The sequence below is a fragment of the Netta rufina genome, assembly GCF_964035555.1.
Source record: "Netta rufina genome assembly, chromosome: 12".
Taxonomy (NCBI): Eukaryota; Metazoa; Chordata; class Aves; order Anseriformes; family Anatidae; genus Netta; species Netta rufina.
Genome location: NC_140135.1, coordinates 11,327,397 through 11,399,485, shown reverse-complemented (window position 1 = coordinate 11,399,485; position 72,089 = coordinate 11,327,397).

Genomic DNA, 72,089 nt, shown 5'->3' with positions numbered 1-72,089 from the left:
AATTTTCTTTCCTGTGGAGCTGAAAATAATAGCAAAATCAATTTAAACCACATAACGCTAAGAAAACAAATAGATTATCCAAGATGACCAAATTAAGCTGCTCACAGAGCTCATGGTGATTCCGTTCAGTGGCTGTTGTGGGGCTATGAAATAATTACTGCTGGTTGCTGACTGTGTGTTGGGGCTTTTGGGGGAGCACTGGGTCTTCAGGAGGGCAGAGGGCTACCCCATTCAGTGGGAAACATGAAGGTAACTGCAGATACCATGTAGGCTTAATAGCACTTTTTTTAGTATTATTTTTAACTATTCAATAGAAACACACATATAATAGCAGTGGTACTTTCCACTGTGAGGGGTACTTTCCAAGGTGAAATGCAGAAAACAAATTCGCAGTAGGAACAAGTTTGTCTGGTAATGGTGTGGAGAGTCAGTTTTCTCATAGTAAAAGGCTGCGTGGGGTGGTGGGGAGCCAAAAGAAATACTAGAACAAAAACAAATTTTAGGCACAAAAGCAGAAGAAAGGTGGGGAAGAGAATCAGAATTGGTGGTGGTGGTTGGTTTTTCTAGGCTGTCTCACTTGCAAGGCCACATTAGCTGTGGTAGGGTCAGACTGCTAGATCACATGCTCTTGAATTTCCTTGCGCTTAATGATTTGCTCCTGAAACACTGGCTTCTGGTGTTAGAGAATAAGCTGAGATGCAACATAAGGGAAGGATGAGGCCTGGAGCACAGTGGGTTAGTCAGAGAGGGGCTTCTAATGATTAAAAAAAAAAAAAAAAATGTTCTCCTCTCTTTGGGGAATGGTGAGTCTTTAACAGTGACAGTGTTGGGCTGTCGCTCTGTGGGGTCAGAGAAGGGAGGAGAGGGACAATGCCAGCTCCCCTGAGGGGACAGCTGCAGATGGGGGCAAGAAGTGAGGCTGCAGTCCCAAGGTGAGTCATTTGCCCTAGTGCCAAGCCTGGGGTGATGAGTTTTGTAGATGTGAACTTAGTCTTAGATGGGTTTGGGGCACAGACTGTACCTTCTAACTCAAAATGCAGCAGCAATCAGCACTCTGACTCTGGTTTGCTCAGGCATTTTTTTGCTTTATCCACTTGCACACCTGAATGACTTAGTGGTGATGTTAGACCTCCCCTGGGTTGTGTGCTCAGCGCAGGCCAGGTCCTTGTTCCCAGCGAATGCTGGTCACCTGCCTCAGCTGGGCAGCTTTGCAAGATGTGCAGTCTTTGGGTTCAGCATCAATCGCCTTTGCATCACTTGTGATAGGGCTGGCCAAAAGTCCAGCTGGGTTGTGGGACCTTGTGAGCAGCCAGAGAGCCCTGTTAGAGGACTCCAATGGCTGGCAGAGAAGCTGGGAATGTCTGCTGGTCGTCCAGGGTCACGGGAGGGGTGAATTATTGTAAGTCATAAGGGCACTGTCACCACAACTGCTCATCCTAAGGTTGAGAGGTAGAGGCTGGTCTTTAAGGAAGAGCTCTAAGGAAGGCTGAAATGTGGAGCCCACCAACAATTATTCCAAAGCCTTTAGGCCTTTTCTCCTCCAGTAAACACTGAGGCACCTCTCTCATCACACTATGGCTCTGTCCGAATATAATGCAGTCCCATTTATACTTAATTTATTTTTCTACTACTCATGTCCTTTCATAGAGAAGAAAGACAAACTTGCCTAAATCTAATAAGAACAGTTATTCTTTTTCCTTTTTCTAAAGACATGGCTTGAGGAATTGATGCAAACTTGCTGACTTTCTTCAGTATAAAAAAAGGAAAGAAACAGTTGAAACAGTTCCCTTGGTAAACAACAGATCTAAACACCTGGACACTTCAATGTGAAGTGGCATTCTTCATTTGAAAATTGGCTTGCTTTTTTTTTTTTTTAATGGGGATGAAGTTACTCAAAGAGAAATAGAGTATCAGATGGAAGTGCTACCTTGAGAAAGTGCTCCTACTGCTAACTGCCTGTCCTGACATTGGGAAGATGCACAACTCTCTCCCTTCTTGATGAAAGCAGGTGGCTTCCTTTTTTTTTCCCAATCTTCACAGTGGAGAGGGAACTGCTTTTGGAAAACTTCTGCTGCTTTGCCTTTTACACCTGGGCTTCTGCAGCTTGAGGTTGCTTTTAATGTTATTGTGTGTAATTAAGCGGAGAAAGAAAGGGGCTTCTGCAACCACAGTGACGATCACTTGAATGTGGAGTACACTTAAAACAGGATTAGCAGCAAGCTGATTTAGGGGATGGAGTTAGACAATGCAATCCTCCCAAATCTGACTTTGCATATGGAAAAGGAGCTTGAGGAAGAAGGGGCTGAGGGCAAGCTTGCTGCCTGGCTAGTTCTAGGAGGGCAGCCTGGAGGAAAAACCCATGGGCTCAATGGGGAGGCATGAGCCTGGCAGTCTGGGAGGCTGCTTCTGCAAGGAGAAAGAGGCTGGCTTGCTGAGGGCCATGGGATGGGTGGGTATGTGCATGTGGGGCTGCAGGTTGGGTGTGGACAGAGGAGGACATTGAGCAGGCATTGTAATGCAGCGCACCGATGCCTGCTCCCTCTGTTGCTGCACCTCCGAGACACTTGCTGTCTCGCCAAGGGAGATCTGAATGTGCAGCATCTTAAAGAGGTGCATCCCATCTCTGGATGTGCTGTGGCATTCTCTGGTTGGGGATGACTGTGTTTACTGGTTCCTGAAACAGCAGACCCCCCACAACTTCTGATAGCTCATCACCTCCCCAGCATGACATGGGGATGAAAAGAAGCCTTTCCTGGAAAGAAGAGCTTTCAGACAGGTAGGATAAAAGGAAGCAGTGTGTTTATCCACAAATCAGATTATAATTCCAGGAGGCAAAAGGGAGGTGTGAGAATGCTTGGAGTTTGAAGTTAGATTTAAAGGAATAATTAAGGGTTTTGCCACTGAGCGATGGCAATGAGCTGGCTGGGAATAAATCAGATTGCACTTGGAGGAAGTGACCTGGAAATATATTACTGCCTGTCCTCTAGCCAAACCTCATCACCATAGGGCGTCATTGAGTGGTGGTGAGGTAACCCAGGCCAGAGCCGGGGAGGGCTCTGCCGGGGGCCGAAACCTGCTGTGCAGGGCTCTGGGGACTGCTCAGTGGCCTTTGTTCCTCCAGACCACAGAAACCTCTGCTCTGAGTAGACCGGCCCTTGTTGGTACAGTTCTGTCTCTCAGAAATGCACACAATCTTTTATTAAAAACCCTACAGATGAGTTAACAGCTGGGAGAAGCTGGAATATGATTAATGTCTTGTGAATTAGCCCTGGAGGTGCTTTATGGAAATAAGATTTACAACACTATTACACGTGGTCCTGAATGCATTTTACATTTTTAAATGAGGAGAATGAATGTTTCTTTGCTTTGCTCCCTTCCCCCAGGCTCTTGCAGAAGTATGTGCCTGCCCGATGTGGGACAGGAGGCTCTGGGGCGGGGGGAGGCACTGGACCGTGCAATTAATTGAATGATCTTACTGGCCCTGGCGCTTTATCAAGCAAGAAATCAAAATGCACCCTGACATGTAGGATGTGATTACAAGTCATTAACAGAGGAATTATAGATGCTAGGATGGAAAGAAGGGATCTATTGGGCTGCTTTGTCCATCCTCTTGCTGCCAACACAGGATTGCTCTTGACAGCATATGCTTCGTTGCTACCAGAATAATTTCGCTCCTGACACCTTCTGAGCAGCACAGTGCTTCAAGCTCTCCCATTTATTGCAGCATTTCAAATGCTCTAGTTAAGAGTTTCCTTTTAGACTTCTCAAGCCTTTCTAGAGGGAAATGGTGATCTCTGTGGAGGCCCTGCCTGGGTACGTGCCCCCTGCTGAGGGGAATGCTCCTAGAGACCTTTCTTGGGAGGAAAGACCACTCTGGGCAAATATCCCCTCCTGGGAGCCCTCTGCAGCCAGACCGTGGTACCCTGGGCTTACCTCGCTACCAGAAGTAGAGTGAATGACCTTATGTAGCAGTAGCAAAACTCCCCCATTCTTTGTGTCACTGCATCTGGAAGAGGAGATGGACTCCTCTAGTCATCTTTGGGGGGAAGGTGACAAACTAGAGACATCCACTTGAGTATCTCTAATAAAGCAATTGTTTTATTGGTGATTAAGTGGTGGAAGAAGAGCTCTGAACTGGCTTTGAGCTCATACTGATTTGGGGGAGCTTTCTGTGCCCCAAATTCAGTAATTTTCTATGAGAACTTAGTGTTTTACAAAGCTGCATCTAGGTGGAGACTTTTGCCAAAACACCTTGCCATCTGTAGGGGATCCTCAGGCTTGGCAGCGAGCCTTTCTGCTGAAGTCCTGGCTCTGCCCTAGGTGATCTCGGTTATATTGCCCCCCTACATGATGTTACCCTATTAAAGGTCCAAGCAGACCCATCTCCTTGTCTGGGATGATACCCTGCCACAGGCAAGCTGCAGGCTATAGTTACCCACTGGCTCACGAAATACTTATCAGTAGGTGAATCAATCCAAGAGGAATTGGGATCCTTGTGAGCAGCAAGAGAAGCCCTGTTGGAGCAGCATAAAATCCAGATAGCTTCTGGGAACAACCATATCTGCGTGCACATGGAACCAAAAATGTGCCCAAAGCTGCTCAGCAGCAGTGAGCAGGGGCATGGTACCATGGATTAGCTTTGTCCTAAGAGCAGCCTGACTGCGGCAGGAGGCGGTCTCGTCCTGCTGGGCTCCCAGGGGACCTGCCTCTGCCCCCTGTGCTCGCAGCAGAGCGGCGGTGCGCTGCTGGGGCGCTCTCCTCGGGGCTGGCAGGGGTGGCAATGCCTCGCCGATTTTAGTTTGTTTTTTCTTGCCATCTAGTGGCAGAATTTGGGAACTGAAGTCACCCTTAAAATTGTCTCAGAAGGTTCCATGGTATAATCTCATAGCACAATCACATACCAATGAGGCTCTCGCCTCTTTTTTTTTTTTTTTTTTTTTTTTTTGCCCCCACCGATTTTATCTTCCATTTGGTATTACTCTTCCATTAGCTGTTGCCTTCCCACAAATTCAGCCCGGAATCTTCCATGTGGAAGGGATTACATATGTTAGTTTAATAACCCATGGTTCCCTTGGTGTTTCAGCCCCTTGCAATGCACAGCTTAAAGGCAGCAAAAAAAAAAAAAAAAAAAAACTAAAGATGAATATCCTGTAAATTTTCTGGAAAACAATTCAGAATAGATTGAAGAGAAGCAGCTGACCAGGGACTCCAAACGTGCTAATGTGCCATTTTTGGCCTTACCTCTGTACTAGTTTAGGCAAAAGAGCACTAATTCTGCAACTAGCAAAGCTCACATCAAAGTGTAACAGATAAGTAAATATTACTGACCTTTGTTTTTTAATAACTTCCAATATAGCTATGTATCAGTGTATTTCTAAGGTGTATCTCCACTTTGTTTTTCAAGTCCCTGGATTAAAATATAAATTCTGCCCCCAGATATCATATGCATTCACACAGGCATACACCTGCAAACTTTCTATACTGTTGCTGACATGAAGTTCACAAATCTTTAATCTGAAATTGAAATCTTCCAAGAACCCCTATCTGAAGCAACATGAAAGTCACCAGGCACAGACCTGTGCTTCTACCACAGAGGCAAATAATCCTGGAGATGCACTTCTATAAACTCTGCACTATCTTCTACAGCTCACTGCAGCTCTCTTGAAGTTGAAGAAAATATTCCAGGCAGAAGGTCTCCATCCTTGCTGTTCTTCCTACAATAATAAAAAGGATTAGTGATGACTGTTTTCATAATTGTAAACCTATTCTTTAATTTTTGTTGGAAAAAAAAAAAAAAGCCTTCAGAAATGTTTGCTGGACATTCTACACCTTTACCATAAATCCCACTGTCGTAGCACTTGCCTTCTGGAAATCTCTTCTTGTGGCCCTGGATCCGCTATTCTCAGACCCTCTACAGCTAATCATGCCATAACTAACCAGATTGTACACATGAATATACACACACACACGGTGCTGATTGATGTAGTGTAGTTTGATTTATGGCAACTGATTTTGTTGATAGTTAACAGCATTACAGCAACTAGAAGCAAGTAACCTGCAACAGGTTGCTGATCTGTGACTTTGTGTTTTTTACAAAGGGCTCCCAGGGAAGCATGTCAGGCGAAGGTGCTAGAGATGGCTTAGCAACCTCAACTATTTTTTTGGGGGGGTAGGGAGGAATGGAGGAGAAAGAATATGACTATTGGACAGAAGAGGGTCTTGCTGCTAAAGGTACAGTAGTAGAATAATAAACCCATCCTTAATCATACATATGAATGGGTGAAGATTGCAACTCAAAAGCAAAAAAGTTGGAAATTACTGGCACAAAAAAAAAAAAAACAAAAAACACCCCTGCTGTTTCTTGTGAGGCAGCACAGCTCTCTGTGCCTGTGCTGAAGAAATGTGCTTGCTGCATGCAGGAGTTTTCCACAAGGTGTGTTAGGATTTGCTACTTAACTCCTGTTGTGTGTTTTGGTTTTGTTTGTTTTTGTTTTGTTTTTCTCCCTGTATTTATACAGTGCCCTGCCTGACTCGGGGTTGCTGGATATAATGAACAGTATGGAATTGCAAAACCTGAATTTCAGAAGTACAGAGGTGCCTGGGGCACAGTCTTTGCACATCTCTCCAAGGACAGGCATTTAGTAAAGCAGTTGGAGGAAGCCTTCTGTCTCATGCAATTTGGGGTCTATAAGGCACTGTTTTACCTGCAGCCACACATGCAGAAAGCATCTTCCTGCTTCCCAAAGTTCACTATTTAATTTTTTTTTTCTGAATATTTAAATGAGAAATACAGCTGATGGAACAAGACTAAGTGAATGGGGATAGAAAAGATGAGGTGCTTCACTACTGGTTTGGGGTAGATTTTTTGTTTTTGTGTTGTTTTTTTTTCTTTTCCCCATATAAAATTTTGGCCTTTCTTCTCCACAGCATTTGACACTGCAAAGCATGCTATTATCAGCTGCCAGAATGATGCGTGGTCTTTGGGTGTGCTCATAGAAGTGGATGTGTGTGAGTGAATCTGCCTCCACTGTGTCACTGTGTGCTATTGCCTTTTGGTATGTATATAGGAATTAAAAACAGCAAACACTTCTGGTTTAAATGTGCAGTGTCCATACCAGCCTTTTAGCCAGGCTCACATTGCTGTTTGGACTCTGATGTTTTTGATGCAGTGGCAGAGGAGATGTTTAATGTTCTGGTTCAATAGGTGTTTGGAGGTGAGGTGGGTTTTGGTCTGCCTGGGGAGACTAATGGTCAGTGTCCTGCCAACTGGCACAACCTCTTGAGGTCCCAGAGGGTTTTACAAGGGAAGTGCAGTTTGCATTCACCCTGCTGGGCACCTGGAGGCTCTTGGCTTGCGGGGAGGACCCCAGCTGCCAGGGGAGTTTTGCTGGTGAAGGCATGGGCACCCGTGGGTGGGCTGAATCCAGTTCTTTGTTCTGCTTCAGACATGCATGGTTCAGATTTCTCCATACAAAGCTTTCACCCAAAGCTGTGTTTGTAGGCCTTAAAGAGAAATAAGCACTTCTAGAAGATGACTCCTTCCAGTCACTGCAGGGAGAGATGTGGTGTGCTCTGGGAGTGGTGTAAAGTCCTGTCTGTCCCTCTTCTCAGCCTGTGACTTTCTTAGGTCAGGCAAACCATTAATCTATTTTGTGCCTTAACTCGTTCATGATGATAAATAGAAAGTATGTCAAAAGGGCTTCACTGCGTTATAATGAAGTATTCTGTATTTCTATCACACTTTCCTGCTTTGCATCGTGCCATGAGGTTAAGACCATAAAAGCCATGTAGGAGATTCTGACTCCCCCTTAATGATCTTTAACTTCTTCAGATGGTTTTTGTAAATCTTAGCTTACGTTAACTGCTAGCCTATATTTATGGCTCAGCAACCATAAGCAAGTTATAGCTGATAAATGAGGCAAAAGCTAAAAAGGGAAATTTTCTGACATCACAACGGATTTAAAAAAAATCATTTGCATCTATTCTGGGAACTCAGCTGCCATGCTGGCACTACATGCATTGTCGCTGCAGCTTGAAGAGCTGTCGTAACTGTATGTGGAGGATTCAGGCAAGCAGGATTCAGTTTTGTCCCTGCTATCCCATTTCCTACAATAAAACACCTGAAAATTGGAAAGAAGCAAAACCCAGCCAATGTCTGAGGTTAGGGCAGTCGTTGCAGCAGCCTTAGCAGTTTCTCACAGTCATATCCAGCACTTAAGGCTACTTCTCTATCCTATCTGCCTCCATCTTATGTTTTCACTCCATGGGGCAGCCCAGCTCTGCCAAGCAGCAATGCTGCTTGGTGGTGCTGATGCCTAAAACAGCATAATAAAAGTGTGGCCACCTTCTTTCCAGTTCCTCTGGCAGCAGGACTGGGTGGCTGGGTACTACAGGGCCTGCCCTGTGTCTCTGGGCTGATTCTGGAGATGTGGGTTTAGCACATCCCACTTCATGCACGTGGCCAGCACTGAAGAATGGTAACTTAGCAAAAAACACAGAGCTGGCTTTTAAAACTGAGACATGAAAAATAAGTCAAGTGCACTTCATGCTTCTCTTTCAATAGCTTTCTTGCTACAAACACTACCATGAGAAAAACATCTTTCTGCCAACCAGTGCTGTACAAAAATGTAGCATGCAGGCATCTCGAGGCCTGCAGAAGCCTTCAGATGCTTGCAGTTTGCTGGTTATACTAATGTTTTGCCTTGCCTGACCTATCTCCCCAGGGCAGCAATAAATATAACCAGTTTTAGTCCACTACTTGGCTGCTAATAGTCCACTTGTAGATCTCAGTCCCAGCTGGGCCTGCTTCTGCCCAAAGGCGGTTGTGTTCAGTAAGTGGCTGCGTGCATTTGCGAACAGCCACTTACAATAGAAGCAGGTGGCTGCCATTTTTCATGCAAGAAAGCTCTTTGGAGAAAAGGAAAGGAGGGAAATGGAAAGAAGAAGGGGGAAAAAAATGCAAGGCATCTATGAGAGGAAAGTCTCTGTGCTGCCCTGGTTAAAATGGATAGAGACAGAAAGTGTGCATAAATTAAAAGATAAAGAGAAGCACTTTCTCAGGACATAGGAGGGAGAGGAAGAAATGCTGCTTCTCTGCCAACCACAGCATCCAGGACAACCCTCTCTGTTTTCAATTTCCATCAGTATGCAACACCTAAGTATTTTGCAGTGAAGCTGCAGCCCCCTGTACAGCTAATTTAAGCCTCCTGATTATGACTTCCTTCAGTGAGTTACCTTGTCCTGACAGCTTACAAGGAGTAAGTATTTTCCCTGAGGTGCTGCAGACCAGAGGTGGAAACCTGCAGCTAAGCACAAAGAGAGAAAATGGCAAGAAATCACTTCGCTGCAAGCTTCAGAGCTCTTCTTCCTTGAGTAGGCGAAAAAGGAAACTTCTAAACTGCCTGTCACATCCTCTCACTGGTAACAGCCATCACCTGGAAAGGGGACAGTACCGAGCTCATCTCTGGAAAGAAACAATAGAGGGAAAGTGCTGCAGAATGTTCTTGTTCAATGCCACTGCTGAGCAGGAGCTGGTTTTTTTGTATCAAAGGAAATTCTGCTATTTTTATTTATTTTTTAATGCATAAGTGTCAAAAATGAAGCCTTTGAAATGTCTTTGCCTTGTGACAAGTTGGGGGGAGGCACTATCAGTCTATGAAAAGACTTGATTTTGTTGTAATATTACACTGAATTCCAGTCTCTGTTCTGTTCTACTACTCAATACCTCATCTATATGCCCACATCATTTATTTACATGAGCAGATTAGAGAGGGTGGTTAGCCACTAACCTTTGACTTCCCTTTCACTACAGCCATCTGAAGGCATCATACGAAGCCCCCAGGAGCTGGAAGCAAACCAACCCCCGTGGTAGCTGACCCATGGGCCTCCCTGCAAAGGGACAGCACAAAGGTAAAAGTTTACATAGGATTGAGGGGAAAATGGAACTGAAAGGATTTTGAGAATGACAGAAAAAGTATTGCAGTCTTGCCCTGCTCTTATCTTCCTTCCCTTCACTGTTGGTTGATGTTAGGAGATACTGGGACTGGTGAACAGTGGTGTGAGTCATTACGATGCTCTCAAACTTAGAATTTTGTCTTATGAATTTTATACAAGTATTCTTTACGCTAAAAAGTATGTTTGGAAAGTAAAAGATGAATTCTTATGAAATACTTTAACTGACGTGTTAGAGTATTACCAACTAAATGTTTTTCATTCATCTTTTAGAATAAAATGTCAGTTTTGCATGTTGATATTCCATAATTTCACAAGATGTTTTTACCCCTACGCACACATCATTTTTGAGCCACAACCAGTCCTAGGTCAGGAATTTCTCAGAACAGTCTTTAACATCAGCTCCTTAAAAAAATGAAATGTGAAAAGCTATCCTGGGTGCAACTAAGATTTGGATGAGTCGTAAATGCTAGTTGTACTGCTGTGTAGATCATGTCATTCCAAAATAACTGCAAAAAGTGCACTTTTCAGGGATTTTTTTCTGGATTGGGGGAACCTGCTTGAGCTACCATAAGAGGGATTTTTCTAGTTATGAGTATCTCATGGCTCTGGTAGTCAGAGGGTGCAGAGGCTTCCCTGCTCCTCAAAGGGCTGAGGTTAAGACTGACAGTTGGCTATTCCCACTGTGGATTTCATAGCTGGAAAGTACAGCCCTGCTTGTTCATCACTTCTGGGCAGGAGTGTTCAACACCACTGGTTGTGGTGTTCACACAACACGTAGCTGCTCCTTGCTCCTTAGCAAGCATTGGCTGGGCTGAACACTGAGGGCTATACTTTACAAACTGGGATGCATGCTGAGCAAACAAGGGTCTCTGTGCAAGCTCACCAGTGATTCTGTCTCCATGGACAAGTACAAAATCTGTTGTTGTGTACCTTACCTTACAGGGAGTCTGAAGATTGATGGAGATGTCAGAAACTAGCTGGAGCACACCCAAAGCAGCAGGAAGTTGAAGATTGCTGGGGTGTCCTCACTCTCTAAATCACAGGTGATAATTTCATTATTACTTTTGCAGATGTATCTGTGGGTATCCAAGCAGTAGATTTCTTCTTTACTCTTCTAATTGGGATGAAGAAATAAGAGGGGTTTTTTATTCACTGGGATTCAGTGAGGATTGTGGAGATGAGATGGCTGCTATTGCTCTGTCAGACCCTAACAAACTCTTTCCTTCCAGGGAGCTGTGAGCTGCTTTCTGCTTGGGCTAGACTGACCTGCAGCTGCCTGGAGCTCTGCAGCAGCACCCAGAGCGCGAACATGGGGCAGTGACAGACCCTTTGGACCTTCCCTGCTCGGTAAGTCTAGATCTGCTTGATGCATGATAGATTGAGACAGCACAGCAAGCAGTCATAGGCAAATCACACATTTTGGGAGTCAGCAGAGCTCTGGAAGGAACAGCCTGATGAGAGCCACACTGAGCATTACCTCTGCCATTCTGGCCATGCCCAGTTGCTGCTTACTAACAGAGGGAGGAGAAAACTTTTTTTTTTTTCCTCCCAGCCTAGATCAGGTGAAGCCAGTAACAAGTTTCCATCCTTCAAAAAATTATGTATAACTCAAAAACTATGAGACTCAGGGATTAACACTAATTGTATTAATATTTGCTCAGCAGATTAGCTCTGAAGAGCTGATAATTCATCAGCTCTTTGTTCACTGTGGTTTAGTGCCCATAAATTCCCTCTCTGGATGTGGCTTGCTGCAGCACTTCTGTCTTTTGAGGTCAATGTGATGAGCTGCGTGGGTGTTTTTAGACACGAATCACATGCAAAAGGCTTATTTTTTTCTGACATACTAGAGAGCTTTTTTTTAATAATAATAAAAAAAAAACCTCCAACTTCCTTTTCAATTGAAAAACAATGCAAAGTTTCATATTCGTTGATTTATTCTCTGTGCTCGAGAGCTGTGTAATTTTTCATTACATAGAAAGGGCTGGTGTTGTATGGTTTCAGAAGAGATGTATCCAGCTGCTACAGAAAAGGGAAGCTGCCTGGGTGTTGGGTCACCTCCCAGCTGCAAGAAGCTGCATCTTGGTTAAGAAGTGGAGCAGCCTCCCAGAGCTATGGGCCCTTCTCTGTAAGTTGCATCAATATACGTTATTCTGTTGGTGCTGTAGTGACTTCATTTTGGGTCTAAGCTAGCAGTTTGGTCATTTTTTCTGTGCTGTTTGTGTTTTTTATTTAAACTGGAGTTGTCTGACTGAAGTTTAGGTCTGTTTACTGAGTATAGTGACCCTGGGGCCACACAAACTAGCCTTGAATGTTACCTGCATCTGTGGGCAAAGGAAAGGTAATGGTTGCTAAAGCGAAGATAGAGCCTCAAAGGCAGAATAGGGATTATGTTTAGCTTGCATGGTCTTCGCTTTCTGGTGGACCATGTGCCCAGTGCAGAGAATATACCCATTGAAGGCAGTTGTCACAGGGAGGTAGAAGAGCCCTAGTTTGCCATGGCTGAGCCTGTGACGCTGGTCCTTCTTGCTTTGATCAGCTGAATTACAACCTGCTTTGTGGTGTTTGTGGGCTTGCTGTGTCTTTCAGGAAGTCAGGAAATAGATTACGTATGTCTTCAATCATAGCTCAATTACTGAGCACTGCTGACTCCACAGGGATGCTGGGGGCCCCTACCTCTGGCTTTTGTTCCTTGGGTACCTGAACTGAAGCACGGATATTCAAAGTTTCTCAGTTTAATTCCAGCTAATGTAGGCTTTGGGGTTTTACATTGGTTAAAATGACACTTGTAGGATTGGAAAGCATAAGTGCTTGAAGAAGAGATATCATCAGGTATTAAACTCTCATTTGAAAGTTATAAATCCTTAGGCAAATAATATCTTTTTTATTAAAGGAACACTGGCAAGCATCACCCTGATACTATATTTAGCTTTTAAATTAAGCGTTGTCTGAGATCTTCATTTGCTGAGTGGCCTAAACCCCTTGTCTGCAGCACTGAGGCAATAAGTGCTGTATCTGTGAAGAGCTCTAGGACCTGTGGACTGATGTCAGAGCAATGCTGAGAAGAGGCTGCAGAGCTGCAGTGCCCTTGGGGTGAGATGTTTAGCTGCTTTTAAGGTAAGTCATGGTCCGCAACCTCTCTTCCATCCTTCACCTGCTGGAGTGGAATAGTTACGAAGAAGCTTTTAGTGTCTGCATGTGTTAATACTTAAATGTTTGGGCATCCAGACTTATGTTTCTTTGTGACTTGGAATGCTGAGTATCTTCTTCTTTGATTCAGGAAAGAGAGATTGTGAGGAAAATGGACACATTCAGCCTTCTGAGTAAGAAGTATCCTAGAGGTAAGGTGAAGCAGGTTGGTGGGACATGCAGACGACACACAGGGACATGTGTCACCTTTAGTACCTTGCTGGTGTGGCTGTCAGGCAGAGGAATAAGCTTTTTCAGATGTAGTTCTGTAGTGTTTGGTGTACACCCGGAGCAGGTCTGCATGTATACAGACCGTGCACTGAGCAGTGGCAGAGGGATGGGAATAAGGCAACAGCTTCTTGGCATGAGGGTACCATTAGCTGGCACAGCTTCTGAGCTGTGCTGCTCTGTGCCCTCCACTGAGAGGTCAGCAGTACAGCTTCCTGAGGAAAATAAGGCAATTGTTAAATAGGCACCAGTTTCTGAACTGTAGTGGGTAATGTCATAAAATCCCTGTGTATGTTACCTAATGGATCTTGGTATGATCTAGGCTCACAGCTGCATCCCACTAGCTATGAGAGCTACCCAACACACAGGACATGGTGCATCACTAGAGGAATTAAAAGGGGTGCCCAGGATGGGTCAGGTGTTTCAGCTTGAGAAGGGTCACTCTTTCCCTTTTCTGAAAAGGAAAGTATCCTTTTCTTACAGGAAAGTATTGGTGTGGAGAAAAGCGTGAAGAGGAAACTTTTGGACACCTTGGAACTTATGAAGAATTTCTTAAGCTGCCATCCAGCAGGTAGGTATAAATGCTTCCTAGACATTTGTATTTCTTAGGATACATCTCACAGGCCTCACTTCTGAGCACAGCAAAGGAAGCCATCCTTGTGTTTTGCCATGAAACCAGATGCTCATGTCCAGCTCAGTTATTGCAGGCTGTAGCACTGGCTGTAGGCTGACAACTGCCAGAAGGGGACTGCAAAGCTTTCTGTAAGATTGTCCCATACCCTTGGTATAAATATATATTGCATAGTGCAGAAAAGACCACAACCTGACTCTAAATTACTCTGTCTTTAGGATATCCATGCATATCACCTATTTAAAGACTTAACATGTTACTGAAATGATGCTATCCTGGATGAAACTCAGGCTTGTGTTGTAAGCAGGAAAAAAAAAAAGGAATGTGTATGAGCAAGGGAGCTGCCAAGGGGAAATCTCACTGAAGAGTTACTTCCTTCTGGCTGCAATTTTGCTTTTTGCCTTTTTTTTCCTTCCTCTCACAAGAACCTTTTGTCTACACAGATGATGCTGTGTCATTGCAGCAGAGATAGAAAGAGCTTGAAGCCTCAGCCAGAAGCAAAACCCCAAGCCAGACAAGGAGTGCTGGAGGATACAGAAGAGCCCCAAGCCGGTGAGTGAACAAATCTAAATCCTAATGCCAGGGACGCACAGCAGAAGCACGGCATGGCATGGCTGAGGCAGCCTGCTAGAGCAGCGCTCTTACCTTTGGGAGCATCCTTGTTGTTTTGACTACTTACTTTAAACTGAAGTGCAAGGCCCAGGTGTACCTGTATGGATTGCACAGCCCCATTCCAGCAAGAGATACCCTCCTGGTGCTAGGACAGAAGAACTTGGCTTCTTCTGAGGCTATTTCTTCAGTCTCTTGTAACTAGGTGGTGCAACCCCTCTTCACAGAGTGTTAAGCTTTCTCTTTGCTTGACTGTCTGCACTGTGGGTAGAGTAAAAGTGCCTGGAGCATCCACACTTCATGTTTTGATATTCTGAAGACCAGGCTCTAGACTTGTCCCTAGTTGCAGTCTCTGTGTTACCCAGGAAAGAGGTATTTTTGGACACACAGGTACTTGTTGCTGTTGAAGAACCCATAACTGATCTCTTGGCAAAGTTTTGACCTGCTGTTTGGGACCATCTGGAGATTTAAAAAAAAAAATAAAAAAGAAAAAAAAAGTGAGCTTGTTTTCCAGATAACCCTTCAGAAGAAGCAGTCGCTAGACTTTGCATTCATTACACATCAAGAAAATGCTGCAGAAGTAAAGAAGCAAGCCCTAAAGCATTTACTTCTTGCAGCACATTTTGTGTTACCCTCAGGCTCTGCCTCCAGCAGCCTGCACTCCCCTCGCTCTGGAGCTGTTCCCACAGGAAGAGCCGAGAACAAATCCCATGTTAGCAACATACAGCATCATTTGTGCTCTTGGAAATCACATTTGGAGAAAACCACAACTAAGCCAACAGGACACTTGGTTTGTTTAATGTACTACTAATATTAATTAGTAAATAAGTAGTGATTGATTGAGGCTTACTTATTTAAATAATTTAATTATTGTTTCCTATTGCAGAAGAATCCCAGCTCTCAGAACAAGAAACGACAGCTCACCTTGCTCCTCAGCTGCTGCTTGCCACCCATGTCTCTGTTGGGAAGATCACTGCTGTGCTGCTGGAGCTGAGAGGTAGCAGCTGCCAGTCACATTTGTCTCCCAGATGCATCACAGCTGGAAAAGGAAGTGGCCCCCCACTGTTTCCTTCCCTCCCTCCCTCCCCTTTTACAAATGATGTTATTGTACCACCTTGACTCTTTCCTTCTTTTTACAGGTAGTCCTGACAGTAATAACTCCAGCTACTTCCATTAACAGGTTCTATCTGGAAAGCTATAAATAACTGTCATAAACTAATATCCATGTCACTGTTTTAATATGAATAAGTACTGGAAAGTGAAAAATCCTTCTGTTTTCTTTTCCTTATTGGAGTGTTGAGGGAAGCAACTACCACTCAGACATGCAAGTCAATCTCTGGCTTTCCACCTTTTGGAGCTTGAAAAAAGAGTCTTAGCTCCGATGAGGTCTGAGTGCCCTGCCTACACTTCCTTTGCCCTGAAACTGCCACCTTAATCTCTCAGTGTGGCCACAACAATGGCCTTGTGGAGTGAAATGCACTGAGCTGGCTGGGCAGTGGCAGTGCAGGGAAGCACAGCCCTGCTCTCTCAATGTGAATTAGTCCAGCAGAGCCTAAGGACAGACTGGCACGTTTATCCAACAATTCACTTACCTGCAGTCCTCAGCATGCAGGGCATGGCTTAAGCTCTCTCACATCTCCAGGGAGGCTGAAGTACACCTGGTCTCTTCCCCACTAGACCCTCAACAAGACTCTGTACAGTGCAGCTGCTGGAGGCTCATGGTGTCCTGCACCCCAGGCTCTGCTGGGACAAGGGTCCCAAACTCCTCTGGGAGCCCTTCCCAGCACATCTCGGCTCTGGCAGGGACTGAATAGCTGCCCAAGCATTGAAAATCCCATTTTTCGTGCTGGAGAATTGAGACAAGGGAGAAAGCTCACGATCAATCCAGATCAGAAGGCTTCCTATTCATTAAGCTGTTACTACTAAGGGAATCAAGTTCTTACTGTGCCCTGCAGCCTTCTGTCAGCCACATGATGGCAGAAGAAACAAAGATCTGCTTTTAAAATAGCTGCTGCAAATAGGGGAGGTACCTGCCTCTGGATGTGCTGCTGAAAATACACTCATCTCTTACAAGCCCAGAACCCACCAGGAAACCAGCCTGGTCAAGAAAAGGGGGTGGGAGGGGGCTGTGCTACCTGTCAGTTCATCTATAGCATCTCCACAGAGAGGTCGCAGCTGCATTTCTCATGCAGAAGGCCTCACATCACATCATCATAGAATCATAGAATATCCCAAGTTGGAAGGAACCCATAAGGATCATCGAGTCCAACTGCTGGCACCACACAGGTCTACCCAAAAATTCAGACCATATGACTAAGAGCACACTCCAAACACTTCTTAAACTCCAACAGACTTGGTGCAGTGACTGCATCCCTGGGGAGCCTGTCCCAGTGCATGACAACCCTCTCAGCGAAAAACCTCTTCCTGATACCCAGTCCAGATGCCACACAGGACCCCTGTGAGTCTTCACATCACCCAGTGACCACAACAGCATAAAAAAAAATAGCTCTAGTATTTCATAACAACAGGCAACTGGAAATTCAACAGCACAAGGCCCTGAGCCACCTGACAGAACCAGACCTGCTTTGTCCCCCAGGCAGTTGGATGGGTGACCTCCAGAGGTCCCTTCCAACCCGAATTACTCCATGGACCCATCTGTTCCAGGTCAACCTCTGCAGACAGCTCTGCCCCATCCATCTCTGCACACTCTGCCTTTGACAATGAGGTGTCAGACAAGATGGGTTTGAACTGGAGAGGCAGTAGAGGTCACAGGTTATCTCCTTACTACAAAACTATTGCTTTAAAAGCCCACAAGCTATGCTCACAGCCTGGAACAACAATGCTTTTCCTTCAATCACCTCACTTCCTACCTCACAGGAAAGAAAATCCAGGCACACCAAGCCACATTCAGGAGATGTCTTTTCACAAGAGACAAGCTCCGCATTAGAGCCCTAGGTGCTCAGAGTAACAACGTCTACTTCAAGCCATCATAGCATGAAAAAAATGTACTGCCCAGCATCATATGAGAGAAATCCAAAGGGCTGTCAATATTTACAATTCCAATGACTTTCTATGCCACCAAATACCATGAAATCCAAAAAATAGCCTTACCATGTGCTGGTTCAATTGCATATTGTTCCAAAGACAAGATGCGTGTTGGTCAGCCTTTCACCAGCCACACAACACAGGGGAAACATCAGCATGTGTCTCCAGCGCTGAGGGTGAAGCCGGTCCTTTCTCTTCTGCCATGTCACATCCATTCCGAGCACCATCTGAGTGAGGAACCAATGCTCAAAAGCCTGCGCTGCTGCCAGCACTTCAAAAACAGTTGCAGGACACTGCAAATAACAATAGTATTTAAAGAAGGGTCTAATGGACAGTGCTCAGTTCAGAAAAGCTCCTGTCAATAAAGGCAGCCTCTGACTAGCTCTCATTTACTCTCCCACTCATGCCCCTGGAGGTCTAAAGCTAACTGACCACTGCTAACCAGCACCAGTTTCTGGTTTATTCTGCTGCCGTGGGCTTACACCAAAGGCTCAGAGGCTTGTTATTCTCTGAGGGGATTTTGTTTGCCAATGAAATTAACTGTAACTGCTTACCATAACGTGCCAACTGAATTGGTTTCAGCCTAAGTAAAAACAGCAGAGTCTGCCTCTTCATTTCAAAGAAGCAGGTAAAAGCTCTCTGCACAATTTCTAGGTCTCAATGAAAAGACTTTGAGGCAGCTGCTCCCCAGACTGGTTCCCAATGCAATGAGGAAAATATTATTCATTCTTCAGGAGAAAAAAAAATCTGCTAAAAGGCTATTTTTATATATATATATTATATATATATTATATATTATATATATTAAATATAATATACAATATATAATATATATAATATTATATTGTATTGTATTATATTATTATATATTACATATTATATTATTGTATATCATATATTACATATTACATTAGATATTATATTGTACATTATGCATATTTATGTATATATACAAATACTTTTTATATATACATATATATATTTATATTTATTTATATATAATATAAATATAAAATATAATATATAAAATTATATAATAATATATAAAACAATGATGTGATATATAATGTATATATAATATATATGTTATATATATAATATTGCATATAATATAAATATAAATATATATAATATATAAAAAATAAAAAATAAAGAATAAATATTAATATATGTTACATTATATATTTTTATGTAATATATAATATCCATAATATTATATATGAGATATGATATATGAATATATACTATATTATATACATAATATAATATATAAAATATATACATTATACATATTTAATATATTATATATATGATTATATGTTATACAATATTATATATCATATTATAATATAATATGTATTATATTATACATTGTATATTATTATATATAATAATATATTATACATTACATTCATATTATATATTATTGTTATGTTATATTATATATTTATATTATATATATCAAAATATTTATGTATTATATATAAATCCTCCTTTTAATATATATACATATATATTTATATTTATTTATATATAATGTAAATATAATATAATATATATAAAATTATATGAAAATTATATCAAATATAATATATATAATATAAATATATATTATATAGTATATAAATATTTATTATATTCATATTATATATGTTATATATATTATATATATTTTATATATTTTTATATAATGTGATATGATATATATAATATATTTATATTCTGTATAATATATTATGTATATTTAATATTATATATATATTATATATATACAAATCCTCCTTTTCAATATATATACATATTTATATTTATTTATATAAAGCGCCTATCACCGTATTGATAAACACTCTTTGGATCTGCTCTGACGGCTGGGTTAGAACAGGAGTTGGCCTGTTAGTACCTCAGCGCTTCTGGTTCCAACTGATTTAGAAAAAAAGAAAATCAACAAGACTTTGTTCCTTTAAAATAGTCCCCAGATGAAGTCCCCTCTGCAAACTCTGAGAAGCACAGAGCTTACTTACCTGCACATCCAGAACTCCGAGGGCCAACACATGTAGGAGCCTTCTGCCACTGCCCAGCCCCAATATCTCCACCAGCAAGCTGCTGTAGCAAAGCAGGACATCAGGACATCATCCCTCCTGGCCATACCAAACTTCAGATCTCTCTCATCTGGCAGATGATCTCACATAGGGACATACGTGGCAGGGGAGGAGGTAAAATAAAGGCAATAAAAGTTGAGAGAGGATCTCACACAAAGGGAAGGTGCTGTTTAGCTGCGGTCTCTCTAACCAAGGTAGTACAACTCACACACTTGTAAACTTCCACAGATTTCATCTGTTCAGACACAGCTGGTCAGGGTGTGCAGAGGTGTGCTGAGGGCAACTATCAGCTTGTGTGCACAAACACTGGGCAGGGGAGGAGATCAAGATGTGCAGGACAAAGCCACTTAGACTTCACATCCCAGCAGGCCCATAGCAACTCAGTGGCTACCAGGATTTGGAGCAAAAACTGCTGTCAAATTCCCAAGACAGTTTTACTAGGCCTTTGACCTGGGCCCTGGGATGCATGCACACCATCACACATCTGTCTCACTGGGGTCTGGCTCTGCACTGCAGAATGATGATGCTTCAGGGTACACTATGGCCCACAACAGTCATACTGAAATGCTGACTTTTCAGACACTTGCAAACAGAGCCCCTAGCGTGCACTTTGACAGACAAAGCAGGGCTGCTGTTTTCATGAGCCACAGGAACAGAGTGTTGTCCTCCTAAACCCTCCAAAACTAGACTAGCAGCTCACAGCTGAGGCAAGGTAGCCCATTCAACAGCCAAGATTTTTGTAATCACTGTGTGGAACAGATGATTCACTATAACTTCCTTACTCAAACAAAAAAAATGCTATTTTACCAGAGATATGCAAAGCTTCTGGCTTGCACATAACATACATTGCTGGGACAGTCTAACAAGCTTTGTTTTTCACAGCTGTGACTTCTCATCACAACAGTGGTTAAATTGCACCTCAAACACTCAGTTTCTTCTTCACGATTGTCTAAGCTGACTTCTATAAAAGAATGAAGAGGTATCAGCATTCATACTGAAACTACATCACATCAACCTGGTCTCTACTGAGATTCGGCAGCAGCTAACAGCCACAAACAAGCATCTTTTAGCTCAGCTGTTAGATCATTCCCAGCCTGCAGTGAGGGTCAGCTGTTCTCTTGGACAGGGAGCCAGGATCTAAGGGAATAACACATGTGGCAGGACAGGACCTCACCAGCCAGGACTCATCCCACCATCCCAGGGCAGGAGCCAGGCAGGCCAGAGGGGCAGTGAGAATCAAGCAAGAGCCCAAATCACCAAACACGTCTGTGGGAACAAGGCAGATCCAAGGTTAAATTAGGAAGCCAAGCCATAGGTTAGGGTCAGGTCCAGCAACAATACCTAGGGCCTGACACAACCCCAGGGTGGCCAAGCAGGGCCATGGTGATGAGGCAGATCCAGTGCCACTCCTGGATATCAGCCTGGGCTACCAGCTCACTGAGCAACAGGACTGAAGCACAGGCAGCAACATAGCTGTAGCTAAAACAAAACCCATCTTCCCTCCCCAGCAGCTCAAGCAGGTACTGAAGCTCCGGGGTTGGGCTGAAATAGGGTTCCCAATCCCTGGGGCAGGGTGTGGACAGGAGGCCACAGGTGAGGCTGTTCAGGACCATTAAGGCCCATTGGTGCCATCTGGGCTCTGACACTCATTGATTAAATTGGGTCTGCAAGATCATATCCTGCTGAGAGAGTCCTGGCTGCCAGACAGATCATTTTTAACACATCTTTTTTTTTTTTTTTTTGCCATTCATCTTTTAAAACAGGAAATTAATATCCTCAATTGATACGAATTAATATTTTCTTCAGATTAATAGTGGTGATTAGCTGCTCTCTACCTGCTGAAATGATTGTCTAAAGGCTTAGGTTACAAAATTTCACAAAATTTTGGTACTCTTTTTAGATCAAGCACTTATGAACAATATCAGTATAATAGACATCTAAGTAGTTTCTTACAGGAAAAAGAAAATAAAAATAATAATAAAAAAAAAAAAAGTAAAAATAACTTTTTAAAGCTTCTTTGAGCTTGCATGGTAGAGCCTGCTCTGCAAGTTCTGCTCTGGGGCTATCTGTTGCACATGGCATGACTAGAATTCTGCGTCTGGAAACTAGCCTAAACTAAACTAAACTAAACTAAAATACCTTCTGTTCTTGTTTTAAAAAACCCAAGCAGAAAAAGATTCAGGCAGTGACTCCTTTTCCCTAGACAGACTGTATTAATCCCACCAGCGCTCCTCCCTCTGTGGCAATGTGGATATCAGTGATAGCTACAGAGAGCATTAATTGAGCTCTAGGTTTTAGCTGAGCAGTTGAAAATAAGTCTGGAGGTGAACTTAATTGAAAATATCACGGGTAGCTCCTGCCTGCCACAAAAGCGCCTCGCTCAGTGCGATGCCTGCGGCAGGTGGCGCTCCCCATCCACAAATACAACAGCCGGTCACCGGCTGCATGCTGAAAAACAGAAGCCGGGCGAAAAAAAGTGTGTTTCCTTCCCTTCCCAGCTGCAGTGAGGAGCCCCTCGCTGTTATCCCTACGGAAGCCACAAACTGGATCCAACCCTCAGCTGTGAGAAATAAAGGCAGGATTAGTGGTGGCATTGGACACCTAGAGCCTTTTGGACAGCAAAATGAGAAGGGTAAACTTCAGGCATTTTGTGTTCTGAGAAGTCTGGGGTTTTTGGCAAATACAGCCACACAGATCAGCAATGCTGCCTCCTGTAAACTGAAATGCCCTCTTAATTTCTCTGAAAAGAGAAAGACACGAATGCAGTAGAGAATAAATAAGAAATGGTGCTAAACATGGGAACATTGTGCTGTCATTAGCAATTATCACCCTAAACATCACTGCTGGCATTCAGCATCAGGAATTGGTGACCTATGATAATGAAAACCCTTATGCTGACTTCCTCAGGTGGAGGCTTGACTGATTTCTTTAGATGAATAAAAATAAAAATGTAGTAGAAATTTGGTGACAGACATGGAATACACATGTGAAACATATCAAGAAAAATCACATGCAATATTGTACAAATATATCCAGCTGATTTCCCTATGCTTTTCCAACTTTCACAGAAGTTTGGATTCTGAGGGCTATGATGGGTAACATTAGGTTGATCTAGTCTTATCTCCTACATATACAGATTACACAGTTTTTGACAGAAACTGAATTAAATGTATCTTGGAGATGGATTCCAAACAATGACAATCTTTATCATTCAAGCAAGATAGTTCAATGCACCAGTTCAATCTTGCTGGTAGGCAATGGCACCTTCACTGAACGTAGCAAGTTTCTGCTTCCAGCTGTTAAACCAGACTAGGCCTTTTGTCAACATAAACAGCAAGGTCTCCTTTCCAACTCTTGTTTTATAAATAACTCAATGGACAATTTACCTCTTTACTATTGTTTAATAAACTGAAAAGAGACAGTTTCTCAATTTAACTTTAAAGACTCAGGTTTTTTTGTTTGTTTTTGTTGTTTGTTTATTATTATTATTATTATTATTATTATTATATTTTTTATTTTTTTTCACATTCCCCTTTCAAGTTCCTTTGAAATCTCTCAAGGTATTCCAGATCCTCCTACAAATCTCTATGCCAGAACTGGGCTCCCTTTCAAATATACAAGATGCCAGTCCCTTTGTTTGATTTTTTTTTTTTTCTTTTAACTAAAATACTGCAGCTTTGTCAGTCCTCCACTGACAAGCACGTGCAGGCCTCTGTACACGACAAACCCAGTCACTGCAGTTCCACCTTTGGGAAATGCTTCCAGTGAGCTGCCTTCTGCAGTGGTGCATAGCAGACCACATCGACAATCCCTGAACAGCACCTCTGCACAAGAGGAGCACAGCAGATGAGAAGCAAAACCAAAACAAAAAGTGGCAACCAAAACATCTTTAAGTCGCATCATCAATTGGATGTGTTTCATTGATTACAAACTTACAACATTAAACAAGTAGCAGCACTTGCGAGCTCTTTTTTTTTTTTCACATTATTTTGCCTACCACCTGCAGTGAGCTGACGTTTGTAGGTCAACATAGTTAAGAAGGACAACAAAGCCAAACCAGGTGCAAATTTGTATGCCTTCACTTACTGAAGGGAAATGACTGACTAGAAGCAGTAACATACTTTGAGAAACTATCAAACTTACTCAGTGTTATTTATTTTTCCCTTTCCTTGGGATTGGCATTTTGGGAAACAAAATTCCTCCTTGGTGTTGGTAGCTATTAAGCTTTGCTCAGCCCCATGTGTCAAGCAAGCAAGCACAACCATCTGGAGAATCTCTTTGCTTTGAAAGCTCTTCCTTGCCTGGACTGAGTCCGTCCTTCCTCTGTGGTGCTGCTCTTTGTGCACTGCACAGCTGCCTCTATTGACTCCTGTGACTTCCTTGGGTACTGCGGGAGATGGAGACAATTTCTACTTGGGTTAATTAGAAGAAAGAATTTTTAGCAGGGAGAACAAACAGCAGATGGATGAATGTGACTTACGTCTCCAGACCTTGGAACAGGAGCCATGCTGTAGGACTGTTTCTTACGTCTTTGTGTCACCCACACCATATTTGTTCCTCAGACCACACAGGCCTCCAGCAATGCAGGTCTTCTACATCCTAAAGAAAAACACATTCAAAGCAACATTATAAAGAGAAATGGAAGTTTTTTGGCACTCAGGAAGACAGAGGAAAAGAAGTGGTGTGGGGAGGGAGCAGGTGAATTTACTCTACAGCTGCTTCAGAGCATGAATAAGACTATTTGTGCTACTGGCACATTTTATATTCATGCATCTGATACTGAGCCATTTGTGCAGTGTCACTACTAGGAATTAAGAACTAGGAATAACAAATTGTGCTGTCGGTCAGACACGTCTGGAGAAATCCCAACATATATTTGTGTACTTAAAGCAAGTGACCTGACCAGAGCCAGAAAGTTAAACCGAAGCTGAGAAGTCTCCACATTATAAAACATTTAAGTTGGCAATACTGGGCCAAATTTACTATTGTGACAAGCAGCACAATTGTCCTTCAGTAGACATACTTCTGTCAAACCCCAAAATCATCTCTATCACTGTTTATAATTCAGTTTGTTTAGTACAGCTATAGGGCAGAGCTTAACATGTCCTTTCCAAAAGCACATTTTCCATTAAGTAACTTTTTTTCAAACAAATAACTTTTCATGAGAAGATGAGGGAATCTGCCTGATGAAATATTGACTCCCCTGATACATATTAAATTTTCAAGCATCATTCAACAACTCTGAATTGACTAATGGCCATCACAGCAAATGGATTTCCACCTTAATCTTTAGTTCTTGTCTGAATGATATTAATACACACTGTTTATCACTAATGAGCTCTAGAATATGATGTTAACAGGAGCAATTAAGGGCCCACCATAACTGTCTGCAACACTGTGCTCAAGCTGAATATACAGCTAATGAATCACTTCCACAGTTCTGTTCCAGTTTCCTTACTGGAAATTATACTTCACATGAGTTATGCTCATCTTAGCATCCAGGCTGTTAGTTTTATCTTTAAATGCAAGTATTTCTATTAAATCACTTGTGTGTGCTTGTAAGATGTGCTTACATAAGAAAGAATCATATAGGTCCTTTGAAGAGCTATCCTATTTGTTTGTTTGTTAATTTATTGTTCAGTGATAGCAGCTACCATCAGTGAGAGGTGCCACAGTTAGAGTAGCTTTTCCTGTGCATGGCACAGATTTAAAGTTCTCATAAGGTGCTTCGGCTCAGGAGAACAAAGCTCGATTCAGAGGACTGTTTAGCCAGGACTGCCAGAGCCTGACTTCCTGTGCAGTTGACCACAGCACAGAGGTCAGGCACATCAGGTTTTTTCAGGTCACCTGATGGAACCCCTGCTCAAGGCAAAAGGGCACTTCTCTAAAAGCTTTGGTGAAGTGCTGGCTTGAGGGAAATATCTGCCTATACAATCCTTCCATGCCACTTGTGGTCACAATAATTTAAAAGCTAGGATTTAAGTCAAGGAGGAAAGCAAAGCACAGTGCTGCCCACTCTATTTTGTTTTGCACTCTTCCCCTGTCAAAGGTGGGGCATCCCTGTCTTTAATGAACTATTTTAAATGCTGAATCTTCAAGGTACTCTGGAATTGTCTCAGCCCTAAGAAGGAAACAAAAGCAGCTACTCAACAGCAACATTCCCAGAAGAGATCAGAATTGCTGAAAGCCTCTAATTTAATGACTTGATCCTACACTTGAAGTTAAACAATTTTTAATGTTGACATCTGTGGGAATCTGTTGTAAAGAAAGCTTATCTTGAAACAGATGAGCTTTCCTATGTTCTGCTATCCTGAGTAATCCACTCACACTATCTAGTCTTGAAGGTGAGTGAAGAAAACCAGAAGTATCATACGACACAGTCATTTGATCACATTCTGTGAGAAATTGCTGAGACAAGCCAATGCCAGTTTGAATTTGCTGTTCTCATATATTTTGGTCGGAGGCTCAAATTCTGCCCGAAGGTGCTCTGTCAGTTGAACTGAGAGAAAGCTACCGGCAATTACACTCTTTCTGTTCATACACTGAGCTTTGTGCTTCACTGCAACAGAGCTGGCATTCTACAGCTGTGATTTTGCCTTAAATAAGTTCAAAAGAAACAGTTTTGCCAGTCTGCTCACCTGTCTGGGCCAGGCTGAGCTGCAGTGCTGTTTCTCTCAGCCTCAGCTCTAGCTGGTGTTTTTAAAACATCCATCTGAAATGCAAGTTGAAATGTAGCTCTTCAACTAGCAAAGTGGAACATGCAATTTCTACCTGTCTTCACCTACAGATGTTATCACCACATCTACAAGCACGCTCTGCGCTTTGACATTTTTGATCTCTGACTGATGCTTAGTACCAAATTAGTAAGCAGCTCCTTTTTTATTTTTTAAGGAGTTATCTATCTAAGGACCAAGATCAAAGCACCAAGAGCATCATTTCATTGTGCTGACTTGAATTGTAGTGTCACTTTAATTTGCAGCCACTGAAGCAAAACCTTACGAAAAGCAAAGGAAATACTCCAGCAATTAGCCTGCACTCAGCTCAGTGCTGAACTGCTGCAGCGTTCAGGCTCCTGAGCCCTGGGCTGCCTCCACTGCCCAGCAAAGCCTGCAGGTTAGGGCACAGCTCTGGAATAATGGAGCTGTGTCACTTGGGAATGGGAGACTTGCTGGGATGTTTTAGAACAAAAAAGTTCTGGAAAGGAACTTAAAGAAGTCAAGCCAGTGTTGGTTTGTTTGCTTGTTTTTGATATGGTGTATAAAGGGGAGTTGAAAGAAGCTTATTTCATGCAGATTTTAATTCAGTAAAAGCAAAGTTATTGAGTGACTTCTGAGCATACAAGGCTTCTTGGTTTACCCAGCAGCAAACTACACAATTCTACTGAAAGAGAGAAGAATAGAAACTCCATGTTTTAAGCGCTGGAAAAAATGAACGTTAATAGCCAGTTACACGCCACTTCTAATGGCAGGTGGATAGATGAGCTCCCTCTTCCCCACATCCTGTTGGTGCACTTTTGGGACACGGTAAGTTCTATAGCTGCCTTCTGGATTTCACAAACCCAGCTCAGTACTGCTGGATCCAACGGGGGAAAAAGTCACTCACAATTCAGACGTGGAAAACAGCATGAGGTGAAAGGGTGCCACTTTTATCACTGCAGGATGTGGCACAGCATGCAAGCCTTCTTCATTATCTGCATTACCATTACCCCTAATTCATTTTATGGCAGAAATGTTGCCCTATACTGGGCATTGTAAAATCTCACAAAAACACCATCTCCCCAAACGTACAGTTCCTACAACCGAAAAGAGGCATGGATACAGAAGAAAAACCTTCATTATATTTTACATAGAGGCAACTGAGACATCAAGTGACAAAGCAGTTTACTCAAGATCTGCAGAAAACCAGGGATACTACTGCAGTCCAGCTCCTCACCAGCCAAGGCCTGGAAGCAAATGGGCAGACTGTGCCCCCTGGGGCCAGCGACAGCACAGCCCCCCAGTGCCCCATGCCCCCGTGCTCAATAGACAGAGGCAATATGGTCTTGGTGGCCCATTAAGGCAATGGGAAGAAAGTTGAGGGCCTTACAACTCCCCGCACCACCTCCTCCCTATCTCCTGACACCGTAGGAACCCTATCCATCGGTCAGTGCTGCCACCTATTTGCAGCACATCAAGCCACCAGGAGCTCAGCACCCAACACCTCACACCAGCCAGCAACGAGGCTTGCCAAGGAGGGTCTGAAGCAGAATCCCCCCCCCCCCCCCCAGAAAAAAACTAAAGACCACAAGTGACTGCACCTCGCACCCTCGCACCGCTGCGGCCTGGTGCCTTTGTGCGGGGCTGGTTCTCAGGGGGGGCCGGGGGGGCCATGGGTGCTATGTGAGGCACCTGCGGCTCGCACAATGGGCTGTGGGTGCTCGGGGGAGAGACAGATTGATGTATTGTGTGCGGGGGAGGAGGGCTGTCACTTGAATCCATGTGAACCCAGGCTTTCGGGGCAAGGAAGATTGACAGCTTTTGTAGGTTGCAGCTCTCTTTCAAAGCTCTGCTTTACAGACAGTAGGTTAGGGGGCCCGGGCTTTCACTCTCATAATTCGAACAGGGCAATCATGAGCATTGAGAATTTCTTCTCTCTCCCTCTCTCTCTCTCCTGTTTTTTTTTTTTTTTTTCCTTACCCCCCTTGTTATGCATTAAATGATTTCAGTGGAGGAATGTGCAGCATTAATTAGAATTGGTTAGCAGATACCAAGGGGAAAAGTTTCTTCACAACAACTATAGGAGGTGTCACTGCCACAAAGCCGGTTTTGTTTTCGCTCTCCCCCGCATTATCAGTGCAATATGTAAGGTAGCGATTCTTTTCATTTAAATTAAGTGGAAAGCTACTAAATCTTGTTTTATTCTCAAAAAAAAAAAAAAAAGGAAGAAAAAAAAAGAAAAAAAAAGGAAAAAAAAGGGTCCTTAACACTTATCTTTTAACTTCTTTTATTTTGTAAGGTTAGTGTTTACTTTTGCTTTCAGTCCTCCCCATTAATCGGCCTGCAAAGATGTGTATCCAGTTTTGTGTATCATTTAGCTCTTACAATTATAGGCAAGTACAACTAATATACAAGGATTGTCTCCTGATTAAAGCAGCAACGTTACCATTTAAAATCAAAGGCGCTCGTCTAGAATGACGCATTGAAATTCAGAAGTGTGGCTGGCTGTTCTCTGCGGGGATTTCCTAGTTTCTTTCAACTTTCTAAATAGAAGTTAAGCTAAAAGATGGGCTTGGGCATATAAAGTAAGAGCTTAACAGAAACACGCATTAATATATTTATGTATATTGTTTTTCTTAAAAACTTTTCCCATCCACAATGCACAAACAAATTTTAGCCCTGATAGTTTTCAAATATTTTCTCCCCAAATAATTAGAAAAAATATTTACTTTTTTTTAAATCTAAAATGTGTTTAAATATTTGACAATAGGCACGACCGCATATCCTACACCATGGGGTAATCTTCCATTCTATTTTTTATTTTTATTTTTATTTTTTATATTATGGGTACTAGGGAAAGAGTAATTCTTGCTCACCTCCTGAGGGAGAGCTGGAAAACACAGGCACAGGCAGAGCTGCCCAGCAGGACGGCGCAGGTATCCTGAGAGGCTGTGGTTCACCCGTGGGGCCAGGACCAGTGCCGAAATTTTTGACTTACCTATAAGCAGACAGTCTGGCCTCTGTATTGCACAGCCAAAACCACAGCTTAAAATAGAGCTTTGTTATTATCTATCTTATAATATCATCTCATATTTTCATGCCACAGCTAAATCAGGAGTTACTAGTGAGAGACAATGTTAGGGCATTATTTAATGCAGCTCAGCACCAGCCCAACGACTTCAAGTGCTGAGTAAAGATAAAATAGAGCCTGTGTAGAGGAAGTGAGGAGCAGTTTCTACCATACATGGAATGCCCCACTGAGTTTTCTAAACTCAATAAATTTAACTCAATAAAAAGCCAACTAGAATATTTCACCTTCTGGCTGGACACTGTTCCCCATCATGAATAGGAGCAACAACACTGTTACATCTTTCAGTCCTACAAGAAAAAAAATAATAAGAAACATTATTTTTCCCAGTGCAGGGAAAAAGAGAGGCAGGGTACCAGCTTCACTGATTGGGATTTAAGCCCCAGAGGCTGCCCCTTCTCTGGGGATCTGAGGGCAAAGCAAAGCCTGTCTTGGAAAGAGGCGATAGCCCTGGAGGCTCAAAGCAGCATTTAACATCCCCACACAGCACCCCAGAGATGCGATAATACTGCTAGGCTGGGCGCTCTCGCCCAGTTTTCCCTCGTCTCTTGCACCCTGGCCCAAGGGCTGTCTCTCTCTCTCTTTTTTTTTTTTTTTTCTCCCTTTTGGACCACAGCACCTCTCTCAGAATTATGCATCCCTCATGCATGTAAATGAGAGGGGTCCAATTACACGCGAGGGAGAAAGGGTTTAATGAATCGTGAAAAAGCAAGGGTTGCATAGAAAAAGCTCAATCCCAGTGCCCCCTCATCCTCCCACTTGGAAACATGCATTTCTCATTTTTGAGAGTGACAAGAGAATGCAGAGGAGTGAACGGGAGAGAACCACCGCTGAATGAATACGACGTTTGTTTGCATGTATTACAGCCTGCACTTGAAATCCGTGATATGCACTTTTAAAGAAAAATAGTTAAGCACAGAAGTTATGTTCCTCTAGGCAGCACAAACAAATACAATACAGGATTGCCATCAGTTCTCTCAATGTTCAAGTTCTCCATCTGAAGTTCATTCCTTTTTTTTCTCTCCCTTCCTCTGTGTGTATACATAAGGACTTATATGAATCTAAAGGGCAAAGAACATGCAGAAACTGGTTGTTATTAATGAGGGCCTGTAAAATAAAGCCACAGGTTACACAGCCTGAGTTGCATAACAGATTTCCAAACCTGATATTAATTGTTTATCACTGGCAACACCAAGTGAATGTGAACATGGGATATGATGACCATTGTAGGGCACACTGTTAAAACAATATTATTAATGTCAGGTCTACTTTCACAGGATTACATTTAAACAGACATTATAGCAAAATGACTTGTAAATATTCTGGGACTCTTCCCAGGTCTTTTCCTTCTGCCTTTTTTTGTTTGTTTGTTTTTCCCTCTTTATCGTGGCTTAATGATTAGTCACTCACTGTTGCTAAAATGACATTAATGTCTCAAAATATGGCATATCAAAAGTACCCAGTGCCCTCAATGGAAATTAAACAGCTTTGTGGTCCCAAGCTGTGAAAAGAAACATAAATAAATACTTGAACATGAAGAAGGTTTACTCCATACCAATGAGGGACTCACAAGGATTGAGTGATTACATCTCCAACCAAAATGTAACTAATTTTTTTTTCGATATCTTTAAAAATTAGCCTCAAAGTTTCCCGCTACATTGGGGTATGGAAATACCCATGAAATTACACATGGCGGTGATCTCTAATTAAGGCAGGGTGCAGCTATAAAGAGCAGCTCCCACCACAGAATAACAGCAACAGGATAACGCCACGTTTACACAGGAATAGGAGTAACTTGTGGAGATACCCCAAGTGTGCTCCAATCTGTTACTAACTTCATCTAGAGCTCTGCAAGGAATGTGACAAAATGCTCAGGAAGGCCATATATAGGTTTTAGCAGTTATAAATGAGTATTTCCCATTAGGAGCTTGTGGAATAAAAGTTAAAAAAAATAAAAAGCACATACGGTATAGATCAAATTTTCATATAAACCACTGGTCCTTTGACTTTGACCCATAGAATGACTCAGCCAAATAAATACAACCTGGCTCACAAACATTTATAGAAGCATAGAAAGAAGAAATTCCATCTAAGCCACAACTTTCAGAGATACCTGAGGGCCTGTGCTAATCCTCTGCAGGCTTGGGCTACTGTGTCCTTTGGCCACCTTTGCTGTGAGCTCAGTGGCACAACCTTAGTGTACCAGGAGTGTCACAAACAGTGTGCCATTTTACCAGGAGCCTGGTGAAAATGCAAAGTTTAGGTTGGGATTTCAGAACTCACTCTAATGAACAATTCTCACAAACCCATCAGACTCTTTTCCCTTTGAACTCATAACATCTATATCCATCATTAAAAAACAACATTACATACAAGTAGTACTGAAAAGAGGCTCTCTGGAGCTCATAATTTGAATACAATTCCATTGAGGAATGTGGGTAAAACAATACATTCAGTTATTGATTTCACTAACAGGTAGCTAGAAGGACCAGCCACCATTTGGTATTGAAGGATATTCCTGTGTTTTCCAATTGAAATTTTGTTTTAAGCTACTTAAGGTCAATGCATTCTTAACACATTTGGGGGATATCTTTTTTTTTTTTTTTTTTTTTTTTTAATAAAGCACTAGAGAATAACTGTTCTTTAATACATTACGCCAGTAAAAAAGAAATACCAGTACAAAATACCAACACATTCACGAGGTGTCTTTGTCTTATTTTAACTTTCCAAACAAATAAAATTAAAAAGTATAAATCCACATAAATGCTCCATTCCTCTATCAATTGACCACACCAACTCCAGAAGTACCATTTTCTACATCATCATACACCCACAACCATCCTACCCTATCGATTTTCTCCATACGATTTTTCCCTTGAGCTTTTACCACGTTAGTATTTCTCCCCTGGCCATGCATGGCAGATGCTTGTGGGGTCATGGTCAGTTGGGTTAGAAAAGCTTTCATAGGCCTTCAATTTGACCTCCACCTCCTGGAAAAGTCGTGGCACCTTTCTACGGTCTCTCCTCAGTGGGGTGAGAGGAGATCCAAGAGGCTAAGTTCTTGCCACTGAGGTGTGCACCTTTCGCACGCTCCCAGGCTCTCTAACACAGCCCATTTCATCCCTGTTATTAGCTAACTTGGTGGTAAAAACACCTTGTTCTTCAAACCTCCTGTCTGGTCCTGTGCATGACTGTCACCAAGAAGAGCACAGGCAGTGATCCAGAGGGGAATGGCACAATTTACAGACATCAACAATGGAAACAGCAAAGATCTCTCTCAGTTTTGGTCCACCAGCTTTGGCAAATCTGCCTGTAAGATTAAACTGCATGTGAGTTACATTTCCCTAATCGATTTTGATTTTTACAACCCAGGCTTTGACTATCTGCTTGAAAGCATGTGCTTTTCTTTCAGTGGAAAACATATTAAGACACACTTTAAAGTTGTTGCAGATTTTTTTTTTTTTTTTAATGGGGAAACATTAGGTAATTAAGGAAATCATGCACCATGCCATGTGGAGGCCTCCTGACAAATACAACTTTGGTGGCCATGACCCTGGCCAGAGGAAGAAGGCTGTGATGTCACCTCATCCCCAAGTCCCAGTTTCACGGATAGTATCTCTGAAAGGAATTGTCTAAAGGAGATTGTTCCTTATGAAAAGTTCACATGATGGAGTCTGAAGGGCTTGTTTCACTTGAAGCCCAGCAGGACAGAGCTGTTTGGAAAGAAGCATTCAGTGTGTTCTGTTTTGCTGAAAGCTGTCACAGTGAACAAGTACTTAGCAAACAGCATGAACAAGGATTTGAACTAGAAAACTAGCAGGGCCCTGACAACATTGTAATAGTGGGCTTGTCTGTTCAGAGCCTGTACAATGATGCATGGGGGCATGAGAAGGAAAACAGGGTAACTAGATTTTCGTATTTTTAATTTTTTTTTTTAATGTAACAGTTTATCACTGCTCTGCTCTCGTTTGCATTATTGTGGTTGCCTTCAGCATCAGTGGAAAGGGAAAGCATCCTGGTGAGAAGGAGTACGGGGCAGAGGCACCATGCACAGCCCAAAGGGTGAACTGATTGATTCACCAAAAAGCAGTCAGCTCTTTTTTTTTATTACCCTGTTTTGTAACATTTTTACTTCTGTTATGATGCTCTGTTTAAGCTGTCTCTCTTTACATCTGTAATCCATATTTAGCAGTGAACAAAAGCTGCCTGAATCCCAGACTCAAAGAGAATCTGCCATTCCACATCTTTCCAAACAAGCCCTGTTCACCCTGGCACCTAGCTGCTGGCGCCAGGAACCTAGCATCCACTAAAGGCTCTGCTCCCTCTACCCTGTCATACAAGAGACCACTGAATGCAGCAGAAGATTCAGCAATATCGAACAAGTAGGAATTTAGATCAGATAAACAAAAACTCTCAGTTTTACAAGCTGCAACCCTCTTATTTCTAGAGCAAACCTCCACAACACTAACCTCACCTTTTCTCTGTGGTTATAACCACAGTTGTCTAGTTTATGACAAGAAGAATTTCAAAAGCTGTGATAAATAACTTCTTATTTATCACTTCTAACATGCTGTGCATTTTCCTAGATGTGGAAAGTCCCTAACTGATGTCCTTCTTTGTTATCCCCTTGTCAGGTTGTCTTCTACTGAATCATTTATGCAAAAACCCTGTTTTCCTTCTTTCCTTTACCAGGACAGAAACTTGCACATGATTTAAGAGCAAGGACCAGCACAGCACCCACCTTTTTCCTTATAGACGTCAATAAGCTCAGGATTAAAAGCACTTTTCTGACTCATAGGGAAACTTCTGGCCTTTTATCAGGTCCTGGGATATGTTCCCGGACCTGCCATTCATTCTCTTTGTGCTCTGTGCCATGGCTGAAAACTCCTGCTAATAGCTTGTGTAAGGAATGCAGGTGGAGGAAAACAGAATGAAGAACCACATGCTCCTATCTAAACTTAATCCTTGGAAAAGAGGCACTGCTCAGCTAGCTTATTGCTGGAAGGCTTGATCATAGGAACTCAATCACTAATGACATGGGTCAGAGCAACTGCATCGATCCTGACTGTCTTTCCTCCTTTCATGCTCAGTAATAGTATTAGTGTTTCTGTCTGTAAATTGGGATCTTAATTTATAGGACCAATATACTCCACTTCAAAGTAATTATAAAGAATATTTTGTCTGGCCTCAATATGGCCCATATGACATACGTAGTAGAACTCGGCATCTAAAGATCTACTTTTAATCTGAGGCCTTAGCATTAAGGACTTTTAAAGAACTGCCAAGACAGGAATGTTTTTAGTAATCCATGTTGTTTCTGGGTTGTTCCCCACAACCCTCACTTCGCAGCACTGCTATATGCCTCAGTTTAGGGAGAGCTGTGTTCCAGGGAATCCAGAATTAAGACCACCAAAGTGACAAGTCTGTGCTGGTATTATCCAGATCTGAGGAACACATTCTATCACTATTATGATACTATACATGTATTAGTCCTCTACTAGAAATGTAAACTGGGTATTAGATGTTTCTTCAGGTTCCAAAATATCTTGTGGAGTTGAAATTATTGCTGTGATATCCAAAGTAGGCCCCTCCCCCTGACACCCCCATCCCTCAGACCCTGTAACTGTATTACAAGTTTCTTTTCAACATTAGTGTAAGAGTTTTTTCAGCAAAGCAAGTATCTTTTGCAAGGAGACCAATTATGATAAGACTGTTCTTCCACTGATTTTTTTTTCAGCTACTTCCTGAGCCAGATAGCATGTTTTCACCCTGAAGAAAGAAGTCACTTTCCCTGTTTTTTTCTTCACTTTTCCAACCCACATCTCCTCTCGTTTCAGGTATAATACAGCACAGAAGTTTGAAAGGGAAAAGACTGGGTTTTTTTAAAAATGCCAACACGATGTAAGGATTTATAAGCCTTAGAGCCCAAATGGCAGCTCAGAATCACGCTGCACCGAAGCAGAACAGCCCCCGTTCACCCAGCTGTGCCGTACTCACCAGCTCTCACCCGCAGCATTCCTACCGCAGACACGCATCAGTCTGTGTCAGCTCACTGTCCTTTGAACTCAACTTCTCCATTAAAGGGCCACGCTGATTTGTCTAGAAAGGTGAAATCCTTGTCATTAATAACATCCTCTGGAAACCTTTCCCGTACTTAAATTGCATTGAAGCAGCTACCACCCCCTGTCCTTTTTGTAGGAGACACGGGCAGATGTCTGCTCTGCAGGCAGCTGTTGCCACAGTCCAGTAGTGACCACTTTCCAGCTGCTCGCTACCATTGTCTGCTGGAGGTTTCCAGCCTCATTTGCTTGATTTGTGGGATGATTTCTCTGAGTTCTCTCAAACCGCTCCAGGCAAAACTTGGATGGGTTAATTTAAACATTTTTAACAGGATAGCTTGGGTTAGGCCAGCAAATTTTGTCTGAGAGAACGCCCACATTATGCCTTCACCACAGGCCTGAGAGTGAACTCCCATGCCAAGGCGACCTCCAGGTAGAACTGGTGACATTTGCAGCTAGCAGAGCTGGCTCTGGAAGATGCTGCCACTACAGGCTAGTTCTGGAGAACTGTGTAAGTGCACATCAGCGTGATGCAATCATATCTCACCTCCATCTCTATAAAACAGCCAGTGTCCTTTTTATGACTGGTGTCTCTGGTTTTGGCCTCTAAGTTTGCAAAAGCACTTTGCTCCACCTGCACTCTTCCTTGCAGCCTTTGTAGCACCACAAACAAGACAACAGCTAGAGATCTGCTGTTAAAACTGTTCCTGCACCATGTGCTTACCTAGAAAATAACACTCAGCAGCAGGATTTTATGTCCTCATGTATCACGAGGAAAAGGTATTGTTTCTCCTTCTCTCCCCTCTCCACAGATAAACCATATTACTCATCTTCATGTTGTTTTATTCCCAGGCTAGCCTATTTTTAACCCATGCACTGTTTGAAACTGTAAAATACAGAGCTCCTTTCATGCAGGGAGGGATGTGTTCCTGCCAGCTCCCAGTGTTCTAGGGAATTTGCCAGATCCCTCAATAATCTGATCCCCTGCCTTTTGGCTCCAGTGTTCAGAGCTGGCTCTTTGGTGCGAGTTTTCCCAAAACAAGCTCTCCATCCCCTCCTGTATCGTGCTTTCCCCACTGCCTAGTAACGGTGTGTAAGGTCCATCTCCTCCAGTATTTCCTTCCCCAGCAGAGCAGCCTGAGGGAGCAGCAGGAGCAGTCAGCCCCAACAACACAGGCATTTTCAAGAACGAAGGATTGCTACTTGCAGAGTCCCATTTAAGTTTTCTGGCACTTAGAGCAGCACAGCAAATACACTGGCCTTGATTTCCCCAGCACAAAGTACCCCTTATGGGTCTGCAAAAGCCAGCAGAAGAGCCAGGAGCAAGGAGAGGCAGAAGTCACATAAAAGACAGGTTCAAACAGGGCCCGAGAGGGGACCAGGTGCAGCTGGTCACTGATAGAGTCACTGGTTACTTATAGGCCCACCTTCCCCTTGCTGAGGAAGTCACCTGCACATACCAGGCTTAACAGCCAAAGGTCTACCCTCTGGTGCTTGCGTGGGAATTAGGGTTTAGGCTAATTAATCACAATGGCTAACACTAAGTAAAAAGTCTATGCAGTGAGGCTGTGATATTGTCAGCTGAGGAGAGAAGGGGGGTGTCACCCTGTTTTGCTGTTACAGCAGTACAGATGCAGGAGCTGAGGATATTGCTGCTCCAGACAGTTATCAGCCACCTGACAGGCTTCGCTTGCAAGCTCTCATTCCCAATTCTATCCAAAATGAACAGATTTTGCAGAAAATGAATGTAATTTTAAAAGTCCCAAGTTAATCAAATGCTTTAAAAACACAGTGCCTGCAATACAATGGATCAACTTTGTCCTGGGTGTCAGCCTATTCACTCTGGCAAGCTTACACCAGAGATGAATTTGCTCTGGTGCCTTTGTCAATAAAATTCTAGATTAAAAGAGCCCCTATATAGAGCTGGTCCCAGAGGTAATTGCTAGTTAATCAGCCAATTAACTGACCCAACGAGTAGGAAAAGGGGAAGGGGGAGCAAGGGGGAAAACAAATCAGTCAAGGTATGGTAGAACATAATTCTTTAGGAGTTAACGTTAGAAACCTTTTCAAAGGGATTACAGCCTACCTTGACTCATTCCCCCCTTCTTCTTTCCTTTCTCTCTTCTTCCCAATTTGTAATTGTTGGCTCCCCTAATTGGCTGATTAACTACTTATTACAGGCAGACCTGGAGGTATGTGGGATCCCGTTAGCCACGGAACCTGATTTCATCTCGTGAAGCAAAGCTGAATGCAGCAGAGCATCTGCATGGGCTGTTTTTTTTCTAACCAAGTTTGACTGCTTAGACTTAAGCAGTATTTCTTTTGAGAAGTGTTTTTTTTTGTTTGTTTAACTAGCTTCTAATTTATTGATTTAATACAACCAGGAAAATGAAGGATTTTTTGTTTATTATGCAAGCAAAATGTTTTTTTAGCAATAGATTTTATACCCCTCAAATTAACCTATTTACTGTTCACTGATACCCTAACATTGTTAGGGCATTTTAATGAATGAGCTGTTACAGCTGCTTGATGTTTTGATAAGAAGTAACAACAACAGAATTAGTATCTATTTTTCTTTGATAGCCTTACCAGGCTTATTTCTACCAGTAGCTATCCTGGGAGATGAGTCCCAGTGGTGAATGGTGAGAGCTGAGGAAGTTACCTTAATTTCCTCTCCTTGGACTTATATGAGGGAAATGCTCAGAGCTCACCTTTGCAGTTGTTGGTGTCACAAAAGATTGACGTTAGGTCACAAGGGAACCAGTCCGGTCTCCCACACCAAACAACCAAGCAGAAATTCAGTTCCTCTCCAATGCTTCAAAATTTTTGTTGATTGTTCAACATAAGGCAAATATAGCAGCATCCCATTAATGCATCCTATCTAGCACCATGCAGACAGAGACAGAGCTGCTTAAGCAACAACATCTTAACAACAACATCATAACCTGACAGGTCACTAAGTTGCATCTCTCTAAAATTATACCAATCACTGTGCATGGCTGCATATATTGATGGAACATTTTGAGCTCTCACCTTCCTATGATTTTTCACAAATAATATTTTTCTCTCCTCATTGCTTCCTGCTTGGGCAGCAGAAACCTGTGCAAAGCAGTAACTTCAAGAGCGTTTCTGCAGGGAGATGGGCACAGGACAGGGTTCTCCTAATGTAACCTCTATTGCATAAACCTCAACTCCGAATTCTAGTTCTCTCCTTTGGCTTAGGATGAGAGTTTGGGATTTTAGTTCTATTTAATGTTTGTGATGATTTATTCCTCCTACCCCTCTTTTCTCCTTTAGCAAAAGAACAGGCTGAGCCCAGGCAGCCCATCCTCAACTGCATGTAAATCACAATCTGATTAGGAAGTGATATATTCATCTCTAACTCCTGCATAAAAGTTATTCAAGTATTTTGACAAAATAAGTGCTGTTTACTTTATACGTTTTCTGCTAATTCTAAAGATTTCTGCAAACCTAAAGGATCTCATGGAATTTACAGGCTTGTGGCTTTGCTATTGAAAGTATAAAGGCATGCTAAATTAAGTTGATTTGCCTGTGAAAGAAACACGTCCATTATTCATGTCAGGGCCCTGTCACATCAAATTGAGGGAGCGAAGAAAACCCTTTTTTATCAACGTTTAGAAGCAAGGAAAAAACCAACCATTGAGAGACTGAATTTCAATTGGGAGAAAGTCAGTCTGAAAGCAAGGTTAAAAAAAAAAAAAAGTTGGGGACATGTCTAATGTTGGAAATCAGCAAAGGGTGGATTGATTTAACTTTGGCTGGAATCTTTCAAACAGAAAGCCAGGAGGAAACTTAAAGTAGCAAGTAGTACACAGTCTCGATGTCTCTCATGTAAACTTGTCAAAAGTAGTTATGCTAATTCAGATTTAAGTCTTTTCAGACACATTTTTCTTGGATACTTCAGAATAGTAGTAAAAACTGTTAAACAGCTAGCAGATTACATTTGCGTACTACTAAAAATTTTATTCACTGGTTATTATGTGATTTAATCCTTATTAGCAGACAACATATAGTCTTGCATTTTTTTCTTATACGTCTGATTTGCTGACAGAAAAATTGGAAAAAAAAAAAATGCATTCAGTATGGTTGTTTTACGGCTGCACACAGCTGTTACAGGGGCACTGACAGGATCAAAAATATTCAGGACTGTTTCTCGTCCACTATAAGACGCAGTACTTCAGGGAATCAGAAAATCTTGGCTGATTTTTAAATGACTTTGTGCAATAGATAGAACATAAATTGCATGTGTATACATGGCATTTTTTACATTAAAAAAAAACTTTTGCAGTTTACAAACTATTCCAATATAGAGAGAATTAAATGAGAAACTGCAATGCAAATTGTTTTATACACTGAAATCCTTCTCCCTGCCTGATTACAATTCATTGTGTGGTTCTTCTATTTAACAAAGAAAAAAGCTTACTGTTCCTTCTCATTACAGTTGGTTGTTATAAGCTTAAAAACAGCATGTTAAGTGGCATTTCACAGTCTCCTGCTTAAAGCCTAATTGGTTTAGACTGGACACCTTAGAGATAGTCTTTAAAAGTCCGGTTTTCATGTCTCTGACAATATTATATTGTACAAAGGATAATTCAGCAACTTGATTGTCTTAAATCATGTTTCTGCATACCAGACCTATACATCATTTCTTGATGAGATTTGTTTTCCTACCTTTTGTTTTTCCCTAACCTCAGAGCCCTTGGGTTAACATGTTTTCTGCTTTAAAGCTCTTATTTGAAAGACACTTTACCGCCTCATGCAAGCACTCTCTCAGGCTTCCCAACTTCAAAGTCTCAAGCTGGGAAAGCAAATCTAAGTCCCAAATGCTGGACCCTGCAGCTTCTATAGGACCCTCTGCTAAAGTTAAATTCTTGTGTTTAATTGAAAATTGCAGCCAGTGTAAATAGGAGTTAGTTTGTGGCAATCTTGCCACAAAGGAATTACCTTGTGGAGTGGCCACATTGGGGTAAATAGAGGGGATAGAAAAAAGAAAAGGGGGAAAAGAAAAAAAAGAGGGGAAAAAAAAAACGGGTAAAAGAGAGAGGCATTGTACTGTGGAGGTAGCATCAAGACAAGGATTAATGGCTAGAGGAATTGTATGTTGTGTGCTTTCAGTGACATTACAATCTCCCAAAAGTAAGTGTTACTAATAAGTGGGCCAGTAAAGGGAGGTTAGCGTATCAAGGGAAATGGGAAGATGGTTTTGCAATTAACAGAAGACTTTTATTCCGTAAAGACCAAGCAAAGTGCTGCTGATTTGTTTATTTTTAGTAATTACATTTGGATCGATTAACAAAGTTAGTTTCTTATAGAGTTGACAAGTGATGGGAAGTGATTTATACATACTGCAGAAATTACATTTTCTGCCAATTTATGCTATTTCTAAGTGCTCCCAACTTTATTCTACTCTATTGCTGGCAGGGAGAAATTCAGTCTGCATTTCACTGTGGATATGTTGTGCAGATCTAACGTTGAAATTCATGCAGCCACACGGGAACCCTGTCAGCCCCTACCGCACCAGCACAGCGGGGGCAGTGGCTGTGGGAAGGAGGGCAGGTTCCCCTTTCAGCACTTGAATCTCTGCTGCCCTGGGATTATGGTGCTGATAGAGGCTGACACAACGTTATCTTTGCAGTTACTAAAAAAGACATGGCAAAAGTTAGGAGAAAGCAGTGGTGCTCCTGTTTTCCTTCCCTTCTCTCCCAGGAGCACGGGTGAGGTGGGTTTTTTGCTTGTTGGACTCCCTGTGCTGGCTCAGTGAATGGTCAGGCAAGCAGCAAAACTGGAAGAAGGGAGTGAACAGGAGGAAATAAGGTCTCCTTTTTCAGAGGGAGCTACAGTTTTAGTAGCTCAGCTGTGCTATAAAACATGTTATGAAACTGCAACCTGAGACTTGCTAGATTTGGGCTCAGTTCATAATTTCTGTACCACTTCCCAAGCGAACCTGGCTACGTCATTTGATCTCTTAATTATGGGCTTCTCCACCTACAAAATGGGAAGAATAACTTCTTTTTTTCTTCCAAATTTCTGATCTTTTCTTTATAATGCAAATCAAAGTATGGATACTGTCTTCATGGGAATCCATTCGGCAACTGCAACAACATTTCTTATTAAAATTATTATTATTACAATGATAATTTAAGCAAATGTAATGACCTCTATTCTGTCTTGAGCAGACCACTGATACCAGGCATTGCATCAATCCATGACAATAGAAACAGTTCAGTTATGGAAACTTTGGATATTTTGTAAAAGTAAGAGTAAGGACATTATCAGACAGTAAAATTGTTCCATTGCTATCACTGCACCTGCTGTTAGCTTTGTTTTTGTTTTTTTTTTTTTGTTGTTGTTTTTTTTTTTAATAATTCATAGCTCATCATATTCAAACTACTGTTTTGAATGGAAACCAATGAAATCAGAGTCTAAAAATAGAGTGGAAGCATAACAGGGTTTATTCATACATAATGCAGAATTACAGGAAACTGTAACAGAATTCAGTGAGACACTCCACAACATTTTTTTCATTTTACATAACTTATTTTTAATAAAATACAGAATCTGTGAATTTAAGCACACTACTAATACAAAACAGAACCATTCTGTTTTAAAACAGAAAATTGCATTTCTACTCACTTTTCAGTAAGGGGCATATAAGTTGAAGCAGTTCAAAACTCTTTGAAAAGTTTCTGTGGTGTGAATCCATTGGTTGCACCTGTGAGAAACGGTACTGATTAAATATTTAAAAATCCTAATCATTATCTAAATAAATTACTTTAATAGGGTAATATTTTTGGAAGTTCTAAAATTATGCACTTTGCCAGGAATTCGCTAAGACTTCTCTTAGTCTTTCTCCTTGAAATTTACTATTCACTTAATTCTTGAATTTAAATAGCATTTTACCTTATTTATTTACCGTCATGGTAAATAATTGAATTGTACATGGTGTGAGACTCTCTCCATGTGTACACAAATGTCAGACCTTTCAAACTGGGATCAAAATGAAGTCAGAGAAGGAAAACACTTAGTTTGAGACACTGCCCATTACTATTCTGCTTACAGTACACACTTGGGAAGTTTTCATGTTCATAACTCACTGTCTGTGATGCACATACCTCTTAAAGATATGCAAGTTCATTTCAGCATTTATCTGCTCTTTTCTCCTCAGGAGTTCGACTGTTTTTCCGCCTGATGGTTAGAATGAATTGAATATTTTGAACTCATCCATCAGATTTGGAAATGATCCCTGAATTGATGAGAGTGTTTAACAGTTAATTGAACATTTCTATTGTGAACTTTCATTGTTCCAAAGTGCAAAAATACTGCTCCCAGGAACACGGACAAAGAAAAGAGGATCCACACCACGCTCTCACACCACAAATATTTTCATCCTCTAGAGAGCAGCAGGCATTTAAGTAATGGGGCATCACTCTGTTCTCAATCTTGGATATGGCAAGGAAGGGACTTTCAGAGGTCCTGAGGGCTCCCGTGTCTTGTAGTAGGAAATAATCCCACATTTTTCAATTCCATGTTTTGTCTGTGCTTATCTCACACAGAGTGACCTCCCTAAAAGTACAATTCAGCCGTCTCCCTGCTTCCCGTAGCCACGTGGGACAAATGTTCATAGCAGCAGTCTCAATTATTGGTCTGCCTGTGTGACCCACACAGCAGGGCTGATTTTCTTGTGTTTGTAAGTTGGCATCTACAGATACAACACACACTGCAGCTACAGTGAGGCTGTTTTAGTTGTTTTTTGATTTTAATATGATTTGCATACCTCATTCTTTGCCTTTTTAAAGCTCACCAGAAGAAATCAGGACCTAGGGACGTTAAAGTCAGTTTACTGCAATATATTTCTACTTATGCTCAAAACGCCCTCTGGACAGTGTCAGAATCATTTCCAATACACTACCAATGAGAACAGGTCCATGAAAATAGGTAAGTATGGTTTTGGGGGGGGTACTAGATTCTGTGGTAGCGTCGTTTTCTGTGGGTTTGAAAAGCAATCATTGCCTTTAATGTACTGCAATACAATACAGTCAGCTCTAGCTGCCTGAACTGCATTTCCCTCCAGGTGCTGTGCACTTTCCAAACTCCATAAAATCTGTTTAATTTTCTGATTTTCCAATCACTTGGGTAATTGGTAGCTTCCTCCTCCCCCTCTGCTGCATGGCCAGCAGAAATGCAGGCAGCGAGCCTGCTTCTTACTGTGCATGGGCCGCTGGGCTCCTGTCCTCCGTGGCTTCATCCCTCTGGCCATCTTGTATTTGGGTACATACAGAAAAATATTTTAGCAATGTTTAACCAGGTTTTGGTAAAATCACTCAAAACTTCATATCAAATCAATTCTATAGGTGCAAACTGTGGTTTAAATACACATAAAAGCATCAGAGAGAGTTTTAGCTGAACTGAGACAGTTAGATAGCTATAAGTTACCAACAGGGAAAGGAGTTTTTATAAACTGTGTTAACTGTGTTGTCACAGAAATCCATCAGAATGACATCTCCAATTTCAGCAGTGCAAAGGGTCCAGGCAAGGAGGAACACTTTGGAAAGAGGTGGACTGATGTACCCACTCTTATCCTTACTTGCTGCTTTATACCCACTCTGACTTACTCCTGAGTGGGAACTCCTCGGAGCTGCAAATGCCCTCCAGCCCTTGTCACACTGGGCCTTTCAGGCTGAGCTGTGCCTTCCATAACACCAACAGCAAATGTAATGAACCTTAAGTAAGGAGCAGGAGCAGAGATTGCAAGTTCATCAGTTGTAAGCAACAGAGAAAAGGAAAGATGGGGCGGGAGGGAGTTCCTAATCAATCACAGGACAACAAAGATGGACTGAAGTGATGCAGCTGCAAAAAAAAAGCAAAGGTGATCCCTAGCCCCAGCTGGTGAGGGCTGTGTATCTGTGTACCACTGGACTGGGGACCACTGAGACCTCAGCAGCTAAAACTATGCATGGTTCTGTTCAGGAAGGTAGGATTCAGCCTCAATCCAGGACAAAGAAATTAAAAGCAGCTTTTATGCAAGGAGATTAAAAAAACTTCCTGCTAACTACAAGTGAATTGGGGTAAAAATCATTCTTTGGTGATACAACACGGGCAAGAACCGTCCAACTTATTTCATGTATGGTACTTCCAGTATTAATATTCAAACATTATAAGTCCTACCATGAGGCTGGCCTAAAATTAATTCTTTCAAGTACTGATATAAAAACTCTAAGGTTTTTATTTTTTTTTTTTTCATCCTACTATTTAAAATACAAGTGTGTATGTTGTTCACAGGAGCTAGCTTCTCTTAACAATCATGGCTTGCTTTTAAAAAATATATATAAAAACACAAGTTCCTTGGGAAATACTTTAACTCTTCTGACTTAACAATTCCTCCCCAAATTAAAACATGGTGTTTTTTACTGTATTGAATCTGGATACAATTTGTGAGCTCGTGATGCTTAAAAAATAATAAAAAAAATAAAAATAACATCAATGCAATAATTAAAATGACTGTGTTTTCATATTGATATTGAGTAATGTTACATACTTCTAACTTGAGCAACTTTTCCACTAGTAGCTCTAGAGGAGCATGTAGGAAGTGCAGGAGGTGTTTGCAAGACTGCCTGGTAAATGCAGTCCTGACACCACTCTTCCTACCACCTAGTGCAAGACACCAACGGGCAGTTATGAAACAGTGAGTGTGGGAATAAAGGATTTCTACCCATATCCAGTAACTCCTACAATAACAGCTTCAAGTGCTGTGAATATTTCTTCCTGGTCCCACCCCTGGTGTTTTACCGGGCTGTCAGGGGTGCAGATTACACAACAAATTACTTCAGACACCCTTGCAATTTGATTCATATCATCTAACGAGATATGAGGGGAGGAGGGGCAGGGTTTACACCCATTGAGAGATTTGACCACATCAAGACTGGGAGTAGCTTTACAGATCGTTCAATGAGAGCCTCAAAAGGTATTCTGTATCTTTATGCACATCCAAATATTTACAGATCTTTTAAAGATCAAGACCATCGTTATCAGTTTATGTGCTATATATTGGCATTATCCAGCGTGACCTCAGGAAAGCCGATGCCCTGCAGCAGCAATGCGATGGTATGTTCAGCTCTGCTGGATCTCCATAGAGGGGGCTTGGAATGCACCAGGGAACAATACCCAGGACTGCACAGAGCAAAGAATGAAGGGCAGCAGAGTTTGATAACCACATTAAAGCACCACCAACATCTGTTCAAGCCAAAGACAACACTATCTCCAGGAATTAACCTTCTGAACCACTTAATCATTAACCTCAGCAGAGAGAAAGTTAGACAACAAGAGCCTATTTGTCAGCAGCCCCTCGCAGATATGTGGCGAGCAATATTTTACTGAGAACAGCGTGAGAAGGGCTTGCCCAGCTTTATAAATTTTAAACACAGAATATATTTGTGTGGGAAACAAGAAGACAATAGATGTAAATAAACAGCTGATCCTACCTTGAAGCCTTCATTCATTTATCCTGTTTGAAGTGGCTTGCCTGTTTTGTCCTCCATTGTGTAATAACATTTCCTCTAAACAGTTAGAGATGCTTCGCTTCTTGTTTAGAAATATTCCTGGGCTTGGAAAAAATTACAAATGGATAGGATGTTAAAATTTTAAACTTGCACCCATATCTCCAATATTTCTACTGAAAAACAAATAGGTGATTATCGCTTTGCAAAAAGCAGGAGAGCTAGAGAAGTAAAGCAGTTTTGTTTAACAATTATTTGTCTATATATACTGCTTGACATGTGAGGTCACCCATTCAGTTATTCTGCTATAACCTGAACAAATGTCCTCCCTTCACAAGATTACAGTTGCTACAGATTTTTTTATTTTATTTTATTTTTTTTCTCCAGAGGAAAGGCTTTGGTTTCCTCTAACTAGAGTGCCCCAAATTTGTAGCAAAACTACACTGTGGTGTATTGGGGGCAATGCTTTATTTCTCTGGACTTCACATAATCATTTACCAAGGGGGTGTAAAACACTGCCACATAAGAATAATGCTGTTTAACACCCACTTTGCACCAACCTCAGTGGCCACACAAGGTGTAGGACAATGCATCATAAGGCTCTGCATGGCCGCACAGATATTGCCACAGTTAGAGGGGGTGGGGAAAAAAATTAAAACTGTTGAGAAGATGAGTGACAGAAGAGCTAGCTGACAGACTGGTCTCTACTGCCCACATGGGTGGCTCCTGTCTATTACTACTGGAACTGCTCAAGAGAATTACCAGGTCTCTGCTGGCTGCAAAAGGGATGGTCTAATCCCAAGGGATGAGGGAGGTAGAGCTCAGCCATCTGTTGTTTTTTGCTGGATTAACTTTCTGTTGGTGAGCAAGTTGAACCGTCTCAGTCCAGAGCCTCGTGTATGTCCCAGCACACAGGTAGGATCATTCAGCCAGGGACAGTCACACTTGCAGGCAGCAGCAAGATCTTAAATCAGCTCAAGCCACAATGTGTAACTTCAGCTTTATATATTTGCTTACAAAGCAGACCAGTAACAGCAATAAAAAAGATCCATAATGCTTTTTTTTTTTTTTTCCTAATAAATGGTACACTATTTGTACCCTTGTTAGAAAAGCCCAGGTTGAATGAGCATAGAAACTGAGTTATGTTCTCGGATCAGGAGTCAGACTGCACCAGTAGAAGCATCAGTCTGGTCTGTCTTCCCTTACCTGAGCCTGTCCATACTTAAGACAGAGGCACTATAGTCCAACAGCAATCTGTTACATCATGCATGAATTATGTCACCCAGCTCACCTGACCTTAATTCTTTCAGTGTGAGAATCATGGCTGATGCGTTGACCAAAAAAGAAAAGAAAAAAAAAAAAAAAAAGCATAATAATTACCTATTTTTAAATTACCAAAAGGTAAACAGTATTGTCTCCTCAAAGATGGTCATTTACAAACACACTGGGAAGATGCTCCTATGGTCAAAGCATCTTAGGGAAATTATTTTCAGACAATTCATTTCTCCAACAGGTTTATTCATCATAGTCTATATTCCCACAAATTGATTTCTCAGGGCTTATTATGGTAATTTAATCCTCACTGATGACTGTCGGGGCACTTCGGAGGCTGAGCAGCATAACTGGGTTTTAAAGCACTGTCTGCTGAGAAGACTAAACTGGAGCAGCAGACAAGGCACTCTCCTTTCACTTGGGTCGCTGAGCTCATTAATGTGGATAATTAATTGGAGCTTTGTAGCCCTCCCTTTGTACACCGACAACAAGCAAGTCACAGTAGCTGTACTACATCCCCCCCTCACCTGAGCACTCTTGCACAGACACCTGCTGCTCATAATTAAGATCCATTGCCCAAATTTACATATCCTGATTTGTATCACTCAGCTCCTGGAGACAAAGGATCGCATTTACTGTGGGGAAATGACAGCTCAAATTATGCTTCTCGTGTACAGCTTGCCTGGGCAGCTGCTTGTGCTAAAGGACCCTGACATGAAACACCAGAGTGTTTCTATTTAAAAAGTATATGTTTGGATTGAATTTAAAGAAAAGCACATGGTGATTTCCCCCTTAGGGGGATAATAGGCTTTTCATTAGATAACAAGTGTCAAAAGATGCCATAAACTTCCCCGCAGGCTTTGTTGCCGCGCAGCGCTGCACGGAGCGCAGCAGTGAACTTGCAGGGTCCCCCCCTCTCCCCCTTAACCCGCTGCTCACGTGCATGCATTGGGTTTAGGAAGAGCAGGCATCTCACACTCCACGCAGTGAAGACCATACCCTCAGCTCACCAGCAAAGAGGAGGCTGAGCACTGAATCCCCGATTCAGCAGGGCTGATATGGCACAGGAGAGAGCACGGCCAGGAAGTCAGACTTCTGACTGAAAAGACAGTCAAAAATGCCAGGTATTGCCATGCAGAGCAAATGGAGTGTGAGGCTCCCAATGACAGTTCAGATGGAAACAGTTTTCCATATACACATACAACTTTTGCTGTCACCTGTTCCTCAGCTTTTTGGGCAATGCAAATAGCAAGAGTGAACCTACTGGTGATAGCCCAAGTCACCCCTTACTACACTTTTCCTCCAGGTTTATTAGGTTGCTAAAATGCCCTTGTGCAAGATCCAACCTTCATTCAAAGACCTATAAAGTCTTCACTGGGTTTGAATCAGTCATCCAAATGATTAAAATAATTCTAGATCTGATTTATTCACATATCACAATTAACGTTAGGTACACAGGGTCTAACCCAGAAACGCTACAAGGGCAGGACCTTGTTGTCAGTGGGACTGGCATTTATAACTTGCTTCTGCTCAGTTTCAAATCTGGAACTCACCTTCAAGAGAAGGAGTTAAATTAAAACTATGAATGCCAAACAGTAGAGTGAATGCAGAAGAGCAGAGAGACTGTAGATAGGACAACTACAGCTACCTGGGTTCCTAGGGCTAAGATGATAAACTACACACACCTGAGGTTTGATCCTGTTTGGCTATTCCTTTTTTTCAGGGATGAAAGCAAATATTTTGTTCATGGTATCAGAAGAGCAAAGTCCCACACTAATTCTGAGTTTCTTTCTTTAAGGGAACTTTTAACAGAATCTGACATTAGAGTTACCTAAACATGTCTGCTCCTGAAAATATTAGAACTATGGATATTTCATTGCTCACATTTGAGAAAAACAGAAAGGAAACTAATTTCTAATGGAACTAACAGCTACCGAACTTCATTAAAAATAAAGACACTTCAGAAGTAGAAATGAAAATGGTACATTATTCCTTATCTGTGACATAACTTCAGAATACATCCATAGGAGTACCTGTTCAGCAGCCTGTGGCAAATGAAAAAGACAAAGAAAAACATTGCATTGGGAGTCATTAATTGAATTAATTAACCTAGTGACATTGTCATAAGAAGAATTTATCTGGCAACCAGCAGGAGCAGATCTCTAATCATTTCACCATGGCTTCTTCCACAGATTAACAGTCACACAAGCCCCTGGCAGCTGGCTGTTAACATTGCAAATTATCAGAAATTAATTAGATAAATGCTGTGCACCCATGTGGATATTTTTGTTATTTTTTTTAAGTAAAGATTATGAAGCCAATAGCTTGTCTGATGATTTATTTGGAGAAAACATCATTGTTTAAACGAATAGGTTGCAGCATGGCTTTCTAATAGGAGAAAAGAAAAAAAAAAGGGGGGGGAAGGTGGCTTAGAGCAAACCATAGTAACAAAAGCCAAACACTTGTAAACAGGAATTAAACAATCCACCCTGAAAATAGGGACATACACAAATGAATTCAGAAAGGTCTATTATTTTTGGAGAATAAAAATAATACCATTTGCATACTTTTCAGAATAATTAAGGTCACTGCTTCAATGTATTAAGCTGGGATCCAACTCTTCAGAAGTACTTCTGCAAGATAGCTTTATTCATCCAGAGAGTAGCCAGCATATCACACACGATAAACAGAATTTTAAGGAAATTGAAAGAGGCTACATAAAGCTTGGCCTTATTATTTCCTGCAACCTCTTGTCAGAGTAACAGGCAATGCAACCATCACACTTTAGAAAGACTCCTTTAGATACTGCAGTGCTTCTTAGTAGTAGTCAAGGACTTGCCTAAAATAAAGTCTTAATCTCCATGTAATTCAAACAAAAGCAAAAGAGATTCATTCTCGCTAATGGATTTCAACTGTACTCTTAAAAATCTCTTTTATTTCTACCTGACAGTGCTTTATTTGTATGTTTTTTATTTAAATAGACTTTGAAAACTCCCCAAAGCAGCTTTTAAACATGCAAAACTGGCACTTTACAAACAACTGTAACTCATTTATATTTAACAACCTCCAATAATCCACTCTTTTGGAGGAGTGGAGTTTATAGAATACAAACAATAACAAATTTAGCTCAAGAATCTGCAGATTCATCTGGACACAGAGCTGCTGTGAGGGTGAAGGGGGGGCAGGGGAAAAGGGAATAGGAGAAGAGAAAGATGAGAGTGGAGACTAACGTTCTTGGAGGATGTATGGAAACACGGAGGGTCAGGACGGATGTTGCTGACACTCAATACTGAGGCACTAAGGAGGCAATCACAGGTCTGAAATAATATCTTGTAAGAGACCCCAGGGGAAACCCAGCCAGCCAGGTTATCATTCCAGGCTAATGTGATATTCTTCCCACTGGGAGCTGTAGGCTCACAGTCTCAGGTTTCCAGTCCCTGGGGGAAGATGAAGCTGCTGAGGGTCTTTCCGAGGACAAGGCAGCTCACAAGGGCTGTGAGAGGTCCTCACACAGCAGGTGTGGAGCTGGACAAACACAGCAAGGGCAGCGCAAAGTGAAGGGATTGGTGATGCTCTTCCTTCTCACAGTGAAAGCAAAAATGCCCTGAAACTCAGGAGCACTGCCCCGCCTGGGCCAAGCTATTCTCCAGCTTTCCTCCTAATCACTGGTAGGACACGTCACAGACTCAGAAAGCTCAGTTATGTTTGGCTAAAAACAGAAACAACAGTTTTGGGGAAGTGGAGTTTTCCACTGTTTCATTGTGCATGGGAACAAAGCCCTCATCACAGAAACTCCTTTAAACCAGAATGCCATGCTCAGTGCCCGTCTATAAAGTGGGGATGTTCACAGCCAGTGCATGGGTAAATCTGGCAGCTGCCAACTTTGTCTGTCCCCTGCCTGCCCACCTGCCTAGCAGGCTATGTCCACGCCAGGTATGTAGCTGGGAAACGTGCCTGTCTACGTGCCTGCCTATGCACAGGCAGCCATAAAGGCTTCCCTGGAAAATACATAACCTCTAGAAACCTCAAGTTCTCAGACATCAACAACCTCCAGTGCTATCAAAGCAATCTAGGAAGTACCAGCCATTTCCTAGTATATTCCCATGCTCTTGCTCATGGATGTACAGTCACTTGTTAACACGTGTACTGGTCTAATTTTAAACAGCTGCCTCTCTTCCTATGTTTGACAGGTGACTTAGTGGATAAATACTGCAGAAGCGAAATAAAAGACAGCTTCTTGAAAGCTGATACCTCAGCTAGGCTCGGTTTCTTGCTTCTTGAGAAGCTGCTTTATCACAGCATGAATCTTACTGTTGCACAAGACAAACTGTCAACTCAGAAACTTACAATTAAGCCCCTAAATCCGTGTTTATGCAACAAAAACAAAATATCAAATGCTGATTTTTCATTGCCAGGCTGCAGAAACCTGAACTTTATATCTTTATATCTATACTTTATATCTTTATATTCTGACATGAATAAACACCTCCTTAACTCCAGAGTTAAGGAGGTGTTGGGATAAGGCTACACGGAGTAAGATGGATAAATAGAAATGCAGACACTAGAACCTGATCACTTAATTATGATATGATTTTCTTAGGACGTGAAAATTTCTATTTTTAAACCATCTAATTTCTTTTATTATTGACTACCACAGGAATTCAAATAATCAAGAGCTAAGCTGCCTAACCTCTTCATATATATATATATTTTTATGCCTTTTGGTATTTGAATTCTTATGGACCCCTCTCAAGCATTTATCTTAATGTCAAAATTATGTAATTTAAAAATCAGTTTTTAAGTGAAGATAGCAGTTATCATTAAAAGAGAGAAAGAGAGAGAACTCCATTACAAAAACAAGCAGTAGCCGAACCCTTCTTAGCATAAGCTTGTGAGGTATTTCCAATTATGCTACACTTCAGGAGAACTGAAAAGCCCACTTAGTATAATAAGCATGTGTACAAGCATTTACAATATTTTTCATGCAACAGTCTGTGTGCATAGATGCTCAGGCAAAGAAGCAGTTGAAGAAGACTGCACTTCACCCTGAGAATAATTTTAAAAGCCCTTTGAAAATGTTGTGTATCATATCGTGAGCATCGTACTGAGGCAGAACTAAAGAGGAGACTTTTTTTCCTCAGTGAAACTCCAGGATCTATATTTTTCAGCATTCTTGTGCCAGAACTGTCTTATGTGAGTACTTTCAAGTAAAATAAATCTTTAGCATGTATGATATACTGCCATGCAAAGCTAACTAAGTGTCTAATTTCTTTTGTGGATCTTGTCAAAATCCCTTGTGTATATATGCATGTGTGTTTGCCCCTACACTACAAAAGCACTGGAAGTCTCTCTTCCAGTTGAAGTTGTGCCTCTTCATCTCCTCATATCCAAAGAGAAATGATGTTCCCAAAGGTTTCCACTAGGAAAAGACTGCAAGAACAATTTTTGCATAAGTTTTACTGTGCCGAGATGACAATAGCTTGTATTTTTTCCTATATCAGAAAATCTTTTCATGTATCCTTTACTCCCCCAACCCATAATAAAACTTATGTTCCTCAGTGTAATGCAAAATAAATCACGGGAGAAGACAGTAGCTTTAACCAGAATTTTCAGGGGGAAAAAAGAAAAAAACAAAAAAAAAAATGTTTTTTGTTTTCTTGCACTTTCCTGGGTGACTTGTCATGTCAAATAGTGTCAGTCACATCTGATTAGGTGACTTTATGACTCCAAGACATAAAGCTACATGACTGATGCACCTCAATCCAATGCGCTGCAAGATGACTCCCCCTCTGGGAAACTTAAAACAATGCACTTTTCAAAAAGCTTAACCCTTAAAGCTCAGAGTCAAATTCCACTAGCATGCTTCCATTACAGTGATATGATAGATGGTGACCGTTGACATAAAGGTGTAAAGAAGTGTGGCTTTTCAGAAAGTGAGCTGATTCAGTATAATGTCTGAAGAATAAGTTGGTGAGTTTTTGGCTTGGTATTACTGTCTCAGACAGTGGCTCTATACCCTTATAAAAATTGCTTTAAGGAACATATTTAATTTCTAATAAATTCTAAATATTTTGATCAAGATTTACATGGAATAAACAGGACAGGTAATTTCTTTGTTTCAGTTATCCAACCTTTTAGTTTGTAAAATCTTACAGGTCATACATTACATCTCTAGGTCAAAGAATTATTATCAATGGATTTATGCATCTGCAAATAATGAGGCACTATAATTGAAACAAAAGCAGCCAGTTCACAGAGTAACAATTTACAGGTCATCATGGTTTTATCATAGTATGTTTTACGCCTAAATATGAGAAGTTTTAATAAAATGTTAATTGGTTAATGAAAAATATCGGGGGAGAGATACATTAATTGCCACCTATGGTTATTTCCCCCTTTTATTTAAACTCGGTGATAAGACTGGGATGCTCTGGGATATATACCCTGAGGAGTAGCATTTTCATGATATTTTGAAAGTAATTTACTATTTATTTTAAGCAAGAGAAGAGACACACAAACAATAAACACATGGTATTATTCATCATGGATTTGTGCTTTTTTAACAAAAGCTAGTCCAGATATCTACTCAGATATAATCTAACAACATGGAAATAATTGTGCTACATCAAAATAATACAGGTGTTTTACCTGTAGAAAGTAACACATTTCAGCATTAGCTATTACCATACCATAAAGTAATATTATTTTCTTGCAATACATGATGATTAGATCTCAAAAAATCACCCTGTTTATCTGCACAATCCTCATTTTAGCTCTTTTACCTATTTAAAAATAATCCACCAGGAAAAAAAAAAAAATGGAACAGGTTGTAATGACATTATTTTGAGAATTTCATGGAAAAAGTAAACCCTGTGGTGTCCAAGGAAGAAATACTGCAGCAGCAACAAAGGACCTGCACTTTGCCTTAGGTGCCATGGACAGCACCCATCTCCCTCTCTGGATCTTTCCATAAACTCTGGGATGCTGAACCTAATAGCCTTCTACCCAGGAGAGTCAAACACCACAACACCTACTAAAGATGGACAGTAGTAACATGGAAAACATTGGCCCAAAGCTAACCAGCATCAGTTGATCTACAATTTATACTGCTGGACTGATTCAAAAAGAAAAGTCTGTGTGTCAGCAACTGATGTAAAGTCTTCGTATGTCTGTGATGGCTTATGGGTGACATCCTGATTAACAAATCATACCAATAAAAAACTAAAATTACATAAATTAAATCGATTAATAGGTTTCTAAATGTAATTATAAATAGCAATCTTGTCTGACAGCTTTTTCAAGTGCAGTCCCTAAGGGTCTGTTCTGTGCTACTTAACATTTCTATCAATGACTTGGGAATAATATAAAAACATTACTGAGAAAGAATGAAGACTGGGGGAACATTCAATTAAAAAAAAAAAAAAAGAATAAACCATTAATGCAAAGTGAGCTGGACGCCTCTGTAAATTATGCACAAAGAGCAAATATATGTTTTAGTAGCACAAAATATAAAATCAAAAATCTGAAAATTAAGTATGCAGGCCAGAGTAACATGATGAGGAATCTATGCTGGAGAGCACTGACTTTGAAAAAAATCTGTGGGCTGTGGATGAAAATTATTCTCCTGCACAATGAGTTATCTAAGGGGGCCAGTATAATCTTGGGGTATATAAGCAGCAGAATCTCAATGCTCTTTTACCTTTTTACCTGGTATTGGTACTACCGTTCCTGAAATCTGTCCACAGCTCTGGCATTTACAATTCACTAATGTTGTAGAATCCAAGAGCCCAGACAAGTAAGTGAATGAGTAAAGTGCAGGAAAACGTGTTTTGTGGTGAAAGACTCCAAGAGCTCATTCCAAAAAAGATCATCTGACTTGATCACAGCCCCTATGAACAGAACAGAACAGAAGAAAGAGGAATTTCATAGCTGATGCTGCTATGTTTTGGACAAAAGATACAGTAGTTGGACTTTGAAATTTGATAAATTGATATTAACTACAAAGTTCAGATTTTACACCATTGTTGAGCTCACAGAAGAACAGTGCATTTTTTTTCTTTACTGTGCACAGATGGCTCTGTGAAGACAATATTTTAGTTGAAGCACAAGTACTGACCTTGCAGCAATGATTCATGAAGGCAATCCCACCACTTAGGTTATTCAGGAAGTTAAATTAGATGATCATGACCATATCACTGCTGACCTTTAAATCTATGACAGTAGCTGAAGATTAGACCCCAAGTCTAGAAGAAAAAAAAAAAATGCTCACATTAAAGATAGTTAGCCAGTAGAAACTACTCTAAGGACCATCTGTAGTGTTCATATTATTAACCATGAACTCCAGTTTGTCCCTTACAGCCGTGAGTTGGCTAAAAAATCCTAAGAGAAATACGGGCAGAAAATTTTCACCCTTACACAAGCTGCACAAAAGGATCAAGAACAATTGTTCCCAGTGGGAAGGGGAAAACTGGAACAAGGGAATCTTATGAACCTTGCACTATTGATTAGTGGCACTCAGCTAGGACAGTAGTAAATACTGATGGACCACTGCCTATCACTGCTAGTCAAGGTTTCCGTGTGCACTGGTGTAGAAGGGATAAGAAGCATATGACACTTCACTGGACAGAGGACAAGACTTAGATTTGCTGAAAATGAGTTGCATTCAGTTATTTAAATTGAGTCCAAATTTTTACAGCAGCAGAACATATTTGGTTCTGCAAGGAAGACAGGATTGAAAAACAGACACCAGTACATTTTATTTGCATTTATTCTGATATTTTAACATGAGAGGTGACTGGGAGCTAGCCCAGTATATGCCATCTCTATCTGCAAGACCAGCTATAGCCTTATTATATTTGTGAGGAGGAGCTGGCTGATTCAATTGCTTATTATTCTACTATATCACTTCCTTTTTTGCTTGCACTCTTAATCTAGTAATAGGAAGACTGAGATTCTAGAAGCAGGCAGACTCCTACGCCATTACAGCCTGAGTGCAAAAAGACACTGCATGATGAATTCCCACCTGCATCAAACACTCTTATCTTCTTCCCATTTCTTGTGCCCTCTCCCACTCACCTGGAACTGAACACTTCCCCTTTGCTTTATCTTATCTTGAAAACAAGGAAATACCGCAAGGTACATGTCAATATGACCTCTGTGAACTAGGAAAAAGCTGTCTAATGTAATGCCTTGTGGCTCCATTAAACCAATTAAAGATGCATCTTGAATTCTAGCAGTGTTGGGAAAAGAAAATAAGCTTTAGGCTGTGAGTTTAAAAAATGTAAAGAGACTAAAGACTTGCTCTTCTGCTCAGAGATTCTTCATAAAATGCATTTACATTGGAGATTTCTAAAAATTACTTCAATATGCTGCTTTTTCATTTATTGAATATTTACACCTTGTTTAAATGTCATAGATTAAACTGAAAGTCTTAGTGTTCTAGGCAAGCCAACTGGGGAAATAAGAAGTAACCTTGAACAAAATGATTAGAAATTTTCTTTCCATAGTTTAGGAATTAGTGAAAGAATAAGCAGGACGAAACAATTGCATTTACAGGATTGCCTTTGCCTTATCAATGTACAAATTACATATATCAGGGAAGACCAAGGGGTGAGTTTTGCCACTATCTTTCCTCCTATGTTTCCATATTAAACTATACTTTTTGACCAGAGACAGTTAGGGTATGTTAAATACACTTTTTAGGTCAGAGAAGATTGCTATACTTTTGATTAATGACTGGTCATCCAACATTGACCATACTGCAGTGTATATAGCATAGCAAATCCAATGTGGAGAAGCAAAGGCAGGATGCTGGTTGGCTTTAGGAAATCTGAAATGCTTGTGGAGTCTCTGGACTGTGCAAGAAGACAAAAATGATAATAATGAAAGAGCAGTCTTGAATATCCTGCTTTTCTGCAGCTGGTATTTACCTTTGAGTGGAATCAGAACCAGAGTAATACTGTCTGAAGCTGGGGATGGACAAGTCTAAGGAGCACTAATTATCAAGATGAAGTGAATTGGCATTTGGCATCACTAACTTAGATCCTTATTTGCCAGGAATGACTCATGTTTCCTTATGCTGTGGAAGCAAAAATGTTTCATTTCATGGTAACATTTGAGTAAGCAAAGTCAAACAGACCTTAAAAACTTCTCAGTATCTCTGAAGAATTGAGGAAGTCCACGTTCCTGCATGAGTCTTGCCCTGCTAACATTCAGACTGAATGACTTCTTGATCCGAAGACAGATAATATTAGATACACGCCAACTACATTAATAGGAATTAATTGGACGAATTAACACAGAGACCTTTTCTACACATTACTATTGCAATAGTATACAGAATTCTGGTTGAGGATGTAATCTACAGAAACAGATGAACACTGGTATGATCTTTAGTATAGGCACCAATTTAAAGATCACCTTATTGGGTTTCCTATAGAGTAATAGATGTAAGGAATGCTTGCAGTGCCATCTTTGGTCTCTGACTATGCCACTGTAATGATACTGGGATTTAGGAAAGCAGTGTAATTTCTGGGTGCAGGGAGTGTGTTAGTGTCAGAGAAAGCCTTTACAGGAAATTACCTTTAATTATCTTCAACAAGTGGCCTTTGGTGGCCTGTCTCATACAGGAACATGATTACAAGACTGTTAAAATGTATAATGTAACAGAGGTGTTTACAGTTTACCTGAAAATGTATTGTTTTATTTCTAAATTTCCACCCCGCTGTTGAGGTCAAGAAGCCGCTTCCCTGTGGGCCTAACTGCAGAGAGGATCTGTAGCCACTTCCGAACTGCATCAGCAGATACCCAATCTTGGATGAAAAGAACTGGTGAACTTTTGATAAATGCTTTCCTGAGATGAAGTCTGAAGACCTGCCCTGAGGTGTGTCAACAAGATGCTTCTGCAGATATCCCACGGAAACACAGATACTGCTCAATGTGATGACATTAAACTAGAATTACATTTCATCAGCTTCATTGTCAGTCCAAGGTAAAAGTGAAACATTCACTAGCCAGTGAATGCTTTGGACATTTTTGGACAGTGGAAAGCTTTGCTGTCCAAAGGGACAGCATCAGCAAATTTTTCTCCTCATCCAGTCTGTGCGACAGAACTCTCTTCTGAGAGTGGAAGACGGTTGTTTCTACAGCCGAAGTGCTGTAATTGGTAGTAAGGGAAATAAGAAATTTGTCCATCAAAGACAAGTCAGGTGGGGTGGAGCTCATCTGCTTGTAAGTGAACTCAAATCAACCTATTACACAGGCCACAGACTATGATTGTTGCTTTTGGTCCAGAGCATCACCTCCAAATGGTGCCACATTAAAAAGGAAGAGCCAGTCTTACATATACCCAGCTATCTGCACCCAGCTTTCCTATCCACACCTGCAAAGCTTTCATAGCAGCCTCCATAAAACATCTACCATCATAGCTCACCTACATCCCGATGGTTAGCAAGAGCTGTCCTTGTGCACTCCTGGCCCGGCCAATTTGCATCTCAGCCTTAATGCTATTACTCACAGTCCTGCTGTGACTGTTATCAGACACGCACGGTTTTGTGGTCAGCTACTGTGTATTGCTCTCTTCAGCCCTTCAGGTTTGACAAGGATGGATGTGAAAAGAAGTGAAAAAATAAGAAAATGCAGTGTACTAACAACAACAAGAACAACAAAAACTCTGGTAGCTTTTTGGCATTTGCACCTAACTCAGACATTTTCTCCGAACAATAAGAAGTCAATAAATCACAATAAGCCAGTTGGAAGTGAAGTGTTTAACTAACTAAACCACTGAGCCTTATCTGTTAACAGATAAGTGGGAACCAGATTAGGGAGATCACTAACTTTAAAGACAGGTAGCATGGATAGGAGGAGCAAAAATGGTCTCATTTTCTATTTCTCTGGGTTACAATAGCAGCAAGGACATAGAAACAATGCATTTGAGAGAAACTTTTCACTAAGATAAAAAGTTATGCTTTCACCAACACTTTCAAAGATTATCTAGTTTGCACCAGTTGATACAAAAAATGACATCAAAGATGACAGCCAGTGCAAAACAGTCAGCAACAGATACCCTGCATCATATGATTTTTTGTATTCCTTCACTGTTTGAAGTTAAATTTTAAGTATTTTTCCCACTACAGAGATATTTATCACTATTTCTGTCCACTAAAACAAAAAAATATGGATTGCCTTGTATAATACTGTACACTACCAAGGGTCATTGGCCTAGGAAAATATCTAAATGTTTCTATAAAACCAGTGGAAACAAAGCCTTATGATGACTGTTCTATACTGCAATTGTTCATATATCCCAAAAATCTTTTGAAATGGGAGAATATGAATCAGCATATATTTTAATAGGAAATTTTAGGGGAACATGAACCGCATTTAGCTGCTCTGCAGAATGAGTAATTTAAACAACATTTACTCTGAATAAAAATGCAGGTATTACTTCCTGCTTCTCCTTCACACCACACATGCACAAAAGGAAATGTGTTGAGAAAATTACTTTAATATTGATATTCTTCTTGTAATAGAGTCCTTGTTACCGAGGCAGGACTCAGAGCACAGCAGCGCATTACAGGGGCTGGAAGGTGAAGGCAAATTGATGTTTAACTTTGCGTTATGCTTTGTAAACTCGGAGAATGGAAATGTGAACCAAGATCAGGAAATGCTATTACTGGTCATAGAGAAGGGTGCTGGCGTGCTGAACCTCCTGCGTGGGAACAGTCACGAGCAAGCAATGCTGCAGGAGCTGCAGCAATCCAGGGCCAGCCACAGGGGGAGCATGAGAAATGCAGTTCTTTGACCAGCTTATCACTTGCTGTGGGCAGAGGGGAAAGGAGATGACACTCTTCTGGGGTGAAGCAGTGCAGTAGGACACCCCTAAAAGCAGATTATTTGCACTGATCAAAATGAAAGGCAGGAGAGCAGTGAAGGGTTTGCCCAGCTAGGGGAAGAAAAGGGAAAGTTACAAGTGATTCTTCTGCAATTATCATTTGAGGGTGTTGTAACTCATCTCCACACTTTTTATGCATCTGGGATTCTGTTAATTCAGGCAAAGAACTTCACACTTGCCAGACTTCATGCCAGTGGCACAAAGCTGATAATGTCTTGCCTAACCCAAGTGAGCCTGTAGGACAGTCCTGCAGAAGCAGCAGCGGGGCTAGGGATTTGATCCTGCATTCTGCCCTGCTCACTGAATGCATCCCTGTTATTCCATCCTCCCTTCTGCTATGAGCAGAAGCTTGAAAAAACCTTTGTGGAGACATAAAATGGGGTTTCTAGCACAACCTGGGGCTTTGCACTCAGCTGAGTAACAGGAGAAGCTTAAACAACTTGCCTGAGGTTGTACAGCCAGAGAATGGCTCAAAACAAAACTTGTGTGGAGGAAGATTCTCGTTCTAAATAGTGCCAGTGGGAAGGAACAATACCATTGCCCTCAGTGACTCCTACAAAATATCACTGCTGTCATGAATTCTCAGAATGAGATTAGTACCTATGTTCTATACACACAGCATCTTTAGCTGAACAGCTCGAGCTGTTGTGGACCCAGGATACCTTCACTGCTTAGCAGGAATAGAACTAGACTGAAAGAAAAATAGTCCTTCTACAGAAATCATGAGAATGAACTCAGGAGAGCTTTACAACTATTTACCCACACAATACTTTATGAACATTCAATGGACTCTACTTACAGTGCATGTAGCAATATAGAGTAATGGCTTAATGCTCCCGGCAAAACAGCCTCTTTCATGTTCCTCCCATGTTTTGCACACTTTCTGCAATCAGGCCCCAATTCTCCTTGTTGACTCCAGCATGCTCTGACTTCCATGGACTTCTGCCGAGTCAAAGAGAAACAAACCTTGAGGATCAGAGCTTTACATTCTGAATTTTTGTGTTGGCCTTCTGTTGTTCCTAAAATGCCTCTAGTGCTCAACAAAGTGTCCAGAAACGACAGTTTCCCCAGGAAGAGGTGAGCCACCAGAGGTAACAAGACAAGGGAAGTTTGAGAGCTCAGCTAGGCTTTATTTTAATCTGTTCAGTGATTCCTCATCACATCCCACAATGCCCAGACATATTAGAGAACACTGCTATCTGCATGAAGATACTCAAAGGACCTTATCTACAATTACGAAACAAAGAAAAAATGAAGCAAAATCAAACTCCATTAATTTTGAATTTTCATAATAGTATATTTATAGAATTTGGCTTAAGGCAGAGTATTGTTGTCTTTGTGTCCAAAAAGGTTTAGGCATGACTACTTGATAACACACCTTCTAAAGCAGTGTTTTGGTGTCTGCTGATGAAGGCTGTTTTTGTCATCATAGCCCTGTAAATACGCACATGTAATACGTCTAAAACATATCCAAAATACCATGTTTAGAGATACTGTATTTACTCGATCCACCATCTCACACAGAAATCAGTTCCTTGTAATCAGTCCTTTATCTGTAATGCAATTATTTATTTCAGTGTTTCTTACACAGAAACAATCTTGCCTCTACTGCAAGTCACACACACCCTCTACCTAACAGCACCAGGCTCACTCACTAGTCCAGTTTCTCAGGACTCTAACAACTTAGCTGTTCAAAGACAGCCCAATAATTTATACATGGTTTTCAGTTATTTAGATCTAGATCTCCTCTTGTGTCTGTAGATAGAGCATCCTTGTCTATATTTGGGTGCATTCCCTCATTATAATCTCTTCTGGAATGGTTGTTGGTTTGAATTTAAGGAAAAAGAGGGAAACATGAAAGCTGGAACATGTTGCTGAGAAGATTATTGACTGATAAATTGCATGATACATGTGTCTGCAGAATGAGAATCCAGTATAGCTGCAAGCCACTCTACAGGTCACACATTTTTTAGTGTAAATAGTCTTAAAAGTGCTCAGTACAACTACACCAATGCTTCTGTTGATTATAAATTCACTGTCATTTTTTTCACCAGGGTAGGAAGATACCTAAAACAGCATCTTTATGGTCAAGACTTCATCTTGTCCCACTACCACTTGCTGCCTGCAATTAATTTGTAATTAATTCAAATAAACCTTTTAGGAATGTTTTCACGTATAACTATAAGAAGAAATTAATAACTTTCCCGTTATTTCATGACTTAGTTCAAGAGGATCCTTTCTGACTCATCCTAGACAAAGCTCCCACTGAAATCACTAGAAAAGGAATTCAAGATAGGGCATTTTTAGTTTTCCGTTCCAAAAAAATCCATGAAGTAAATACAATGTGGAGTTCCAGTAAGTGATGAAGTTCCTACTTGGTTGATGTCATTCAGCCTTTCTCTTCTTGTTGCTTAGTCAGGATTCTCTAACCACAGCTTTTCAGTGTCTCACCTAACATTTTCATTGATGTGGTTATTTATAAGGATACTATTCATAATAACCAGCTAAAACCAGATGTCAGAAAAACACAGGAACAGAATTACTATGTTTTCAGAAGCTTCTGATTTTCTATGGGAAACCTGCAAACTCTAAGGGGGCACTTATTAGGTGAGGTTAATTTTTATCGAGTATTGAGAGTGAAATCTGCCTTAATTGTTCTGAAATAATTAAGACAATAGTTGTCTACATCTATATGCTTCATGTTAAAGTACGAATAAATGAAATAGCTTTTGAATGCATTGAATTCCCTGAACATTAGAAAATGTGAAATGTTATTCATCTTTCCAGATCCAGACATAGAAACTCAATTTTAAGTCATTATTTTGTCATACCTTGCAATACAGCTTACATATTTGGGAATCAAACCAAACTTTTGAGAGAGGCTTTTGACCACTAATGTCTATATACAGTAACAAAATACGAAGTTGTTTATTTTACAACTTGCTCTTGCAAGACATATATACTGTATCCTAAGGTGCATTGACTACACCTGCTGGTAAGGGCTGAGGGACCTGGTTTTTGACTGGCAAAACCAAGAAAGCAGCTAATGAAGCCAAACATCTTCATGTTTGTAACTGTCATCCAAATTATACAGATCAGGACAGCAAACAAATCTGTGGGGAACCTGGATGTGCAATTAGACCTACATGGATAAAAAATATTTTCTTTTGGACATGGAACATTATTTCAAATGGAACTTCACAACATGCTGTGATTCACATTGTGAATATGGTTTTGTATTGACCCAGCTCAGATAATCCTAAACCATAAATAAGATTTCTGAGAACTAAAATAATAGTCATCAATTCTGATCACAGCCACATAACAGCATCCTATTAACTTGGCCAAGAATAAGACATCAACATCTCCCTGAAATACTAATCACCACACCTGGAAATGTGTGCTCATCTCTGCTTTAAATCTATTCATTATTTAAAACAATTATATATCAATTAATCAACTGGCTTTGTTGATGTTGAGCATTGTTTCACTTTACTATTTTCATCACTTCTGAAAGGTATGAAGAAAACCTCCTGCCTGAGAGGGTAAAATAAACCCTAACTGGCATTGAGAAGTGAATTCCACTTCTGTCAGAAGAAACAGAGCCTGTGATATCAGGGATATCACACAAGTGTATCCTCTAGATCAGTTTGGCCCACAAAAAGGGAATATATAACTTCAAAAATTGTTTTATCTTTAAAAAATCTACTAATTTAGTGAAAACATTGTTAATATTTACAAACCTAGTTTGCCTGCATTCACATTTTACTTGCAATGAATCACTAAAAGGATTAGGAGGACAGTCGATCAGCTAAGAGGAAAACCAAAGTTTATGCAGACTATTTTTAGATTTGCAAGCCCTGTCACGAGGATGCTGCTGGCTCTCGGAACAGCCAGAAAGCGCTGCACTTTTGCAAATAAGCTATGGTCCAGATATATTTTAAGGATGACTATTTCTCTCCAGCTTTGTAGAGAAAATCAATATCTTGTTTTCAGATGTGTAAATGTAGTCGTCTCTCTAAAGTGCCCCGGTCAGTTTACCACACGTTCAGCAGCTGCTTCTTTCCAGGCTATCCCACGATTCCCAGCCTATGAGGATTGACAAGGCAATGATAAACTAATGTGCCCCCTCAGCTCTGTGCACGGCCCATTGTTCCGGCAGCTGAGACCCTCTGCTTCTATTTGCTTTCTCCCACATACATTATTCAACAGCCCAGGAAAAGGCCAAGAACCTCTTTCATTCAGGAATTTTGTATTAAAATAATCAATTTCAAACTGAAGCGGGGAAAGGAGGCTTGCTACAGGCAAGGCCTATTAATAAGCCACCAGTCTCTGCCATTTGCATTGGAATCATGCTATCATGAGATAATATATTATTATATTTCTTATCCATAAAAAGAAGAAACCTAAGAATGCCTTCCTTTCTTTTTTGGCGTAAACATTAATTAAAGCAACACCTTCCTGATGTTATATTTGGGCACACCATTTCCAACATAAACACCTCATTTGTGAGGGTCTATGTAATAGGCTACCTAGGCTACAGTTTGATTTAGAAAGTCGTAGGAAAGGAAGGAGATGTATAGTTTCACAGAGGACAGACAAGCCGGATATTAAAAATAACTTAAAACACTTTCTGTGAATGTTTTTACAGATGATTAAAATCCAAATTCATTATTCTATGCAAAAGGTTTGCTGGCATTACAACATATTACGTCATGCCAAAGAGATGTTCAACACTGTTAATTCATAAACTGTAAGACATTCAAGTGCAGTATTTCTCCTTACAGCCCTGCCAGAAAAGAACACAGGAATAAAGGCAGGACAAGCCATTACCATTGTACTTCACGACCTATGGCACATTTAGGGAATATACGATCACCACCTTCAAAAAAAAGCGGTAAGTGTCACTTCCACAGCCAAAGAGCAGCAATCACACACACACACAAAAAAAAAAAAAAAAAAAAAAAAAAACATAACAGAACTACAGAGGTATTGCTTTTTACATTATTAATTGGGTCTATTGATCAGAAGCAGTTCTGTCCACTCCCCAGTTAAACCTCCCTATGGCACTCTTAAGATTTCATTCAGTGCAACTTTCCTCTCAGTTTTCTAGAGACGTACACATTTATGGCTGCAGCATTTTACTTTGTCCATGCTTGACATCTTGCATGGACAATAACATTAAAAATAATAAGAAGAATAAAATAAATAAATAAATAAATAAACCACAGATACCACCAGCAAGAAAGCATGCAGAAAGCCAACCCAGTGTCAGTGGAAGTTAACAGCAGTTATCGTACGGCTTTCAAATAATGTTGACCAGTGCCCACTTCTGTATTTGTGTTTTCTCCTCTTCTTCTTGAGGTACCGTGATAGACAGTTATGAATGTTTCATCTGCTGTTTGATTTTTCTGCTAACCAAGAATGGTCAGTATTGTTTAAAAGTGATTTTAACCTGGTAACATTGGTGAGATAAATATTGCATCTACTTAACCAGCAGCAGCCTTGTGAGCACCAGGGTGTACGCACTAACTAAAGGTGGTTGTGGACAAGCTCTGCTCAACTTCATTAAGGGGAACAACACTCTAGTTCCAGCCCAATATCTTGGCTGTGAAGTGAAACAAAGTATAATTACATGCAAAAAGTTAGATGCTGCTGTCAAAAGTCTGAACTTGCATCTCAGTGGGGACATAGCAAAATAAAGGAATTTACCCAATTCTGATAGCAGTCAGAGGAATTTTTGTTTGTTCTGACACTGGCACCAAACATACACATTTGGAGATTCTGACAGGAAAATCCAAGAAACGTTTGATGGTGGAAGCACACAACCTGAAGTCAAAAAGGTTAAATGTACTGGGATTTGTGCTCATGAGTCACTTCCACGGCTCAAAATGCTCACTCAGTAAGTGAATAAAACATTCCAGAAAGTGCCGTGTACAGCATGAGGCATCCAGCTTCAATAAGCAGATATTTTTTGCCAGCGGATGACCAGTGCCACGTAACTATTCAAACTTTTGTTTTGCACTCCAGAGAGTTTAATTTCAGAACTCTGCAAGGGATGGGAGCGAGACTCATCTCTAGATGAGGCAGTAGATCATACCATTGTGTCCAGGTTTCCCATGGTCTGAATGTACCAAAACCTCATATTTTCACTGTGCAAAACAAACCAATCCCTTCTGCTTAGCATTCATAGTTTTGAGGATTAGAAATCATTCCTATGACAGAGGTTGGCTGCAATCTGCTCACTCTGAGCCAAGTCAGAGCAAAATAAAGGACACCTCAGTCCCTTCCCCTGACAAGCCATGGCTTCGACAGGAAGGAAATTTGGGAGCATGAGCAGAAGACTGACAGGAGACTGAGCAAGTCTGAGTGATCAAGGGGTCAGGATCTTTTGCCCACTCTGATTCCTAAATTTTGGCCTCTCTCTTTTGTGATGCTGTTATGCAACTACCTTTATCTGTTTGGAAAAGAAAAAGTGTACAGCTGGAGTCTGCACCTGTGCCAGAGAGACCAATCAAATGTCAGGTCTAGTAACACAGACATAGTCTAGAACACTTTTACAGTACAAATTCAACTGTATCACCCAGAACATGCTCAGTTTCTCAAAGCCTGCCTTTAAAAGATGGCTAATATTCAATTTTGACTTGGATTTTCTCTGTCAGTACACATTTAAGAGTTACACATATTTAATTTTTACTCTACAAGTGCATCAAATGTCATACTTTACAAAGCTGTATTTCCGAACATAGTTACCCAACAGCATTAAATCTCTGAAATTAATACAGGTTATATAAAACATAGAAGCAAATCCAGAGTGTTTCTAACCTAAACTAATTACATTTCCACATCAAAGGTTGTCTACAAACCTGTAAGTAATTTCTAACAACAGCTGCTGCACAATTATTCCATAAAGAATTTGCTATCTACAAAGCCTCCAAATCAAACCAACGAGGCTAATAGTCACAGAATCACAGAATCACAGAATTTTCTAGGTTGGAAGAGACCTCAAGATCATTGAGTCCAACCTCTGACCTAACGCTAACAGTCCGTAGGAAAATTTGTAAGAAATCAGACTCTTTTTTTCTCAAATGACTTAGGACTTAAAAGGATGAGGTATATTGTAACTTGTGCCAAGATCTTGTAGCCACTGTAAAACAAACTCTTTAATTTTCACTTAATGGAATGATTCAAAACCCATATTGATATAAAAATAATAATATAGTTCAAGATTCCATACAGGCATACTATACAGTTATTTTTCACAGATATTTTTTCCTTTTTTCAAGTGTCTCACTGAACTAAATACTTTAGTAACTGTGGGCAGCTTCCATTACTCATTATTAGATCTTTGATGTAATTCTTCTCTAGCATTCAGCATGTGAATTTACTCTGCAATTTGCACTCAATGCTTGCAGTAAGCCAACATGTACAAAGACAAAATGCTGTCAACTTTTATCTGCTGCTTTACACATGCCTGGAGCAAAGCAAAAGGAAAGGGGCAAGCATTTATATTCCTGAACTCAAAGCAAGCTACATTCACATGAGACATTGCAGAATAAAAGACAGAGTAGAAGAGATGAGAAAGTAAACAGGAAGTGAAACACTAAGAAAAGGATAAGAGGCCAAAAAAAATCCAAAAACAATTCAAAAGAGAAAGAAGCAGATAACGGAATGGATGGTTAAAGAGAGAAAGAAAGTGAAATCTTAAACATAAGCTCAGACATGTAACTCAATGAGTTCACCCAGGAAGATGGCAAATTCCCCACCGCTACTACTGGGAGCCCAATGGTAGTAAAAGGCAGGTCTGAGCACTGCCAGCCTGGATGACAGCAAACACCAGCCCAAACAGCACCCAAGGCCAGTAATTCACACCAAGCCCAGGGCAAGCCTCAGCTCCATCTGAACATAGGAGCAGGGAGTAAGAAAGGAACAACTCTCTGCCAAGCGGACATGCACAAACTTATACAGAAAAGGAAATTTGATTCTCAAACTTTCTGCAAATTCACCAAATTGCACGAAAAATGGCCATGTATCTCTGCAGTATAATGAAAAATATGCCGGTACAGTTAGAAGGGAGAACATCGCAAAATAGGCAATTTGAAGAACAATCCATATGGGTCTTGTGTAGCTAGGGCTAGTTCAAAGCACAATTTTTCCTTGGAAATTGGTATATCTATATCAAAACCTTACTGGGAATGTACAGATTCCTTGTGTGTGTGTGATGTTTTTTGTTTTGTTTTGTTTTCTGGAAAATTATTGAAACAGGTTATTTCTATAAGTTGCAAGCAAAAGCATATTTTTATAAGATGTCACTATATTCCAAATTCCAAGATTTTGACCTTTTGTCCTACATGGTAACGAAGATTTTGAAGATTCTGGATTTGCAGAATTCTTCCAGTGGTAAAAGATGTAGTTTTATTCCTATTCTGTTTCTTCCTTCCTTTCTTAACAAACAGACTTTTTAAAAAAACAAGGAAGTAAGAAATTGTATGAACTGCACTTGCAAATGAGTTGAATCACTAATTACATCTCACAGACCAATTCCATAAGGTGCCAAATCCTGCGAAAGTCACCCGGCAGTGCTGGGGCTGGACGGTGCCCAGCACTTTGTTAGGAAGATCCTTGCCAGTGCTGAAATGAGCTGCATTGTAATATTACATGCTTGCTGCTAGAACTGATCCAGAGAAGGGCTAAGTGTCCTCAGCTCTGATTACCTCTCATTGGGAATTGAGAGCACTTGGCAAGATCCAGCCTTAAAGCTGTCTGGCACATTATCCTATTTCATAGAGTGATTTATTTTAAGTGAAAGCATATGGATAGCAAGTGTCAATGGTGCAATAGTGCTAATGTTAGGTGATGCACCCATCATACATGAGAAGAAACGTGGTCTCTCCAAGCAGAAGGTAGCAGTGCATATGCTTCTGTCAATAAGATCCCACACACATTCCCGATGAGCACATTTATGAGCTCCTATTATCATCAGGGGGAGGGGGATGGGGGACGTCCATGTCTCTACGTGTTTTCTGTGCTAATCTGAGAGCTGGACCAAATCCCAGTACTTGGGTCACTTGTACACAGAGTTCTCATTGTGAATCAGGGGTAAAATGGCAGCCTCTCAGTTGTGCTTTGAAACTATGCATTTTTTAAAACTTGTGTATGCATAAGCCTCTTATTTAATGAATGACTCCCTTTGTATTTACATGTTCCACCATCCACAGAACAAATAGGGTTTAGTCGTTTGAGAATGAAAACTTCTAGTCCTCAAGGGAGAGAAGGGAAAGAGAAAAAATACTTGCAGCTACTTTATGGAAGTGGTAAAAAAAAAAAATCAATTAGCCTCTTAGTTTCATTTAGATCTTACCTGGTCTTCAAGGCACTATGTTGACAAAAATGTGCTCTTCCCTAAGTTACATTTCTGATTTACTCCACAGAAAAAAAAGTTCTGATGTAAATGTAACTGAAACATATTGGTTTTGATGCAGCTGAATTCAGATCAAAAGTGGTCATAAAAGTTATTTTTTGCTACTCTTTGTCATTATCCCAAATTAAAAGTATCTTCCAGACCTGACGGTTTCTTAATCTTATTCAGTTTTTTTTTTCTTCCCTTTAAATTCAGCTGGTAAATGAAATATATGAAATAATAAATAAATTAAAAATATATGGCAGAAATCATTTCAAAAGATTTAGCGGCCAAGATAGGAATGTACTGAAAGCAGCATTTTAAGTTGTCTTGGTTTCCAAAAGGAAATAGTTATAAATTAGTTCTAGGGCACTCTGACTCATTTATAAGAGTGGTTCAAGAAACTCTTCAATATTAATTAGTAGCCTGTGAATTCAGCCTATGCAATTATGATGAGACAGTTCTTTGGGTATGAAAGAGCTAACTTATCATATTTTTGAATTCACCATCTATAAGCTTGAATATTTTTGTATTTCCATATTTCTCAAGTAGCACTTAATTTAATCTTATCCCCATTTCTTTCAATAAACCATTGTTGCATCTCTTAAGCAGCACAGCTTCCTCCTCTAACTCATCTCCCCGTGAAATTGGTTTAATGAAGCAGAAAGGTATGAAGCATTAACAACACTGGAATTCATGTGGTAGCACTTCATTTTTCAGAGGCACTCACATTTCCTACCTAATTTATAAAATCAGCACACAAATGATTTTTATCACAGCCATTACATCAGTATAAATTACTGCCTTTTCTATAACACGGCAGTTAGTCAAACTGTTGAAATGATATCTATTAGTCATAGAGAGGAGGAGGGAAAAAGAAAAACCTGTAGGAAAGATTTAGTGTAAAATAAGGACTGATAGCAGCCTTATTGAAACACTAATATTAATTTACCAAATGAGCCCAAAGTGCATATATTTCGCAAGGGAAAATTAAAAACACACAAAGTAAAGCAAATGGGTCAATTTGTAAGGAACCAAAAAAGAAAGTCAGCAAACAAACTATTCTGCATCACAGGCAGTCAGAAATGCAATTAGGAAGATCCTCACATCCAAGAAGGCAGGAGATGCCTCACTCCCAGTCAGAGCCCCATATCTGTCCCAAGCTCCCCTGTTCACCTCATTGCTCTAGCACTGGTGTTCTGCTTTTGCGCACTGCAGCTTCTCCAAAGTCATGGTTATCCTCCTGTCTTCTTCCACATGCACGGCTACCTGCTTGTATCCTGCCTGTTCCTTTCCAAGCTAGTGGAAAGCAGCCCCTACTACCCATGTCGCCACACAGCAAAAAATACAATGATGCTTGCTGGGAAAATTATGCAGTGTCCCTTGCTTTTCCCAGTGAGTATAAATTACTTTTCCAGGGCCTAAATCCTGACTTTCAAGGTTTAGCTTGTAAAAAAATACCTGCTCATTCTGCAGATGCATCACATACTTGAAAATACTTTGGTCTTGTACTCCTTTGTAAACAACACCTGTCTCTGCTAGCAGATCTGTTGCTGGTCTTACAAGTTTGTCCTGGGCCTCCTTTCCTGTTTGCTATTCTTCAAGCATGACTCCTTCCAGGATTGTTCTGTAAATTCACTGTTACCTTCTTTGTCAGATCTCTCCTTCAAATCTGCCTACGTGAAACAGCCATCTGATAGTGCGTGGACAAAAGGTCAGCAGGAAATACTCTTTCAGAATCACAAAGATGCTCCAGGACAATCTACTCTTCCTATAACTTTTATTCTCACCCTCCTTTTCCCAATTATTTCCCCTTCATGTACTTTCTCCCTCGTATCCGACTGGAAAGGCTCAGAGGCAGGGACCACGCCTTCTGATTTGTCCTCTCACAGCAGCACACATAATAGGACACAAGACATCATGGACACTGCTTGATGCCATTGTCATTAGGGACACTAAGTACTGAAATCATTTAAAAAAGGAAAAAAAAAAAAAAAAAAGGCTGATTAGGTCATCAGTGCAACCACATAAAACCTACAAAGTGTACACAGTTCAAGCTGTCTTTCCTCTGTGTTTTGCCTTATATTTTGATCTCCTTCTGCTTACAGTTCTCATTAATTAGCCTCTCGCTCTGTATACCATTAGGGACTTTTTGCCTGCCTTTCTCTGTTTGTAGCAGATGTAAAACTGGTGTATAAGTGTCTACTGATGGCACCTTGTGGCTAAACCAGAGAAATGCTTGGGAGTATGAATGAGAACGAGGAAGGCAGGAAAATATCAAGAAAATGAAACAGACTGAGGATCATATCCCCTCCAATAGTGACAGCTGGGAAAAAAAAAAAAAAAAAAAAAAAAAAAAAAAAAAAAGTGGTGCAACGCTGTGAAGTTTTGCAAATACCTCCTTGGCAAGGCAGTGC